This window comes from Tasmannia lanceolata, unplaced genomic scaffold (assembly GCF_043159265.1).
Source record: "Tasmannia lanceolata isolate RefF3 unplaced genomic scaffold, GAP_Taslan_0.1 ptg000015l, whole genome shotgun sequence".
Classification (NCBI taxonomy): domain Eukaryota; kingdom Viridiplantae; phylum Streptophyta; class Magnoliopsida; order Canellales; family Winteraceae; genus Tasmannia; species Tasmannia lanceolata.
In genome coordinates, this window is record NW_027518692.1 from 16,300,501 (window position 1) to 16,372,589 (window position 72,089).

The following is a 72,089-nucleotide window of genomic DNA, read 5'->3' on the forward strand; positions in this document are numbered from 1 at the left end:
GTCGGGTCGGGTCGGGTTTTTTCACGTTGACGCAATTTTTTAAGGAAAATTCTTATTTGGCAAGGCAACTCAACTCATAGAAGCAGAAATTACACTCACATTACACTTGAATCAAACAATGATGTAATTACACTCACATTACACTTGAATCAAACAATGTTGTAATCAAACAATGTTGTAATTACAACCAAACAGTGCTGAATCAAACACTTGAATCAACTCAACTCATAGAAGCAGAAATTACACTCACATACAATAACAGTGGGTGCGTGGGTTTTCACTTTTAACTTTTAACTAACAATAGAAAAAAATGTACATACTATAACTTATGTAACTCGGGTCGGGTCGGGCCCCTTCAAACCCGGCTCGACCCGAGATTCATGCCGGCTTTTGAATGCTCAACCCGGCTCGACCCGAAACCCATGAAATCTGAACCCAACCCAGGCTATTTTCGGGTCGGGTCGATGCGGGTCGGGTAAAACCCGGCTCGAGTTGCAGCCCTAATATATGGGACCTATAGATCTTTGATAATGCCTATGGTCTATGGCCGATATATTGGAACTTTCAAACCTCGGTGTCATCACTTTGGTTTCTAATCAACTGAGGTCCGCGAAACAAGAGGAGTCTGTAGCTAATAAACCCAATTAGTGAAGTTTAAAGTGACCCGTGGAGTTTCATTATTAAAACAAGGGGGTGCAGATATCAATTCCCTTTAATTAGGACCTGTTGTATCAGGACGGAATTTTCATGAAAAAGAAAATTCCTGAAAATGATCTCAACAAATGTTGGAAAACTCACTTTCCAAGAAATTTTTTTCAATTATTTTTCCCTCGCATTAATCCGTTGTTAAGCCTTAAAAAGGTTAATAAACAGTGACAGATAAAAACAACTCTGATAGGCGCTTTTGTTTCTTTCAATCTTTTGAAATATGATGTGAGAGGCCTTCCACTTTCCTTTAAATAGTGAAAATGACACCAAAGCCCACCAAGTAAAACAAAGTAAGAGTCTAAAGACGTTTAAAGAAGTGGAAAGACTTGTATTCAGGAAAAAAAAACTTGGAATGATGAGGGAGGTGTAGTAGGCCCACGCAATTATTGGGAGTCACTTTATTAGAATGGGTAGGTTTTCATGGCACTCATACTCATAGTATATCCATGCCTTCAAATGTAATGTAAACTTAATATTTTTTTATAGTATTGGGCCCATAATACACACCCCATATAGTATGTTTATTTGGACTTAGAATCTTGTGGGCCATCGTGAGACTATATGAAGAAGCACAATGTCGCGTTGAATTGACGATTTGAGCTTTAAGCCAATAGCCCAGATTTCAAAAATAAAAACCCCTTTTGCTACACCATTTGAGTCAAAAGCAAAATCAAAATCTCTTTGTCAAACTTAAACCAAGGGCATCTTTTATGACTTTCGTCATAAAAAATATTAGACCCGAACTACGCGAGACCTTATTCCCAATTTCTTTTGGGATACGTAGGCAGTCTGGAGGGTCCAGATGCAGTCTAGTTGCTCAAAACTAACCAAAGTTAATCCCTTTTGAACTCAAGCTTACCTGAAAAGTCCTTCTGGTGTTATTGACCCAGGTTTGTAGAAAAAAAAAAGAAAAAAAAATGAGTCTTAGACCCTCTAGATTGAAAACCCGAAAGGGCGGTCTAGGCAAAAGTCAGGGTATTACGCCTGCTGGATGGAAAACCTGCAAGGGCAGGCAGTCCAGGCAAAAATTAAGGCGTGCGGTCCGCTAAATCGAAACCTTAAAAAGGGCGATTCAGTCATGGCAGTGATTTCATAAAGGACAAAGCTTCTGGAAGCCGATTGTACTTCCGTTTTTTGCATTACTTCAGAGTCTGAGTAAGCGCCAGCATAATTTCTTTCGATACTTCTTCAAGCTAAAGTGGTTAAAACTAAGCAATCTAAAGGAGATAATAACCATGACTGAAATACCGAAAAGAGGAATGAAACATTTTTAGATACGGTATTCAAAAGATTCTAAGAGCAGTAGACTGTTACCACCTTAAACATTTATCAAATTAAGAAGCAGATTCAATCTCTTTTAGAGTCTATGTTGTGTGTTTGTCAAAGCTTTCGTTTGTCATTTGTCAAAATCGCGTTTATCGTGTGTCAAAATCTTTTCATTCTCAAGTCAAAGTCAGGTCTTTAAAGCCAAGTTGCCTTTACTCCTCTTGAAGCTGGGGTGATAAGTTTTAAAAGCGAGAAGTTGCATCTCCTGCGGACAGAGCCGAACAGAACAGAGTTAAGAAAGGACAGCTTTTCAAGTTTATTCAGAATGTTATCGCAACGTGCAGAAAGAATAATGCTTTGAGCAGAACCCGTTTTCTTGTATTTGTAAAAGCTTTGTAACCTCAAATATTTCTTTGAAATGAAAATCTTTAGTTGAACCCTTGCGTTTTGCTCTCTTATGAATCTTGTTATGGAAATAAAATCATACTAGGGGCATCTTTTATGACTTGGTTTCCTAAGTCATAAAAGATGTCGAACAAAAATTTAGGATTGAGATGGCTATTCTTATCAAATAAAGATAAGAGAAGCTTGAACACCCCCTTTCGAGCTAAGCTCCTTGACTAGTTTTTCAGAAAAATATAAATCCTCATTTGAATTTGAAATTTAGTTTTGCATTTATCAAAATATAAGCAGAGTTTTGGTTTACTTGTTTAAAGGGGCCAAAGCCCACAAGATTTCATCATATTTCGTTGAATTATACCTTTAGTAAAAGTCATGTTTTCCTAACCGCTTATAGCTATGCTATGTTTTAACTCTTCTCCTCCACTCTGACCTCTAGAAGGTTATGTTAGGGGTGACCTGGCTGTCGATTCCAGTATAAAAACTCGATATATCGCCATCCCATCCGGTATTGATAGTTTGAGTCTCCTCAAACGTTCTCTACCCGTCTTGTATTCCGGTATTGATAGTTTGAGTCTCCTCAAACGTTCTCTACCCGTCTTGTATTCCGGTATTGATAGTTTGAGTCTCCTCAAACGTTCTCTACCCGTCTCGTATTCCGGTATTGATAGTTTGAGTTTCCTTAAACATTCTCTACCCGTCTTGTATTTCGGTATTGATAGTTTGAGTCTCCTCAAACATTCTCTACCCGTCTTGTATTCTGGTATTGATAGTTTGAGTCTTCTCAAACGTTCTCTACCTGTCTTGTATTCCGGTATTGATTGTTTGAGTCTCCTCAAACGTTCTCTACCCGTCTTGTATTCCGGTATTAATAGTTTGAGTCTCCTCAAACGTTCTCTACCCGTCTTGTATTCCGGTATTGATATTGATGTCCATGTGTCGTGGATCCGACCGTCTACTGATATTGGCGACGACCAAGATTTAAAGGAACCTAAGGACTCTGGGTTCATAGAAAGATTTCAATCCAAACCAAACCCACTATGTATAGAGCCGCATTCCGTCTATTCATATTGGCGACGACCAAGATTTAAAGGAACCCAAGGACCCTAGGTTCACAGAAAGATTTCAATCCAAACCAAACCAACTATATATAGAGCCGCTAGCATTCCAAAAAAAATTTCAACACGTGTCAGGCATCCATCCGTCTCTACAGGCAAGATAGAAACGAACCCAAGGATCTCTCGGTTCGAATACACATTTAAATGAACCAAAAGAAGCCTCGTGAATCGGGCCAATTTAAGAGGCGGTAATGAAAAAGGAGGACTCTATCGATGCCAACTTAAACGAATCTCCCGATTTTGAAGTTTAGCCCTTTTTTTGTTCTTATTTTAAAGGGTGCCCGCAATCCGTATTTTCACTAAACATCCCTGCATTCCGTATCTTTCTCCTGTTGAAAAGACCTAGAACATGTCCTTGTTTTCTTTTTGTTATGTTATTTGCGATGGAAATAATGGCTACAGAGAGGGGAATAGGGATAATAGGTACGCCGGCGGAAATAATGGGTACGCCGATGGAAATAATGGTTACAGAGAAGGGAATAATGGCTACAGAGGGGTATTATTAGAAGACGCCACCGTTTTATACTGATGTACACGTGTCGTGGATCCGACCGTCTATTCATCTTGGCAACGACCAAGATTTAAAAGAACCCAAGGACTCTAGGTTCACAGAAAGATTTCAATCCAAACCAAACCCACTATGTATAGAACTGCATTCCGTCTATTCATATTGGCGACGACCAAGATTTCAATCCAAACTAAACCGACTATGTATAAAGCCCCTAGCATTCCAAAAAAAATTTCAACACGTGTCAGGCATCCATCCGTCTCTAGGTATTTCCGACGGGCAAGATAGAAGCGAACCCAAGGATCTCTCGGTTCAAATACACATTTAAATAAACCAAAAGAAGCCTCGTGAATCGGGCCAATTTAAGAGGCAGTAAGGAAAAGGTGGACTCAATCGATGCCAACTTAAACGAATCACCCGATTTTGAAGTTTAGCCCTTTTTTTGTTCTTATTTTAAAAGGTGCCCGCAATCCGTTTTTTTTTAAAAGGTGCCCGCAATCCGTTTTTTCACTAAACATCCCCGCATTCTGTAACTTTCTCCTGTTAACTTTCTCCTGTTGAAAAGACTAGGAACATGTCCTTGTTTTCTTTCTGTTATATTTACTTGCGCCACCTCCCCCACCCACCTGCCACTTTTAACGTGATTTGATCGTCAAAAAGCATTAAAGTCTGCCCACTATTCCGATACAAGTGGGGCGCATCATCCTGCAAGAGGGGTGAATAAATCATCTCCCATTTGGAAAATAATTCCTGGGATCATATAATTAAATGAGTGGACCACCAATTGGGACACGTGTACTAGAAGGCGAGAAAGAGTATGGTTTTCAACTAAATGACCAAATTATCCCTTTACATGAACTTTTGTTACTGAGTCTCCTTTGTGCTGTTTTAGCTGGCAATAGAGATTTTCAGTTCGGCACAGGTCGCATATAGTCGCCCGTGACAGCTCTAGTGTCCATGACGGTTGTTTGAAATTTCAACCCTTAATTAAGGGCATTTTTGTTATTTTAGCCATCATATTTGTAACCAAGATGGAGTTCTGTTTTCAAAGTGTTTTCCTGATTTAATTTTTCTACCTCGGTGAGATAGAGTAATAATGATCAAATAAAAATGGTTCATATCTGGGCCCAAAAAGTTATCTTTAAGAAAGAATCTAAGGGGCCGTTTGGATACGCGGATTTTAGAATCCGGAATTTCTTCAAAGCTGAAGCTAAGAGACAAGAGAAGAAGAGGATCAGCCGTCGATTTTGACTTGTTTTTGACTTCTCGCCCTTCTTTCCCTCAGCAAGAGAGTAGAAGATCCTCACATATTTTCAGGCTTTTGAAATCTCAGGATGCGGAGGAGATTTTTAAAACTTGAATTTCTTACTTAAAACCCAAGAAACGCTGTCAGAACAGCATACATCAGCTTGATTCTAAAATCGTCTTTTACACTGTTTTCAAATTTAAAACTTGGATTCTAAAATCCGCGTATACAAACGGCCTCTAATTAATTAAAAATAATCATTGTTCTGCATTTTTAAGGAAATACTTTCAAAACGGGATTTCGTTTGGAAAATTCCTTATCTTTCTGCGTATGTGTCACAACATAGGATTTCGTCTGGTCTTTTTGAATATGTGTCACAACATAGGATTTTGTCTTTATGTTTTAAACGAGTTCCATTTTGCTTGCAGCCCTCAGCATGTGAAGAGCACTTAAGGGATAGACAACGAACGAAATTAGATAAGATTTAGGGAGATAATATACTGTATAAACTGCCTAAACTAAACAAGTACCTAATTTATCATGCAAAGAATCCAACGGTGAGAACTCAACCCAATCCAACGATGACATCACACATATTCTAACAAGGCCACATACAATGACCGGAGTTGCATTTTTAGTCAGATCAACAAAATGTATCACATCGACATGTTACACATGGGGCACAAAACGTGATAGTTATGGCATTTTTTAAAACTAAACGTATGATAAGATCATGTACAAAAATAAAAACCCGTCTTTCCTATCAGATAAGGAGGTCAAGATAGGCATTCAAAAAAAACCGGGGGGGGGGGGGGGGGGGGGGGGGGGGGTGTAATATTTTCTAAAAGTAGGACTGCTCGGATAATATGCTTTTCTTAGAGATTACTTGGGCCTGTTTATTTTTATCATTTCTCTCGGCTCCCACGTGATCTAATAATGTATTAGAATTTCGAACACAGCACTCACACCGATAATATGTCCTTTAAATTAGTATAATTTTTGTAGTGGAGATTATGGGGCCCCTTTTAACGTGAAATGTGGGCAGACTTTAACACTTGCATATAGGGGTGTAAAAGGATATTCGGAAATTCGATTACCGTCCGCATCCGAATCCGTTTAAAGTGAATATTTTTCGAATCCGTTTCAAGCGGATATTACCCAAATCCGTTTATGAGATATCCGGCTCTTAGCGGATGCGAATCTGGTAAATGATATATCCGATCCGTTTAACATCCTAATCCGAGAAGTAAATCCTTTTTATTTATTATTAATAATATCACTAATATTTATTTTTAGTAATGACACACTATATTTTGTTTATAAAAGAAAAGTGAATTTTCTTTTTACGAAAAAAAAAAACAAAAATAGCCCAAACCCATTTCATCATATACAAAAAAAGGAAAAACCCAAAGACCACTAACAACACTATCATCCATCCCCACCGCCTCCCTCTCTCTCTGCCTTTGTTTTAAAAAGAAGAAGAGGATCTCATATATTTTAGGGTTTGAGAGTTAATTTTGTGAAGAGAATGTAGAGGTCTAGTTTTAGGGTTTGGAAACTTTATTCGAGTAAGAAGAAGAAAAAATATAAAGTGCTGCAATAAAATATTCGAATTTACCGGATAAACGGATACGGATAATATCCGAATTCGAACAATATCCGGCGGATATGAAATCGGTAATAAATATTAAATATCCGTCGAATCCGAATCCGAATTCGGATAGTGTATATTGTAATCGAATTCGGATATAGCCATATCCGCTCCGAATTCGATCCGTTTACACCCCTACTTGCATATCACATTAAAAGGAGGCGCATAATCGTACAGGGAGGGCAAAAAAAATCATCGCCTTTTTTAGGTCTTCTCCTCACCTTTGATGTGTCCCTTAACCCCTTAAGCATGGTAAGAGGACCACGATGGGTAACCTCATGTCGGGCCCCACAAACTGTCTTTGTTACAAAAAAGTCCTGCTGTGGACCCATGTGGATTTGTGTAATTGATACTGAGTTTGAACTGCCCCCAAACTAGGACTACAATTATATATTCAGTGTCAGTCAAGAAAAGAATTTGTTTTGGTCCGGACTCTTTTCCCTCATACCTTGACTAAACTAATTAACAAAGAAAGGGAGATGACTTTTTTGCCCCACTGTAGGATAATACACGCCGCATTCATGTTAAAAGTGGGGTGTATTATCCTACAGGGGGCAAATAAATCATCGCCTAAAAATAATTGCCTTCCCTTTAATTTCCACTCGGCTGAAGAAAAAAAAATTCAGGGTCCCCAAACGTGCCCTTAACGGTCATCATTTTCTTTGTTTTTTTTTTCCCGATAGCTTTGCTTTGACCCATCTTTCTTTACAATAAGATGGGAACCGGAGGTGGCTATTCAAGTCTAGCCCTTCCTTTTAGGACTGTACACTTAGTCCCTTAGACTTATGCCAATAGTGTTGGGACCCGGGTAGAACACACCCTCAAAAGCTAGCATTTTGTTGGGGGGGGGGGAGACCCCATTCCCTTATAAGCCCATCCACACTGTTACACTTTTCCGATGTGGGACAATTTTGCTTTCACGTGGAACCCCCCAACAATCTCCTCCTCCACGTGGAAGCACCGTTGACAATCTCGCCCCTCCACAAGGCAGGAATGTGGGAACTACGAGATCTTCCCCGAGGAATTTTTCCGTCCTCAGAGGCATACCAGGGTTACCTAGACCTTTCATCCTCGGAGGGTAAACCGGGGTTACAACGTGTCCGGCTCTGATACCACTTGTTTGGAATATAACCAGGTAGAACTCACCCCTAAAAGCTAGCTGTTAGAGGGAGGGTGCCCATTCCCTTATAACCCATCCACATCCATTTCACATGTCCGATGTGGGACTATTGCTTTTGCGTGGAACCCCAACAAATAGAAGGGGTGACCTCCTTAATCTTGTGCAGGATAATTCCTTTTCGGTGATTCTTCTTCTAGGGAAGTGATATATTCATGCCCTTTCCATTCCCTGGCCCCCCCTTTCTAGTGTATTTATGACTACATTATTTACACAAAAAGGGGTTGACCTTGGGAAGAAAAGTGGGTGATATATCATTTCCCATTTTCATATTGATTTTTGAATTAATTTCAGAATATACTTTATTTTCATAATAATAGTAAATTTAAAATAATTTATTCGGCCCTTAGACGAAGTCACAGCCCTATGATTCAAAGAGATCAGTCACAAAAAATGGATGTGGAATTTATTAACAACATAATATAAAACTGATTTTGTTTTTCTTTGAAATGGTGACATTTTATTAGAATGTGCGGCACATAATATCAAATTGATTTTGTTGGAGTGGGGGGGTCTCATTAGAGACGTTAGAGGGGTGGCCTCCCCAACCTTCTCTGGCCCCATAGGTGAACTCAAATAAGGCAGAGATCAGCGCGGTCATGGTTGAGGATTATTGACAATAGTTCTTTAGATTACCAGAATGTTGAAGGTGATTCTCTCAATGCTATCAGGTGGCTGAAAGGAAGTATCTCTCCTCCTTGGAGATTTGCGCACTGGATTGATGAGATCCAAGATCGGATAACCGGAGGGCCCATCTGTTATCAGCATCTTAAAAAGATATGCAAATTCTGAGGAAGATAGGCGAGCCGGGGTATGCAGACTCCAGAGAAAGACTTGAGATTTTTTATTTTCTTCTTCCTTCAGGGCTCTCATTTTGTTCATTCTTACTTCTTTTTTCTTGTTACTTCTTGTATCGACCTCCTTGGTCGTTGGGGTACTGCCCTCTTATTCATTAATTAATACATCCTTCACCCTTTAAAAAAAAAGATTTTGTGGACTACACCCATTGTATACTCATAAACTGAATTTTTAGGCTATATATTAGTAATATAGTTTGTTCTTTTTTTTCTTGGTATGGTAAGCTGGGATTGAACCTCTGACCTCTAGGTTGAAGAACAAAGTCTTAAACCATTGAGCTAGAGGCTCAATCCCACTTTTATTAGTAGTTGATAGGTAACTAATTTAATAAATGTATATAATATAACATAACAATATTTTCAAATAATAAAAGGGAAATGATATCAGCACAACCATGTTTTAATAATTGCACAAACCCACCTCATCTTTTATTTTTGAATTGGCTTTGTGAGAGCTTTTTGAGAACTGTAATAACTTTTGACAGCTCTTTAAATAGTAAAAGACAAGATGAGCTAGTGAAAATATCAAACCATGGTTCTGCTGATATCATTTCCCATAATAAAAATATCAATGGAAGAAAAATTCACTTGAAATGATTTGGAGTCATAAATTCAATTCTAGCATGTAAAACGTGACTTCAGTCCATTTAGACGGCTTAGTTGCCCCATAAAACACTGCATTACAAACACCCTATAAATAGATAGGAGGGGAGGAAACCATCCATCGAACAAAAGAGAATAATCTCTCATCCCATAAAAAAAAAATTTCCAAAGTCCTCCAACAAGAAGCAAGCAATGGGTGTAGACGCAAGAGAAAAGCTGAATGCCCTCGCTCTTGTTTGGAACCCCACTGTATCATTCGTAGACTCATTTGTTCTCAAATGGGCACTCGATCTTCACATTATAGACATTATCCACATCATTTTTGGCAATTTCCATATCATTATTTGACATTTTCCACCTAGGCTTGTTACTTTCTCAGGAAAGCAAGTGAACACCAAAATTCTATCTGGTCAAGGAAAAAAGAGGTTGTTTTCCAGGGATTTGATTTCCCGGGAACGCAAGTGAACAAAGCCTTAGGAAAGCACTTCAAATGGGCCATGTTCTGAATAAAAGACAATAGTAAATTACCAAAATACCCTTATGTAAGGGGTGAATTTTCAAATGAGCATCACATAAGCTAAGCCTGTCACATGTCACCTGTCGCCCCACACGACAAAAGCCTCTCTTCATCTGGCCAATACCCCATCGGTGGAAAATTCGTGCCAATCGGAAAAACAAATAGCGTTGGTTGCTTTTCCTAGGCTTTGAAAATTGGTCGCTAAAATAGGGGTATTTTGGTCATCATAGATGTTTGCAAGTCTTAGACATTTTGGTACACCTTCAAAAGGTTATTGATTTGATAATGTTATCTATCAATTATTGATTGCAGCAAATATTACATGATTGGGATGATGAGGATTGTGTGAAGATTCTGAAGAAATGCAAGGAAGCAATGCCAGAAGAGGGAGGGAAGGTGATTATAGTTGACATTGTGATTGACATTGATGAAGGTCACGAAATCACCCGTACCCGATTTGCCTTCGATGTGTTAATGATGTTATTGACAGGGAGACAGGAGAGAACTGAGGAGGAATGGAGAAGGCTTGTGTTCAATGCTGGATTCAGTCGCTGTGAGATAACACCCGTCGATGCTTTGCAGTCTCTGATTGTCGTATTTCCTTAGTCTGTTAAGATCGATATTCATCATCTAGCATATGTTCACCTATTATGGGTCATTTATTTTCCAAGCCTATTTGTTCTTTGTTTATGCTTAGTTTGAAGAAATAAGAATGCTATTGGTGTACTTGAGGTTCTTGTTTAAATCAAGATCTATTAATTTAACCATGCATTTAACTGGACTGCAAAGAATCGTTAGGAACTTATCTTGATCGGTCATGGTCGAGATTGATCTGTGGTGGATTTTCTACTGCTAGTCTAGTCGACTTGATCGGTCAACGGTAAGGTTGCTCCATTGTGGCCTAGTGATCACAGGTTCGATTCGAGGAAACAGCCTCTCTGCAAAGCAGGGGTAAGGTTGCGTACATCTAGCCCTCCTCAGACCCCGCAATGGCTGGAGCCTCGTGCACTGGGTCGCCCTTTTTATAGATATATTTAAGGTGTTTTGAGGAGATTGGCCAAATTTAAGGTAGTCTATAGATTTTTTAAGGCTTAATGGCAGTGGGATAGTAAAAAATAAGTAGGCTTCCTTTCTTTTGACTTAAAATGGGGGTAAAATAAAAAATTTACTCCTAGTTTTGCACTAAAAAAGGAGCATAAAATTTGTTTTACGCCCAGGAATTAGGGGTGCAAACTCGGATCGGGTTGGGACGGATTGAGGCCAACCCGACCCGAGGAACCCATTTTTCCAACCTGAACCCAACCCGACCAGATTTCCAACCCGACGAGGTTCAACCTGACCCAACCCGAGTTTTGAAGCTTAAAAAAATAAAAAAAAATCATAAGAATGTCAGGTTTCACTCGGGTCAGGTTGCCAAATCCTCAACCTGAACCTGACCCGAACTCAACCCGGTTGGAAAAGTGAACTCAACCCCAACCCAAACTCGACCTGAACTCAACCCGACCCGAACTTGTTTCGGGTTCAACCCATCAGGTTCGAGTTGAGCCCGACCTGAGTTGTTCCCCTACCACGAAAGATAAGGAACCATAACGCCTCATTATTAGGCCCAAAATTAAACGTGTTTTCCTAAGAAGTCTGTTTCTGTTGAAAGAGAAAAGTACATAATGCGGGCCGATGTTTAGTGAAAATATGGATTGCGGGCACCTTTTAAAACAAGAACAAAAAAAGGGCTAAACTTCAAAACCGGGTGGTCAAAAGACCCTGATACCCTTCTGACATCGACAGAGTCCTCCTTTTTCATTCTGCCTCTAAATTGGCCTGATTCACGGGGCTTCTTTTGGTTCATTTAAACGTGTATTTGAACCGAGAGAACCTTGGGTTCGTTTCTATCTTGGTCGTCGGAAATAACTAGAGACAGATGGATCTTGAGACGTGTCGGAAAACTTTTTGGAACCCCGACGTTATTGTACTTTTTGGAACACTGACGTTATCTTTTCTCGCTTATCTTTTGGCTTAGAACGGTAGACATTATCTTTTCTCACTTTTCTTTTCAACACGTGTCAAGCATCCATCCGACTCTAGGTATTTCCGACGGCCAAGATAGAAATAATGGGTACGCCGGCAGAAAATAATTGGTACGCCGATGGAAATAATGGTTACAGAGAGGGAAATAATTGGTACGCCGAAGGAAATAATGGGTACGACGATGGAAAAAATGGTTACAGAGAGGGAAATAATGGGTACGCCGGCGGAAATAATGGGTACACCGATGGAAATAATGGTCATAGAGAGGGCAATAATGGGTATGCCGGCGGAAATAATGGTTACAGAGAGGGGAATAATGGGTATGCCCGCAGAAATAAAGGGTACGCCGATCGAAATAATGGTTACAGAGAGGGGAATAGGAATAGTACGCCGATGAAAATAATGGTTACAGAGAGGGGACTAATGGGTACGCCGGCGGAAATATTGGGTACACCGATAGAAATAATAGTTACAGAGAGGGGAATAATTGGTATGTCGGCAGAAATAATAGGTACGCCGACGGAAATAATGGTTACAGACAGGGGAATAGGAATAATGGGTACGCCGGCGGGTATGCCGGCGGAAATAATGGGTACGCCGATGGAAATAATGGTTACAGAGAAGAGAATAATGGCTACAGAGAGGGGTATTATTAGAAGACGCCACCGTTTCATATTGATGTCCACGTGTCGTGGATCCGACCGTCTATTCATATTAGCGACGACCAAGATTTAAAGGAACCCACGGACTCTGGGTTCATAGAAAGATTTCAATCCAAACAAAACTTACTATATATAGAGCCGCATTCCGTCTATTCATATTGGCGACGACCGAGATTTAAAGCAACCCAAGGACCCTGGGTTCACAGAAAGATTTCAATCCAAACCAAACCGACTATGTATAGAGCCGCTAGCATTCCCAAAAAAATTTCAACACTTGTCAGGCATTCAAGAAACCTGAATTTCTAACTTAAAATCCAAGAAACGCTGTCAGAACAGCGTACATGAACTTGATCATATACCGTCTTTTACACTGTTTTCAAACTTAAAACCTGGATTCTAAAATCCTCGTATCCAAACGGCCCCTAATTAATTAACAATAATCATTGTTTTGCATTTTTAAGGAAATACTTTCAAAACGGGATTTCGTTTGGAAAATTCCTTATCTTTCTGCGTATGTGTCACAACATAGGATTTCATCTTGTCTTTTTGAATATGTGTCACAACATAGGATTTTGTCTTTATGTTTAAACGAGTTCCATTTTGCTAGCAGCCCTCAGCATGTGAAGAGCACTTAAGGGATAGACAACGAACAAAATTAGGTAAGATTTAGGGAGATAATACTAATCAAACTATATAAACTGCCTAAACTAAACAAGTACCTAATTTATCATGCAAAGAATCCAACAAGGCCACATACAATGACCGGAGTTTCATTTTTAGTCAGATCAACAAAATGAATCACATCCACATGTTACACATGGGGCACAAAACGTGATAGGTACGGCACTTTTTAAAACAAAACGTATGATGAGATCATGTACAAAAATAAAAACACGTCTTTCCCATCAGATAAGGAGGTCAAGATAGGCATTCAAAAAACAAAGGAATTAGTTTTTTATGTTTGCTAGAAAGGAATTCAATTTTCCCACCTGTTCTCTTTGACGAAGCCAAAAAACCATTGTCATTTTTAGATTCAACAATCTTTATCAATAAGATGGGAACCAGAGGTGGCTATTCAAGTCTAGCCCTTCCTTTTAGGACTGTACACTTAGTCCCTTAGACTTATGCCAATAGTGTTGGGTCCCGGGTAGAACACGCCCTCAAAAGCTAGCTTTTTGGGGGCGGGCCCATTCCCTTATAAGCCCATCCACATCGTTATACTTTTCCGATGTGGGACTATTTTGCTTTCATGTGGAACCCCCCAACAATCTCCCCCTCCACGTGGAAGCACTGTGGACAATCTCGCCCCTCCACAAGGCAGGAATGTGGGAACTACGAGATCTTCCTCGAGGGATTTTTCCCTCCTCGGAGGCATACCAGGGTTATTGAGATCTTTCGTCCTCGGAGGCTAAACCAGGGTTACCACGTGTTCGGCTCTGATACCACTTGTTTGGAATATAACCAGGTAGAACTCAACCCTAAAAGCTAGCTGTTAGAGGGAGGGTACCCATTCCCTTATAACCCATCAACATCCATTTCACATGTCCGATGTAGGACTATTGCTTTTGCGTGGAACCCCAACAAATAGAAGGGGTGACCTCCTTAATTCTTGGGTTGACATGATCATTCCTTTTCGGTGATTCTTCTTCTAGGGAAGTGATATATTGGTGCCCTTTCCATTCCCTGGCCCCCCTTTCTAGTGTATTTATGACTACATTATTTACACACAAGGAGTTGGCCTTGGGAAGAGAAGTGGGTGATATATCATTTCCCATTTTCATATTGCTTTTTGAATTAATTTCAGAATATACTTTATTTTCATAATAATAGTAAATTTAAAATAATTTATTCCGCCCTTAGACGGAGTCACAGCCCTATGATTCAAAGAGATCAGTCACAAAAAATGGATGTGGAATTTATTGGCAACATAATATAAAACTGATTGTTTGTTCTTTGAAATGGTGACATTTCATTAGAATGTGCGGCACATAATATCAAATTGATTTTGTTGGAGTGAGGGGGTCTCATTAGAGACGTTAGAGGGGTGGTGTCCCCAACCTTCTCTGGCCTCATAGGTGAACTCAAATGAGGCAGAGATCAGAGTGGTCATGTTTGAGGATTATTGACAATAGTTCTTTAGATTACCAGAATGTTGAAGGTGATTCTCTCAATGCTACCAGGTGGCTGAAAGGAAGTATCTCTCCTCCTTGGAGATTTTCGCACTGGATTGATGAGATCCAAGATCGGATAACAGGAGGGTCCATCTCTTACCAGCATCTTAAAAGATATGCAAATTCTGAGGATGATAGGCTAGCCGGGGTGTCCAAACTCCAGAGAAAGACTTGAAATTTTTTATTTTCTTCCTCCTTGAGGGCTCTCATTTTGTTCATTCTTACTTCTTTTTTCTTGTTACAATTTGTATCGACCTCCTTGGTCGTTGGGGTATTGCCCTCTTATTGATTAATTAATACATCCTTCACCCATTAAAAAAAAAGATTTTGTGGACTATACCCCTTGTATAGTCATAAACTGAATTCTTAGGCTATATATTAATAAAATATGAGGAAGTCTAAAGTAAAGGAAGCCCTTGCAAAAAAGAGGTGAAATCGCTCCCCCATTGGCTGCACATCACCATCATGTTTGACTTTTCAGCCGTTATTAATGCATGATGGTGATGTGTAGCCAATAGGAGAGCCCTTTTACCTCTTTTTTGCAAGGGCTCCCTTCAGTCTAGAATTCCTCTAGTAATATTTTTTGTTTTTTTTTTTTTTTTTTTTTTTAGTCTGGTAAGCTGGGATTGAACCTCTGACCTCTAGGTTGAAGAACAAAGTCTTAAACCATTGAGCTAGAGGCTCAATCCCACTTTTATTAGTAGTTGATAGGTAACTAATTTAATAAATGCAAAAAATATAACATAACAATATTTTCAAATAATAAAAGGGAAATGATATCAGCACAACCATGTTTTAATAATTGCACAAACCCACCTCATCTTTTATTTTTGAATTGGCTCTGTGAGAGCTTTTTCAGAACTGCAAAACTTTTGACAGCACTTGAAATTGATATGGAAATGATTTGGAGTCATAAATTCAATTCTAGGCTTCTAGCATGTAAAACGTGACTTCAGTCCATTTAGACGGCTTAGTTTGCCCCATAAAACACTGCATTACAAACACCCTATAAATAGATAGGAGGGGAGGAACCCATCCATCGAACAAAGAGAATAATCTCTCATCCCATAAAAAAAAATTTCCAAAGTCCTCCAACAAGAAGCAAGCAATGGGTGTAGACGCAAGAGAAAAGCTGAATGCCCTCGCTCTTGTTTGGAACCCCACTGTATCATTCGTAGGCTCATTTGTTCTCAAATGGGCACTCGATCTTCACATTATAGACATTATCCACATCATTTTTGGCAATTTCCATAACCCTTTCCCAACTGGGTTCCTCTCTACCCGTGCCATGTGGAAACTACGAAAACCTTCGAAGGTTGCTTCGTTACTTAATCCACATGAAACTCCTCACCCTCCAAGAAGGGGATTTATATGGCCTCACCTCAGCCTCCAAATTTATTCTCGTGGGCGATCCCACCAACATAGTCCCATATGTTCGAGTTGTACAACACGGGGTCGCAGAGAAATGGCAAATACTTGGCTCTCTCTTAGACGCTAAGGAATCTACGGTGTCTTCGACCTTTGAGGCAGTGAACGGTGAGGATTTGTGGAGCTATGCCTCGAAGAATCCCGACCATAATAAATTGTTCAATGAGGCTATGGCCTCTGATGCTAGATTGGTTACCCCGGCCCTGATAGAAAGTTGTAGGGAAATTTTTGAAGGGTTAAGCTCTTTGGTGGACGTGGGAGGGGGCACGGGGACTGCGTCAAGGACCGTTGCTAAGGCATTTCCACATATAAAGTGTAGTGTCCTTGATCTTCCTCATGTTGTTGAGACCATACCGGATTACCCCAATGTGGAGCGTGTGGCTGGGGACATGTTTTCTTTCATACCTCACAACGACGCAGTTATGATGATGGTAAGCAAATATTTTCTAAATCTTTATTTTCTTTTTCTTTTTCATTTTTTTGAATGGCGAAATTTGTTTTATGCCCATTTTACGTTGAAGGGAATGGAGCCTTAGACCATGTTTGACAACAATGAAAAATTATTTCAAGGCATATTCACGGACCCAATTGTGTGAGAGAGGCAAAGGAGAAAGGAGAGGGGGAGAGAGAATTGGGTGGGTAGGGTGGGATTAGAGAGAGCTTAAAATTTTTCTAAAAACTAGTGAAAAAGAAAGACCTGTTTAAAAGTGGTTTATTAATTTGTTTTCCTGCTTTTTGGGAGCATTTTCATGCTCCCATCGCCCAACCTCTCACGACTCTTCCTATCCGACCCATCTCTAACAACCGGCCCCACAAAATATTTCATGGAATATTGTTGTTAGGTGAGGTCGGATCCAACATGTGACCTCAAGGTTGAGATGCAAAGCCTCAAATTATTGAGCTATAGGCCCAACCCCTGCGTAAAAGGCTCTTCGTAGAGATAGGAAAAAACAAATAAATCCTTGGATAAGCTATTCCTGGGATTGGGTACCTGGCTAGGATAATATTATCTAACCTTAGACATTGGTACCCCTTCAAAAGGCTACTGTTTTGTTAATGCTATCTATCAATTGTTGATTGCAGAAAATATTACATGATTGGGATGATGATGACTGTGTGAAGATCCTAAAGAAGTGCAAGGAAGCAATGCCAAAAGAGGGAGGGAAGGTGATTATAGTGGACATTGTAATGGACATTGATGAAGGTCATGAGATCACCCGTACCCGATATGCCTTCGATGTGTTAATGATGTTATCGACAGGGGGACAGGAGAGGACTGAGAAGGAATGGAGAAGGCTCGTCGTCAACGCTGGATTCAGTCGTTGTGAGATAACACCCATTAATGCTTTGCAGTCTGTGATCGTCGCATCTCCTTAGTCTGATTAGGAGATTATTCATCTTGTAGCTTCTCTTCTCCCCTCGCGCATCGTTTGTTTCTCAAGCCTGTTTGTTCTTTGTTTATGCTTAATTTAAATGAGTTTCCCAGCTATGAAAAAACAATAGAAATGATATTGTCGTCCTTGAGATGCTTGGTCTGATGAAGAGCAAGATCATTGCTCAAATATAAGCCAGCTTTTTTTGTCATGTTTTTAAAAAGGATCAATTGTATCTCGTTTATGTAGATTTAAGGTGTTTTGAAGAGATTGGTTGGTGGAATTTAAGGTTGTCTAAGGACTTCAATAGGCTTAGTGATGGTAGGATGTTAAAAAAGCAAATAGTGACATACTTTAATTTCCGATAGAAAGGGGAAACTATTGCCAGAATCTTGGCAGGATTTTCCACTGAAAACGCACTAGGATTTTATAATCCAACATTGCAAAATCCTAGATTTTACAAGCTAAAACCTGGATTTTATATGCTAAGATCTTGATTGTACATTTTCACGAGGGAAATGATACAGCACAAACATGTTTTAATAATTGCACAAACCTAGCTTGTGTTTTCTTTTTAAAGTGGCTTGTTAGAGCTTTTTGGGAACTGTAATAACCTTTGACATCTCTTAAAATTAATACCAAAAGACAGGATGAGTCAGTGAAAATATCAAAACACATGGCTGTGCTAATATCATTTCCCTTTCAAGATTGTAAATTAGCTTATTAAATCTAGGTTTTAGCTTGTAAAATCCAGGATTTTACAATCCTGGATTATAAAATCCATGTATCCAAATGGCCTCTTAGGGGCGCATGCAAGATAATGAAGATTTCTTTTAATTTCCGTCGCTAATAAAATGCGTAACCATGGAAATTGGAAACCATCACTAAAAATACCATGCTGACAGATAACTAATTCCGTCGAAAGATTATCTAATTATGTGTTTACATGTTATATACTTTCCTAATCTATTTAGGTTAACCTACTTGCCTAATCTAGCACCAAGATGATTTGACGATGAGATCTCAACCCAATCCAAAGGTGAGATCTCACATACACAATGGGCAACATGTGGTAGGATAATCAAAAAAGAAAATTGCAAATGGATAACCAATTCCGTTGCCAATTATTGATAACTAAAAGAATTATTTAATTATGTATTTACATGTACATATATGTGTGTGAATGAGAAAAGTGTTCCTACTCCCTAGAGTATCTAACTTATCTACTCCCTAGACTTAAAATACAGTGGGGACCACATTATTTAGGAGATGCAAATCATTCATTTTATGGGCCCTCACAAAGATAGGGTGTGCCCAAAAAATCAGCTCCATAGGATCATCCCAACCCTTCGGTTTGTAGAGGTAAAGATGGACAGATATAAACCTTTCAAATCTGTCCATTTTTTGCCTCCACAGTTCGAAGGGTACGTTAGGATGATCCCATGGAGCTGATTTTTTTAGCACACCCTATCTATGTGAGGGCCCATCAAATGAATGGTTTGGATCACCTAAACAATGTGCCCTCACCCCACTATATTTTAAGCCTAGGAGTAGATAAGTTATCTACTCCAGGAGTAGAGTATGATCTCTTTTCTCATGTATAGACACACATGAAAAGACCTAAGTAAAGAATTTAAAATAGGGAGGGAGGGTCTACTTGTACCCATTGCTAAAGAGTTAAAAATAGATGACTAATTGATGGGAATCATCGTTAACGTATGAAAGAGATTTTCTCAATGCAAGTTGTATCTTTCTATTAATAAATGTGTGTAGGAGAGATGCATGAGATCATGTGTGGGATGAAAACATTGCAAGGTTTTGGTGAATTCTAAGTTCTCTATGAAGTGGACCCCACAGTACATATAGAAAATGTAATGGACTTCACGCGTTCACAACATATAAAAAATCTTATTTGTAACAAAACCGACCTATCAATATCCTGAGAACTGTATGTAATAAAAACAAAGAAGCAAGGTGGAAACCTCAAAATTAAGTACAATTAATTCCATGGAGACTTTAGTTAGATCAACTGAATACAGGGAAGCTACTACATAATAGTCAATAGACTTGTAAAACATGATTGTATTTTAGTACAAAAAAGGTGACTAAAGTTTCAAAAATTACTTATTTAAGGTGCGAGCCAATACAATCTTTGAAGGAGGATCATGGCCGGCAAAAGGTAGGTCTTCGTCTAAACCTAATATGGCTTTCAGGTGGGCCAGTTAGACCACTGGACTCTCCACCATATTGACCCGCCAAGGAGACTTTGGTCAACATTGGTTGGATTGGTCCTCATTGGCTATCGTTAAAACAAAATTTTATATGGTGTAACCGTGTAAGCCCTTATAGTCCCGTATTTTTTAAAAAGTACAGTACGGACCACATCATAGGATGATCCAAACCATCCATGTGATGGAACACAACATAAATAGGTTGTGCCCCAAAAATCATTTCCATAATATGCAGTTCCTCTATAAATCAGGGGGTTGGGATGTTCCTATAGAAATGATTTTTGGGGCACAACCTATTTATGTTGTGGTTCTTCACATGGACGGTTTGGATCATCCTATAGTGTGGTCCGTACAATACTTTTTAAAAAATACGAGACTATAAGGGCTTACACCATATAAAAACTCAGTAGGTAAATTGATCCGGTTGTTCTGTTATCTAATAACCAGAGTCATTCTTGGATAAATGATCACTATGAGTCAGACTCATTGAGACAACGCTGTATTTTATTTTAAAAATTGTGAAGACAACAACCACAAGGTGGGGAAATTATATGGTGCCCGACCATGAAGTCTAGTGTGGGCAGTATCACCCTTGACGGCAGATCACTTTTTAAGAGTCACTCAGGCTCTGTTTGGTTAGATGAGATTTTAGTGGAAGTAGTAGTCAACAAGGAGGTGACAAGGGTGGGATATGTGTAGACTTGTCTGAGAAGATTAGAGGAAATTTTGGGGAATTTTGGTAGTGTGTTTGGTTAGATGTCAAAGCATGTGGGAGAATGGAGGGGTGTCATTAACAAAATAAATAGTAAAAGAGAGAGAAAGAGAGAAAAAAGTAATGATTACACATGGCATTTCATATTCTACTCCTCCCCTCTAAAATTTACCAAAAACAAGGTTTGGCATTGGAAAAGTAGGGGAGGGGACAATCCCGCCACATAGGCGCCACCTAAGCCAAAAGCTAATAATTATGTCTCTTCCATGTCTAGAAGTCCAATGGGATTTGAGCTAAAAAATGACAACCAGACAACATTTGGTATTTCATATTCCTAGAAATGCTCAGCCGTCTTCCCTACTTTTTGCAACCAAACAGAGCCTTGGTGTTGTATCAGATATAAGGGCATTACTTTTATTGTACCGCCCATAGTTGACTTCACCACAGCCGGGCACCATATAAAATCTCCCACAAGACGTATAAATGATGTGGCATCACATAGTTTATACTTACGAGATTTTATATGGTGTCTATTGTTATGGTCCTGCATGTATTTTCAGAAAGTAACATACGATCTACTTCTTAGGATGATTCAAACCGTTCATTTGTCGGGCCACAATGTAAATAGGTTGGGCCCCAAAAAATCATTTCCAGGATGATCCTAACCCTCTGATCTATAGATGGATGATATTATTTAATCTTTTATACTTTAACACTCCCCCTCACGTGTGCTAATCTTTTTAGGTTTGGGATACACGGCACATGTAGCCCTCTCTTTCGGTTGGCCATTACATGCGGATTTTTAATATCAAGGAAGTTTGAACCCACGACCTTTCCTCTGATACCATGTAAAACGAACCAATTACTCCAAAAGCTTAACTCGTTGGAGATGGCGTTATTTAATCTTCTTTTATACTTTAACACTCCCCAGTCCCCCCTCACATCTGCCCCTCTTTTTAAGGTTGGCCTATACTTCACTACGGAAACCTGTAAGGATCGGAGGGTTAGGATCATAGTTGACTGATAAAGTAGTAAAATGAGAGGTTACACGCATGAATTTGTATTATAGCTACTGCCTCATATATGCATGAATTTGTATTATAGCTACTGCGTCATATATAAATTTGTAATTTGTATTGTGGGCAACAACCAGCTCTTATGTAAATTTGTAGTTCTTTTTCTTTTTCTTATTAGTAAAGGTATCATCATTTCTTTCAAATAAGAGGGGTAGCATCAGATTTGATGGGGATTATTACCCCATGAATGCGTATTACAGCCTTACATTCATTGTTTCAATTATATATGCATGCAGCATGCTGATGACACAGCCTTTTCTCGTGCTTTTCTTCCTTTTTTGGTAGATTTATCCGACTGTTGGGCCAGGTTTGGCAGCCATGAATTTTTTTTCCGTGGAATATTAGTTTGTAGAGAAATGTAAATTCTTTAGCCCCTGTTTGGGTTACAAGAAAAACATTTCAGATGGAAATTTTTTTTGATTTTTTTTTCTTTCTACAATTTAGAGGGAAATGATACGAGTTTGGTTAATTTAGAAGGATATCATCATAAATGGAAGGTCCCTCTAGAAAAGAATTGAATACGATCGGTCCAAGATATCTCTTTTCATGTGTAAATAAGGAAATGATATCAGCACAACCATGTTATAATAATTGCACAAATGCAGCTTGAAATTTCATTTTTAATTGGATTGTCAAAGTTTTTTTGGGAATGGTAATAACCTTTTCCAGCTCTTTAGATAATAAAAGAAAAGGAGAAAAGGTGTAGTGCAAATATCAAAACATGGTTGTGCTGATAACATTTCCCTTTTAAAAATATCGCTATATATTTATTCCCCACAACAATATTGCTATAATATCACAATATTTTTACGATTTTTCTTAATTTATATTTTTTTTGTATTTTTCCGATATACCCCAAACAATAAAAAATAAAAATTATTGTCCCAAAATTTTTCCTTGAGGAGAAATTCCCAAGAACAATATTTGCAACTAAGATCCTAGGTAGTTCAAGGGCTTGGCATAACGTGTTCCTTCAATACTGAGAGTTTTGGTGCATTGGTTAGAGGACTAACATTTAGTGTCAAGACCAACCCTGAAAGTCACAGGTTCTAAGATCGAATTAGCGTGGTGAAGTGTTGCGATCCTATGACGTCTAAGGGCCTAGCAAAAAGTGTTCCAATCAGTTGTAAGGCTTTTAGCATATTGGTTAGGTGCATAACAAGAGACTCATGAAACAACAAAAAATATAGGGAATAAATAACTATATCCAACATGTTCATGTTTTTGTATGATTTTCAAGAAAGATCACCAACCCATCCATGCATATGACACAATAAAGCTTTACACACCTGTAATTTTAGGTTGCTCTCCCAACTCCCAAGAAAGGAAACGGACGGTGTGAAAGGAACATCACAATCAGCTTAAGGCCAGAGGCCGCATGACAAATTGTATAAGCTTTCAATTGGATGAAAGACAAGAGGAACTAATGAGAAAAATCCCAGCCTCCAGAACAAGACAAAGGGAGCAAAGGTGATTCCAACTGTTCATTACATTCAGTAATTAAACCTAGAAGGTTCATTTATTAAAGAAAACGTGTGAGAGAAAAGGAAGAAAAAAAATCTTTCAAATTCACGTTAAGGTCCCGTGTGGAAAACCAAACAACCATCCGAGCCATGGAAACAGACCAAGAGAGGGCTCACCGAGAAGTTAATGCTTGGGTTCCTCATTGAATACTTCAGTGTTGCAAACTGGACATGCCTGAAAGAAAGGAGATAACATAAGGGATGGCATAAGAATTAAGAGATGTTTTATAGATTTAAGTAAATCCTTAAGCTAACCTTGTTGATGCTAAGCCATCTGCTCACACAGGTGGCATGATAGATGTGCTTACACGGGAGAGTTATTTGCCGGTCCCCTCTTTTATAGTCCATCTGGCAAATCACACACCTGTTACCAAGAACAGAGCAGAAAATTCTTATACGTGATTGTCCCAGAACCACGAAAGCATAATTTTTGCAGGATCCTGGGTTAGATTAGGCTCGTTGGTCATTTCAAAAGAAAATTAGGCATCATTGGACATGCTAAACTTTCTAAACATATAATTACTAAAGAGCAGAAGAATACTGACATTTCCAGCGAAAAGTATGAAAGAATAGAAATAGGGAAACAACAAATCAATTGCAGGAGAAAATGTGTTTACAGAGCAGATGTAATAGACATGCAATACCAAAGCTGGTTGATGGAATTTTTAAAAGAATTCCATGTGTGCTTTGTTGGGTAGCAGTTCTGTTGTTCATATACTTTTCAATGAATAAAACCTTTATTAGAAAGAAAAAAATAAGGTACAAACGACTAAAAAGTTGTCAAAAAAGAAAGAAAAGTGAAATAAGTTCAAGGCAGATTAAAGGTAGGGAAATGAAAACAAGATTCGTAAAGAATGCACCACTTTACAGAAACAAATAATCAAATAATCTGCCTCAGATCACCACCCCGGTGGAACTGCAAGATTAAAACTTCTGTGTAAGGATATTAAAATAAGTTGATGGACACACTTAACTGCCAGTGATTTATTAACCCTTCTAAATTTATAGTATGTATTTAAAAATTTTAGTCGACAGAACGATTGAAACCCATTACATATACAAACTGTTATGCATTAACTAGAAGAGTTTTCTTTCATGTGCGAAAGCACGTAGACAATGAATCCAGGACAGTTTCTTATCAATAAACAATCAATTGCCTGCTATAGCAATTTTCGTCGGAGAGGCAAGTTTTCAACACCAGCTGCCAGATTTTTCACTTTCCTTCAGATGATTTCTTGCCTAGTTTAAATTCCGCATATCAATAACAAGCAATTTTCTGCAAGCATGTAGTCCGACAGATGCAACCTATGGCAGCAACGTATGTTATGCATCAAGAATAAATACAGAAACACATTTTACCTTGTTCTTTCGGGATTTCATTTCAATTTTTTTTAAATGGATTTCGATTCATTTTTATGGTATTGAATTTTTATTGTATGATGGATGTTATTACTGAAAACAATGTCTATATGAAAATCTATCCAAAAGATGGTTTATTAGATACCCGTAAGTTAAAGTATACAATGGATAAATTTCATGGATAGAATACTGAGATAGGGATCTCAAAACATTATTATATTTTTTCAGGCGTACTTCGCAAGGTCAACTTAAATGAAGAAAGCACATGTGAAGCCCACAAGTTACCGTTCATGTCGAGTCTTTTTTCTGGAAAAGAAACTATATTTGTACTTCGAGATTGGAAGTGAAGAAATGAGTTCTGCGGAAAGACCTCGGCTGTGAGTTCCAACTGCTTCACCCAAATCCAATAATTCCTGCATATCAAAACTTGTTTTAGTTAATCGAACAAATATATGAGCTCTGAAGGACAAAAAACTTACAAGCACTGAGAATGAAAACCAGAGTTTCATCAAATAATTCACTATGAAGCTGTTGATCCTCATCAATATCTTTACATAGCTTTTATGTGTACGTTTTAGGTTACTAATCACAAGTTTGAATGAGGCCCATCATAATGAGTGATCCGGTGGTAACTATAATAATTACTTTCAAGTGTAACTAAGGGACTCCACCTTCTATAATAGTTAGAGAGAAAAGAAGTGTGCATAGTTTTATATGGCTTTTAAGTGTATGTTTTAGGTTACTGGTGACAAGTTAGGATTAGACCCATCATCATAATAAGTGCTCTGGTGGCAACTACAAAATGTGATTTTATAATATGCAGTTCATTATATGTTATAATAAACATGATATTTTTTTTTTCTATTTCTGCTGTTCATTATTCAATTTTCTAATCAAAACATCCAATTTCTCAGCCAAAAAATTCGCAATCATCCAATATTCATTTGACATGGAAATGTGTCATCTTATTTTTTTAATATAGAAATGTGTCATCCTTGATCAAAGAGTGGGAAATTCCATAAACAACATGCTTCCCCTATAACAGTGCCACACACCACTGCCCTTACCAATTGTTAACCGATCAAATGCATTTATATATTCAACAATGGGAATGATATAGCATGAGATGCGCCCTAAATGAGAAATCACGGGACATAAGGGTCCAAGGGCTCTGTTGTGAAGATGTCGCCTAAAAATAGTATAACTAAGTTGGTAGAAATGGAAGGTCAGAAAAGCAATGCTCCATGTTAGACGAGTTATCGGGCCGGGGGTATACTAGTGATTTCATTAGGGAACTTTACACTTATATATAAATCATAAGAGGGCCCAATTAACTCTCTCAATTTTCTCCATCTCTCTTTCTCATCTATCTCGCTCAAGATTTCTCCTTCTCCATCATCAACATGGTATCAGAGCCCTAGGATTCTTACGCTCCCTCAACTTTTCTCCTTCTCCATCATCAACATGGTATTAGAGCCCTAGGGTTCTTATGTTCTCATCCACTTTTTCTTTTCTCCCACTTTCTCATTCTTCTCTTCGAAACTTCAAAAATAAATTAAAAAAGCTACTGTTCACGTACTGCTACAACACCGCGCGAATAGTGCCACTATAGTATGCATGAACAGTATCGTTGCACAGTTCACGGAAACAGTAACCCTAGTTTTCTAGGGTTGTCTGATGGCACTAAATAGTACATCTGGTGAACGTCGTCTTGATGTCGTAAGCCTCCACCGCCTCCATTTTGATCCCATAAGTCTTCGATTTGTCTGTACGTTCTTCATTTGGCCCTAAAAGTCTGGATATAGGGCTGGTTTGGTGCGTTGATCAGTTTTGAATGGTGTTTTGTTGGAGTCTATATTATTTGGAGGCTAGACATCCCCTATCATCATCTCTTTTTCTTTGGATGAGTCATATGAAGTGACTAGTGATTCTTTTCTTGAGTTGGTTGCCCGTGGTTGTGATTGGTAACTTGTGTTTATTTGAGGACAATGATTTTTATGGCTGCTCAGTTGGTTCGAATGATTCAGAGGCCTATCAGAGTTGAGGGTTAAAGTGAGCCTTCTGTTGAGTGCTTGGCCCAAGCTAATTAGTTGGGTAGTGGTACATGGTGGTCGATCTGCCTGTGGTAATGGTAGTCGTGGAACCCGCTTTTGCGCTCACTATTGTATGGGGGGCCACTCAATTAATTATTGCTATGATATGCATCCAAAGTTACAGCCTCCTACATATGTTAGTCATGCTTCAGTTGTTGAGTCTGAGAGCTTCGTACCTCCATCATCTGGTCCGATTGAGAGCGGCATGATTCTATGATGGTATCTCATGTTGAATATGATGAATTCTTGCGATTGAAGGACAATGGCAAGCAAACAACTGCCACTTTGGCCCAACAAGGTAGCACTTCATCTTGCTTTCTTACTATTACTGCTTCTGGGTCTTGGCTAATTGATTCAGGAGCTTTCAATCATATGACTAGTAAATCTGACATTCTTTCTTCCTTTCAGTCATATTCTTCTCCGGGCCATAGTGTCAATTTGGCTGAAGGGACTGCCTCTCCTATTTTAGGTGTTGGTGTAGCCTTCCTTCACTCAAACTTTTCTTTATCATTAGTTTTTGTGTACCAAAGTTTCCTTTTAATTTGCTATAAGTTAGTCAATTAACCAAAAATCTAAACTGTTTTGTCTCCTTTTTCCCTTCTAATTGTGTTTTTCAAGATCTCAAGACTGGGAAGAAGATTGGTTTGGGTCGTGAGGTAGATAGTCTTTATTACCTCAATCTTGGCAACGACGGTGCAGCATTACGGAGCTTTGTTGACTCCTGTCAATGGCATTGCCATTTGAGCCATCGCCCCAGTTGAGAAGCTTCGGAAGTCTGTTTTGGTTTCCACTCCAGTCCATTCGGTTCAGTGTGAGACCTAAGTTGGGAAAATACCATCACGTGTCTTTTCCCTCTAGAGTCATTAATCGTGTTTCTAATCCAGTCCATTCGTTTCAGTATGAGTCCTGTGAGTTGGGAAAACATCATCACATGTCTTTTCCCTCTAGAGTCGTTAATCGTGTTTCTCATCCATTTCAGTTAGTCCATTCTAATGAATGGTTTGGGGTCCTTGTTGAACTCCGTCTTTATTTGATTTTAAATATTTCCTTATCTTTGGTGATGCTTATTCCAAAATGACATGGTTAATTTTCATAAAAATTGGTCAGACCAGAAGTTTTCTCTGCCTTTCGTTCATTTTATTCGGAAATTTATAATCAATTTAGGTGCTCTAATGAATGATTGCATACCGATAATGCCAGGGAGTATTTATATATGTGTAATGGATTTCATCACTTCTTGGAGTCTCATAGCATCGTTCATCAGTCCTATTGTGCCTAGAACTCCTAACAAAATGATGTGGCAGAGAAAAAAATTCGATATCTTCTTGATATGGCTCGCACTCTTATGTTACAGATGAAGGAGCACAAACCTTATTAGGGTGATGCTGACCTCACAGGTTGCTTCCTTGGGAATCGTCTTCCCTCGTCAGTCTTATTTGATTAGACTCCGTTCTCTTGGTTGTACGCTTCGGGTAATCCCTTTCTCTTGCTCCTACGTGTCTTTGATTTTAAATGTTTTGTTCACAAATTAGCCTCTGACCTTGACAAGTTGGATCCTCGTGCGGAAAAACACATCTTCCATAGTTATTCCCGTACACAGAAGGGCTATAAGTGCTACAGCCCTACCTTAAGGAAGACATTCATTTTGGCAAATGTTACCTTCTTTGAGCCTACTTCATACTTTTCTTACTCTACAACTGACTTTATTCGTGACTCTGGACTCCCTCTTCCTCTTCATTTGGTTCCTTTAAATGCTCCAGCTTCTCAATTGCAGGTTTACACTCGTAGACCCCGTCAGGATTTGCAGCATACCCATGAGGCATCTCCTCCACCCGACCAACCAACTTTCCAGTTCGACGGGTCTTCATCAAGTAACCAGCCCACTGATCCTCCTAGTTTTGTGCTTCCTACTTCTCCTACTGCTTCACGTATCACAACACATCCCATTTCCCATTTCATTTCTTATAATCATATCTCACCCTTATATCATACATTTGCTTTTGCTTTGTCTTTTATTGTTGTGCCTAAGTATGTTGTAGATGCTTTAGTTTATCCAGGTTGGCATGCTGCCATGGAAGCTGAGATGGACGCTCTTTGCTCAAATGGCATTTGGCAGTTCATCTCTTCGTCTCTCTTCCCTCTAGTGCTTAACGTGTTCTGATCCCTTTAGCGATCAACAGAGGCTGGCCCTTGTATCAATTGGATGTCAAGAATGCCTTTCTGCATGGTGACCCTACTGAGGAGGTATATATGGAGCAACCTCTTGGATATGTTGCTCAGAGGGAGATGCGATCGTCAGTGTGTCGTCTTCATAAAGCTATACGTGGGCTGAAACAATCTCCTCGAGGTAGTTATGTGCTTTGGCATGGAGCAATGTACAGTGGATCACTCTGTGTTTAGTTCCCAGTCTGATGCCGGGTACGTCTTCGATAATGTAAGTGAATGATATTGTCACTACGAGAAATGATAGCACAAGCATACAGAAGCTGAAGACCATCCTTCAGAAAGAGTTTTGCACCAAAGACTTAGGTCATCTTAGGTACTTTCTTGGGATTGAAGTGGCTTATTCTCGTAGTAGATTTTCCTTATCCTAGAGAAAAAATGTGATATGTGCTAGATATATGAGAAAAAACAGGTTCCTTGGGGATGAACATGCCCATGCACCCTGATGTAAAGCTATATCCAGATCAGGGAGACTTATTAGAAAACCCTGGCAACTATAGGAGGCTAGTTGGTAGATTAACCTACTTGAAGGTCATACGTCCTCATATTTCCTAATATTTCCTTTGCAGTATAAGTGGTCAATCAGTTCATGAGCTCACCACGCACTTCTCACTAGGCTGCAGTTATTCACATAATTATGTACTTGAAGAATACTCCTGGGAAAGGCTTGCTTTTTTAGGAAACATGGCCATATGAAGCTAAAGGGGTTCACTGATGCAGATTGGGCCGAATCTCCAGCAGATAAGACTTCAACTAGGGATATTGCACCTTTGTTGGGGAGAATTTAGTGTCATGGCGAAGTAAGAAGCAAGACATGGTAGCTAGATCAAGTGTAGAAGCGTAGTATCGAGCCATGATGTGGGGAGCTGAAATGACTACGGTCCCTCTTATCTGAGATGGGTATTTTCTCCTCATCTCCAACGTCGTTATATTGTGATAATAAAGCAGCGGTTCATATGTGTTGTTTTAGGCAACGACCCTACGAGCCGAGAATTGGATTTTTGTGTGCCTCAAATCAAGTATTGCATTAGAGGACTAAGTACAATGAAGTGGATTACGACTTCATTCGCGAGAAGATTCAGAAGGGTGAAATATGCATTGTATTTACTAGTTTAGGAGATCAGCTATGTTTTCCAAACCATTAGAAAGAGCAAATTTGAGTGATATTTGTAACAAGATGGGGATGTATGATATTTACACTCCAGCTTGGGGGTGTTAGATGAGTTATCGATCTGTGGGTATCCTGGTAATTTCACTAGGGAACTGTACACTTATATATAAATCGTATTGGTAAGAGGGCCTGATTAACTCTCTCTCTCTCTCTCTCTCTCTCTCTCTCTCTCTCTCTCTCTCTCTCTCTCTCTCTCTCTCTCTCTCTCTCAACTTTTCTCCATCTCCATCATCAACACTCCACATTTTAGTCATTTTCAACCAGAGCAGCTAATACTTATTGACAATGTGTCCGTAAATGTTATTAACCAGAACTGCAAAGAAAGGTAAAGATGCAGTTCTTAGTGGGTTGCTATGCCTTATTCGTTTTGTCCATGTGCCACACCGACAAAAATGTTCATGCCCAAGTTTGGATATTTTGTATATAGGTCGTCATAAGTTTATAACAAGAGAGTATAGAAGAATCCACTTCTTCTGTAGGTGTGATCAATAAAAAATGCAAAGGCGGAAGGGCTTAGCATCACTTGAAATCAAGGTTTCAAGCAATTAAATTTAAGCGGGTCCTAACCAGCTCCACAGTAAGCCCCTATAAATAGCTAGAACTTGGTTCAGTCAATAACAAGGATGTATTCAAATACTCTTTATATGCAATGTAATCAAGATAAGCTTCTCCAGCACACAAAATGCAGATTCTAGTCAAAGTCCACATCAAAGAATTTGCTTACAAACAAGACTTCCGGAGTCCTAGTAGCGAGAGGTCACAAAAAGTACTCCATTTTAGCATATTCTTTAAGTTTCTTAGCATGCAATGCAATAGCAGTGCAAAAAAATTTAAAGGAAGATACGATAAAGCCAATGTAGCAGACAGACCTCATAAGTCATATTGTCAGGGTCAATATTGTCTTGCCAAATGACCTGCATCCATCCAAAAAAATTGCTTAGTATGATGAGAATATTTAGGCATCCAACCTTCCAAATAACTGCAATTAAATGCATTTACATCACTTTGCAAATAATTTGACAGGCAAAATTTAGAATAAAAAAAAATTATGTGACAGTTATACACATTGAATAGAAGACTTTTTTTCATGGAAGACAACTGCTAACAAGTAACAACTACTTATATCCATGAGACCCAAGTCCACCTTGTTTCAACTTTCTCTTACCTCAAAACTTTAGTAAATTAGTCACAACATTAATATCCATGAGAGCCAAGTCCACTTTATGCCAAATGACTTTTTCCTTAAAAATCAGTTGGCTTGAGAAAAATCTAGTGTAGGAGTCACCAACGGACGAACCAAAATCAAATGACCAAGCGGACGAAGGCACACCCAAGAACCAAGATGCATCAAAGCATTGCTCAATATAAACATGAAGCGCAAGAGGGAATTGAAACAGACAATATCTTGTTGAATGCATCAATATCATATACGGATTCTAACAGCATGAGAAACCAGTCATGGGGTAGAGCTGTAAGGGGAGTGAGAAGACTCCTTCACAAGATGATGAGAATCATTCTTTCTGCATAAGTACAAGACAGAAATTTCCGTTAAAGAGTATCATCCATGGTTTTACATTTTCACTAAACCGACATGAAACAACCAAAATGATTTCGTTTCCATCCATACCAATACGCATATTGAAAAAATCGTAAGTATATTAGTCATATACGATATTAGTATGTGTTGGAAAGTTGCCTTATTTCCCACCCACCGTAGTTGCTTGGGTGGGAAGGCAAAACCCAAATTGGAAAAGGGTTATTTTAGGCTTTCTAAAAGCCTAAGATATAAAACGAGAGTTGGCATTCTCTCTTGAAAAGGGTCAGAACGTGCGAGAGAGAGAGAGAGAGAGAGAGAGAGAGAGAGAGAGAGAGAGAAAGAGAGAGAAGAGAGGAGAGAGAGAAAGAGAAAGAGCGACAAAGAGGGAGAGAAAGAGAAGAAGAAAGTGGGTTTTTTCTTGGATTCCTTTAGAGCTTTCTCTTGGGGTTCTTTTTCTTGGGTTTTCTCTTGTGGGTTTCTCTCAGGTTACTCTTGGGTACGGTCTTGGGTTTGAGAAGCAAGGAAAGGGTTGCGGGTTCGTGGGCTTGTGATTAATCCATTGTAATCCTTGTATTTTATTTTTCTCATAGTGGAAGATCGTGTTTCTCACCCGTGGAGTAGGCTTGGCCGAACCACGTAAAATCTTAGTGTTCATCTTGTGGCGTGGCTTGTTTTATTGCTTTTATCTTTTCCGTTAAATTTGTGCACGATCGGATCGGATTGCTCGGTTGATTTTCTCAACAAGTGGTATCAGAGCTCAGGTGGAGCGATCGTCGAGACCGGGTGGAGTGATCGTGGGTGTTGCAGTTGGATCAGGATTAGAGAGATCTTTGGGAGTAGAAAGATTGTCCAAGAAAGATTTTTGTTCGATGTGGAGCGCTACAACGAGAAGTGCGAAGTAATCTTAGATGGCGGTAAAATCAAGTTCTACTCAGTTCAACATCGACAAATTTGACGGAATGGGCAGTTTCACCCTATGGCAGATGAAGGTGAAGGACATCCTAGTTCAACAGGACTTAGCTAAGGCGTTGAAGGGAAAGGATGGGAAGACGAAGAAGATGACGGATGCCGAGTGGGAAGACATTGAGTCGAAGGCGGTCAGCACAATTCGACTATGTCTGGCAGATAGCGTTATGTTTAACGTTATGGAAGAGGAAGATGCACCTAAATTATGGGAGAAGTTGGAAAAGCTTTATATGTCAAAAAGCTTGGCCAACCGGTAGTATCTGAAGTGGCAGTTGTACGGGCTAACGATGCAGGAAGGCGGAGATCTTCAACGGGCTTGTGGATCAGCTCCACAAGGTTGATGAAAAGTTGAAGGAAGAAGACAAGGCCCTTTTGCTTCTTACTTCGCTTCCTCATTCGTATGACAACCTGGTGACGACTTTGTTGTTTGATAAGGATACAATAAAGTTAGAGGAAGTCAAGGCATCGCTCTTATCGAATGAGATGCGGAAGAAACCTGTTCTTGATGGAAGTGAAGAGCATGGGTTGCTTGTTCATGGTGTGAATCAAAGAGGAAGGTTATCCGTCAGGTGATCAGGAAAAGGCAGGTCAAGATCCAGGGTCGATGGAAAGGACGTGCAATGTTACCATTGCAAGGAATATGGCCACATCAAGCAGGATTGTCCAAAGCGAGCTAACCAGGTGGACAATGGTGCTGCGAATACTGTGGTGGCGGGAACGGATGAACAGAGTGAAGAGTTTGGAGACGTTCTCACAGTCTCCACAGGTAATCACCTTCTCCTCATGATGAGTGGGTTTTAGATTCAGGGTGCTCTGTTCATGTATGCTCAAGGAGGGAATATTTTGATACGTTTCAGGAGACAAGGGCGGGTGTAGTGTCCTTGGGTGACCAGTCTACTTGTGATGTCACGCGAGTTGGGGCAGTGAAGATCAAGATGTTTGATGGAGTTGTTCGTAATTTGGGTGGTGTGGCGTATATCCCAAAGCTACGGAAGAATCTAGTGTCTCTTGGCCGGTTGGACTCCAGGGGGTTGCAGGTTTTCAGCTGCAGGTGGAGCCATGAAAATCACACGTGGCTGTATGGTTCTGATGAAAGGAGAGAAGTGTGGCGATTATATCGTCTGGTCAGGGATACGGTGACTAGTGTTCCGAAGATCTCGATGGGTTGTTGGAAACAGGGTAATGGTGTGCGCACACGTAGGGTCTCTTTTGCAATTGGTGCAGAGACAAGTTTCCATGTTGCAGACGATGGTGAGAGGGTGACAGTACCTGCGTTGGGGACGATGGATCGAGATCCCTCTCTAAGGTTGGCTAGGTGAGTCAACGGGTTGGCAGCTACACATGTACATTGGCCATGTTGATCGAATCGGGAAGAGTCAGAACCAAGATGATTCGAGGGTGTATAGCTGGTATTTCGGAAGGCCAATGGTGGTTTGCGGTGACAGCGGACCGGTAGCGACATCAACGGAAAATCTTCAGGTAGCTCGGAAATAAGCCAAGGTGGAGATTGTTGGAAAGTTGCCTTATTTCCTACCCACCGTAGTTGCTTGGGTGAGAAGGCAAAACCCAAATTGGAAAAGGTTTATTTTAGGCTTTCTAAAAGCCTAAGATATAAAAAGAGAGTTGGCATTCTCTCTTGAAAAGGGTGAGAACATGCAAGAGAGAGAGAGAAAAGAGAGGAGAGGAGAGAGAGAGAGAGAGAAAGAGGGAGAGAAGGAGAAGAAGAAAGTGGGTTTTTTCTTGGATTCCTTTGGAACTTTCTCTTGGGGTTCTTTTTCTTGGGTTTTCTCTTGTGGGTTTCTCTCGGGTTACTCTTGGGTACGGTCTTGGGTTTGAGAAGCAAGGAAAGGGTTGTGGGTTTGTGGGTTTGTGATTAATCCATTGTAATCCTTGTATTTTGTTTTTCTCATAGTGGAAGATTGTGTTTGTCGCCCGTGGAGTAGGCTTGGCCGAACCACGTAAAATCTTGGTGTTCATCTTGTGGCTTGGCTTGTTTTATTGCTTTTATCTTTTCCGTTAAATTTGTGCACGATCGGATCGGATTGCCCGGCGGATTTTCTCAATAGTATGTGTTAACTAATTATATTTATATGAATTGCATGTGAAATGTGGTGTATGTAGTATGTACAAATATTTATAAATAACATCTGAAATATGGTATGTATTGAAGTATCAGACATGTCCGGTCGCACATGTCACAAGGTGTTCGATGTTGCTAAACCATTATGGAAGGTTGATGTTGCTTAATCATTCAAAAAAAAAGTTGTTGCTTAATCATTCAAAAAAAAAGTTGTTGCTTATCTAACAGTTTCTAAGTGAGTATTAATGCTTATTCTAGCATTTATTGAAGTTTCATCATAAAATTATATAATTTGCATCTCTCCATACATTTTCATGATTTTACAGGATTTCTACAAAAAATTGGCAATCGAAAATGAAAAGTTTCTGTTTATGTGGAGAGCGATACCAAAACTTAAAAACCTTGGTATCACCTAGTCACCTTGATCCAGAGGAGGGAAGGATGAAAAACTATGAGAAGGCACTAACAAACAAAAAAGCCTAAGCATGGTAGCAGAATGAATAAGGGCTTTATTTCACTAAGGAAAGTAGTTAAGCCGCAGAACTTGCAGTCCAATATTCAGCACAAACTCTCTATCAGAAATGACATCTAGATTCTAGAAATCCCAATTACAAAGTCTAGGGATAGATACGATTGCCTCAAAGAAGACAACTTCATTTAGAGAGTACCCATGATGTGTATACAGTTCTTTTACCCAGCACAGAGAACACCATGCAGAAAAGTTACTTAAGGGCTCTAGGCCTTCCATGTAAAAGTGGATTTTTAGTAACAGAGAGAGATTCTTGCTGGAGATGCATATTTCTTTTTTTTCAACAAACCAATCAGCACTTTCAGTGCTTGATATGCATGCAGAGGCCCAGTTACCAACATGTTTCTTAGTCTATAAGCTTGATACATCATTTTGTCACATCAATGCAACTGACTTTTCACATGGGAATTAAGTAATACAGCCAGACAAGAATGATTTATCAATCCCAAAAAAGAATAGTAGCACTAAATTTGGCAACCAACTAAAAGAACATTTTCGGTGCTTGATATGCAGGCAGAGGCCCAGTTACCAACATGTTTCTTAGTCTATAAGCACATCATTTTGCACATCAATGCAACTGACTTTTCACATGAGAATTAAGTACTACAGCCAGACAAGAATGATTTATCAATCCCAAAAAAGAAGAGTAGCACTCAATTTGGCAACCAACTAAAAGAACCCTACACGATATAATGACAAAGAATTTCTTATCTTACAGCGTAAAATGTGAAAATCATCTTACAATTAACAATGCACGCATGATTTTCATGAATAGTTGTACATCTAGATTAAATCAGATGCAAGTTTCAAGAAATGAGAGTCGAGCTCTGATGTTTCTTCTAAGGCTACAAGTAGATGCCTATTTCGAATTCATATTAAAGAATTACAGCATTTATGAGCTTCGTAGAAGTGGAATAAAATTTGGGTATTGAGATATGCATATTTCAAGCCATCTAACTACAATTCAGTAGCGACAGAGAGAAGCAAAGTTTGCACCTGAGACCCACTTGCATTATGGCGATTCTGAATGCCTGCAAAAAGCAAGGTGACAAGCAACAAAAGTTCAAATTCTCTGTAAAAACAAAAAAAATTGGATGAAAATAGCATATTCACAAAGAACACACATTAATGAAAGAAAACCAACTCATTAAGAATAGTAAACTAAAGGAAAGTTGGGTGTTCAATTGTTCACATTACCAGAATGTCTACACAAGATGGAATCTTATGGCCAAAACCGAGCCGACACTCACGAGTCAATGACTCCAGAATATTTTAAATAATGATTAAAGTAACTTCAACTATTAACACAACCTCCACTTGCAAATAAAATAAAATGTTTAAAAAATCATCAGAGAACTGAAATTTAACTTTGCCAACTTTTTCTTAGACTTGTCTGATTTCATAAAATTGGAATGTGAGGATTGACAACTTATTTCTTCAAAAACTTGGTTCTCAAATGCCAGCCTAACTTATTATAGTGACTCAGCCAGGTTCTAAGTCCAAGATCTAAATGTTTTTTATCTTGCAACAAAAGTAATAAATAGATTCACCTAGAACAATCAGGCATGACCATCACATCCCAAACAACCCAAAGGCAAACAGGTGACGTCTGTATAACTACAACATATTATGAAGCTATGGAAGTAAGACTAGTTACCACAAACTGATCCATATTTAACTTTGTGGTTCAAGCCTGAATCGATGCAATCCATGCATGCTGCTTGAAAAAGATTGATTTTCAATTGAATAAATTGAGATTTAATTCCCAACAAAAGTCATGAAATTGCTAAGCAACTATAGAAAACAAGGAACCAACCAATCTATCTGAATATATTATTACCCTGAAGTCTGATTTACAAAGCCCTAAATCAGGCATATCTTGTACAAAAACATGCCTTGCATGACTAAATGAAATAGCATAGCAACAAACATGACATAAACGTAAGGAATGCATATCTTGTACAAAAGTGGGCCCATTTCAGAACGATGCAGTGATTAATCATTTAAGGCATCAATGCCTGACCCATAATGTTATGCTGAGGTGGACACTATCCAAATGTGAAGTTTCTACTTTATGAAGATCTATAGGATCTTGATTGCTACTAGAGGTCGCATTGTTGCATTAGAGCAATTGAGATGGATGATACAAATTTCAAAACTCTTTCAACAGAATATCAATTAGTCCTTAACCAATTTGTAAAGAGTCATATCTGTGTCACCTTTCAGTGAAAACATCATTATATTAATGTAACAAAGTTAAACTTACACTCCTCAGGGCTAGTGTGTATAGGTGTGTCGCTGTATCCACCCCCATGCAGAACGGCGGGCGGCAGCTCTTCATTGCTGATAATTGAAGGGCTGTCCCAGGCCCTCCTGCCTTCATCCATTCTCAGTACATGATCGTTTACTTCATACACATGACTGTGGCCATAATATGAAGTAGTGCTTGAACCAGATAGTTCATGCTTGTATGAATTTGTATGTGCTGACCAATATGAACTTTCCTACAAAGAGACCAAGAAACTTTAACAATACACAAATGTATATAAGAAAAACTTTTAAAAAAATGCATTCAATATCCAACTTTAAAAATGCACTCAATATTCACAAATGTACCATATCCATAATGATTCTAAGCCAATATTTGGAACTCAACAGCTTAACCTCAGAAGTACACAGTGCTGATAGACCCATTTAATGAGTATATTTCCCATTGCTACGTAACCTAACAGAATGCATCAAAACTATGGAATTTCCCAACCATTTTCCAGTTTCCACCATATTGACAAATCAAATGCAAGTTCCCAAGGTGTTAAGGGTAAAATCCGTCCCTTCAATAAGCGCATGACACATGGCCTTCACGCCAAACTTAAGGGGATCGAACTTGCCTATTATGAAGCAAGGTTAAAAAGGTCCCTTTATCTCCAAAGTTAGCAACTCCGAGTAAGGAAGGGAAAGGAAAGGGCCCTAGAAGGGAGTTTGAATCCCAAGAGGCAACCTTCCTATAAACTTAGTTACGTACTTCATTAATAGAAACCGGGTCCCATAAGGGAACTCGAGGATCTCCAAGAAAAACAAGGAAACCGACCTTAGGAAAGTCGACCAATAAGGAAAGACACCAACATAGGCAAGTATTCTACGCTGCCTAGGACTGTAACTCTATAAAAGGACCCCCACACTCAAAGGTACACATAAGGCATCTAACCCTTAAGAAATTGTTACTCTGCTCATTTGCCGTTTGGATTTCTCCTGTTGTGCCGACTTCTGACTTGAGCGTCAGAGGGTCTTCTCGGAGTCCAAACTCTGGGACCTCTAACGTGTGTTCTTTGAGCATAGGACGTACGTGGGATAAAGTTCAATCAAAGCTCATCCGACCGAAGTGTATTTTGGCACCAACACCAGGTTCATCTAAAATTTGCCAGAATAACCTCAGATTTCATCACTAATAAATGCATAGCGAATATCTTTGAGGTTATTTTGTGAAGAAAAAAAAGGATGCTTCCACATGTTCAATACTAATGCAGAGCAAAGAATCTAAAACGAACCTGATCTTGAAGAGCTTCTGCGAAAGCAAAATCTGCCTGAGCGTATGTAAGACCTTCAAACAAATCCATAAAACTTTCAGTAATTGTGTAGGGAAATCCAGTATTTATGTAATGCACCTCCATCGGCCGGTTGCTGCCGTTCATTCTAAACTATTCTGTTCGGTCACAAAATCTGCACACATGTAAAAATACGTAAACACTATGACGGAAGATATTGAAAGGCTTGAGTTTATGAAAAAAAATGGATGAAAGCGAAGCTTAAACTTGTAAATAACACGATCGACATGGAAAAAAATCTAGACCAGAAAGCTACTGGAAATCACCCCTTCTAGAAACTCAAATTTCCACCATGGTTTTAAATTTCGGCCAAAACCGAAATATTTCAGCCGAAATTTCAGATTTCCACCAAGACTCACATGGAATCATTTTTTTACAGGATTTCGCTGAAATTCCACTGAAAGAGTGAAATTTCGCTGAAATTCCGGAATTTCCTTTTCAAAAGATTTCCCCTAAAATTTCCAAAATTTCCGAAATTTTCACCGAGATTTTAGAGAAAACTAAATTTTTCCACGAAATTTACAAGATTTCAGCTGAAATTGCCACCGAAACCGAAATATTTTGATTTCCATTGTGGCCGAAACCAAAACCGAAATTTAAAACCTTGCTACAGGTTCAGTCAAAGGAAACTAAACAGCATCCCTTTATAATAGCTTAAAGAGTAATATTCTAGAGTAGGAGCCTGAGAAATCGCCATTACTTACCTCAATTAACAGCAGCCACCAACATTTCTGCCAACCTATCTTTCTATTTTTACAATTCCTGCAATAAAAACCAAAATGTAGACGATTTCATCAACAACATCAAAAGCAAGGGATTACAAGCATTTCAATCGATCTGATAAGGAACCAGAATTCTAACCTCATTCAAACAAATTTCTAAACATTTTACAGTATCCACTCCTGATTTACATGCTAAAGCTCTGATTCTAGGGCACCGTACACTAAACTCTTGAAGATTTTACCTGCATTGATCGTTTTCCCTCAGTTTCCTTCACTTATCCAACAGAAAAACGCTAAATCTTCGAATTCTAAAACAAAGTATCCTTTAAAACTGCATCAAACGTCATCTTCCCGTGATAAAAGGCAACGGAATCCGATTTTAGGGCAAAAAAGTCGTAAATATACCTTGCTTAAAGATATCTCTTCATATTACCGTCAAACTCCTCACTGATTCTAAAATTAAAAAAACAAATAGATCAAAATCTAGCTAAATAATCATGAAAAACTCATCGAACAAGATCTCTGAATATTTTCAACATTCTCCTGATTTCTACTTTCTCTACCGTGCAAAAAACAGCTGAAACTTAGAATTTTACGTGAAAAAAAAAAAAAAAAAAAAAAAAAACAGCTTAAAGATACCTCATTTAACACGATCTTCGAAAATTTGAGTCAATATTGTCCAGATTTCAGCGATTTGACGATAAAGAAAACTGCTTGAGGTGATCGATCGATAGATCGAGAGATAAGAAGAGGAAAAAGAAGAAAATGATGAAAAAAAAAAAAGATTGAAATTCAAAGCTCTTGAGAGTGAGATTTCAGAGCTTTAACAGACAAAGATCGTTGCGTTTTCAGGAGCTTTAACAGACAAAGATCGTCCGTTTTAGAAAACGGACGCATAAAGACTCTCAGCAGAAGAACAGAGCATGAAAATCAAGAACAAGGATTTTGAGTCTCGTTTTGTCCTCTTTCTATCTCCCGTATGGGCTTTTATACCCTCACACAAAACCACAGGCACGAGAAATCGGATCCCGGTTTTTCACGAACTGAGAATTATTACGAGATGAATGATCGGAAGAATGTGATACATTGAGGGACATGATTTTTTCGCTCCCTATGTAGGATAGTACACCCCACTCTTTACGTGAATTGAGGGCAGACTTACGCTTTTTGACGTCAAATCACGTTAAGAGAGGGGTGTATTATCATACGGGGGAGAAAAAATTCATGCCCCGACAATAATCTTACAGATATTGGCGCTACCATGTTTTAATAAGTGCACACGACTCAGCTTGTCTTTAATTTTTATTGACTTTTGAGAGCTTTTTGGAACTTTAATAATAACCCTTTATAGCTTTTAAGAAAAGACAAGTTAATTTTGTGAAATTATTAAAACTTGGTAGTGCTGCCAACAACAGTAACCTAACTTAATTGTTTTGAGGGTTTCACTGTCGAACGTTTTCACTTTTCCGAAGTCAACTTTCCCATTTTAAGGGATGGGGAATAGCATTTTTCTAAACATAATTTGGGAAAGAGGAATGATATCAGCACATCCATATTTTAATAATTGCAAAAAACTCAGCTTGTCTTTTCTTCTCCACTTGGCTTGTGAGAGCTTTTTGGAACCGTAATAATCATTGACAGCTCGTTAAACACTTAAACAATGAAAGACGATGGGTTAGCAATTATTATTAAAACAGCGTGGTGCTGAAATCATTTCCCTCTCGCCACTTTTTCTTCCCCGGGTCAACCCCTTGTAGTGTAAAAAGTGGGGTCATAACTAGGGCCGCAACTTGGGTCGGGTAAAACCCGACCCGCATCGACCCAACCCGAAAATAGCTTGAGTTGGGTTTATGTTTCTCGGGTTTCGAGTCGAGCCGGATCTACGTTCCAAAAGCCCGCATGAATCTCGGGTCGAGGCGGGTTTGAAGGGCCCGACCCGAGTTACTTAAATTATAGTATGTATTTTTTTTTCTAAAACTGTGTTACTTTAAAAGTGAAAACTTAAAAGTAAAACTCACACACGCACGCAATCACAGGGACTCTTTCCATCTTCTGTTCGGTTCTCCCTTTTAGCTCTAGGATTTCAAGTTTCAACTAAATAGTTAGTTGTTTATCTCATATGAGTATAATCATTTTCATTTGGTAATGCATCAATTTATTCTCTTTATTCTCTTTGAACTAGTTATTAGTTTATGCACTAAAGAGTTTGCCATGCTTGAGTTTTTCTACTTCTATCAGTTGAGTTGCCTTGCCAAACAAGAGTTTTCCTTAAAAAAATTGCATCAACGTAAAAAAACCTGACCCGACCCGAGATTTATCATGGGTAGGGCCGGGTTTGGGAATCGTGGGTTTTCCGGAAAAAAACCCGACCCGACCCGACCCTAGATATTTCTCGGGTAGGGTTGGGTTCTTCAAAACCCGACCTGCCCGACCCGAGTTGCAGCCCCTAGTCATAACCATGGTTTTAAATTTCGGACCGAAATTTCAGATTTCGGTGGGGACCGAAACTAAAATTTTTCGAAATTTCATTTTTCGCCATTTACCAAATTTTGGATTTCGGTCTGAAATTTCAATTAAATGACATTATTTATTAAAAAAAAAGTGTTACAAAATTTCGGAAATTTGGTCCGGAATTTCAAACCAAATTTAGGACCGAAATTTCTGATTTCGCCGAAATTCAGGTTTTCGGTGGGGTCCAAAACGGTTACCGAAACCAAAATTTTAAACCATGGTCATAACTCATAAATACAATAGAGCGGGTGGCCCGCGGAAGAAAAGGGGGTGAATACATCACTGCCCCATAATTTTAGTGAATTCCACCCCATGTCAGGATTTTGTTCCATGATCACTATAGAGGTGCAAAATTTTAGAGTGTGCAGTACAAGTCCAACTTCGGTTAAAGAACCTGTGTACATAGTACATATACCAAAACTAGATGTATAACATGTCCATTAATGGGGAACATCCAATCAACGATTTGGGTGGCGTGGCTTAAAAGACACACTAGTATGATGCGTCTAACAGTAGGATGACAATTATCCACAACTTTTGCTTGTAGGGGACTTCTAGTAGGACTTTAGGAGAGACGGTTGGTTTCATGGATCTTCTAGATCCGATCCGACAGTAATTTTAATCTGATCCGTCTGTTATGGATTTATTTCAGGGTCTGATTAGGTTCTGAAAAATTTACCGATCGTAGATATTATAAAAGTTGAGGAGTGATAGACTGAAGGGCATCCTTGCAAAAAACAGTTACAAGGGCGCCCCCACTGGCCCATAGCAAGAAAGTGCATTTATGATTAGCATGATGATAAATTCGCACCCCTATAAAAAGGAGGGTGTGTATGGCAGATTTCAACGCTTTTAACGTCAATTCACATTAAAGGGGTGAAAATATCCTTAGTGAGTGTGAATTTATCATTGCCTATAGTTGTTAATTTCATTTCCATATTGTTCTTTTGTAACCTTGTAAATGCACTTTCTTGCTATGGACCAACGAGGGTGCCCTGGTAACTGGTTTTTGCAGGGGCACCCTTCAATCTATCATTCCTCAAGCAAGTGATATGATAAACTGAAGGATGCTCATCAAGGTGGCAAAGGGACCGCGCCAGCACAGCCCAAAATGCTACAGTGAAATGGGCCGTGCCGGGCTTGGTTGGGCAGCCCGGCACGGCCCGCTAGCCCGGTTCCCCCTTTTAGAAAATGTAATTTTTTTAAAAAAAACCCGAAAAATATCCCCCAAAAGTTGTTTCAAACGGCTAGTTTGGGGGTATTTTCATTCAAAACATATATTTTTCATAAAATCCCGAAAATACTCCCCAAAAGTTGTTTCAAACAGCTAGTTTGGGGGTATTTTCGTCCAAAACATATATTTTTCATAAAATCCCGAAAATACCCCACCAACAACTCTTTTTTGGATATTTAAGTCATTTCGATTCTTTTACCAAATTACCCCCCAACAACTAGTTTTGGGAGGTAGTTTTGGATTTTCATTGTTTAAATCTTTTACCTTCCTTAAATACCCTCCTCAACAACTCTTTTTTTTTTATATATTTAAGTCATTTATATCTTTTACCAAATTACCCTCCCCAATAATTAGTTTTGGGGGGTATTTTGGATTTTCATTGTTTACATCTTTTACCTTCCCTAAATACCCTCCCCAACAACTTATTTTTGGATATTTAAGTTATTTCATGTCTTTTACCAAATTACCCCCCCAACAACTAGTTTTGGGGGGTATTTTGGAAAGTCAAAACATAACCTACCAAATCCTATAAATACAACTTTCCTCCTCTTTCATTTCTCACCAAAACTCATTCTCTCTCTCTCTCTCTCTCTCTCTCTCTCTCTCTCTCTCTCTCTATTCTCTAAACTCTTCAATCAACTTCGCTCTCTCCTTAATCAACTCTCCCTCTCTCTCCCAATCAACTTCTCCCTCCCTCTCCAATCAACTTCTCTCTCTAGTTAGTAGCACTAACTACTCATCAAGAGGGTGGCGATTGGTGATCAACAAGAGGGTGACATTTTGCTCAAATAGGTTGAGGTTGGTACCCATTTAAATATTTAATTCTAATTCTCCTTTCACTAATTTTTTTAAAACCTCTCTTAATAGCCGATTCGGAAAAAAGTTTTCTACTCCAACATTGGCCATGACAACAACCAAGTCATGGGCAATGATAAGTTAATGGAAGCTTGTTTTGGAGGTCAGTGGGTGAAGATGAGGTAGAATTGGAAGTCCAAAATGAACCCAACCTTAGTGCTAGTGGGAGTCAAGCTCCTTCTGGCTCTAAAACTAAAAGAGGTAGAACTTCACTAGTTTGGTCTACATTTAATCGTGAAGAGATAAAACGTCCCGATCGTAAACATTGTAAAAGGAATCTTAGTTGTAGTGTTTCCGGTGGAACGGGCCACTTAAGAAGGCATGTCGAATCTTGTGGTAAAAAGCATGGATCATTAGACCTTAGACAAACCCAACTAAGTTGCACGTCTAGTACATTAGGAGCATTTTCCTACTCTCATGATAATAATAGAAGAGAACTAGCCGCATATGTTATACACTCAGAACAACGATTTATTTTTCGAGAAGATAAATAAACATGCTTTAAATCAGACATGCTTCCGCAGTAGAGTTACTTTAAATCCTGCTTTTAAAAGGGTACATAGAAACACTATAAAATCAGACAGTTGTAAACTTTTTAATGAACATAAGCAACAGCTAATTTTATATTTTTAAAAATTTAATGGGAAAATTGCATTTACTTCCGATATTTGGAGTACAAAAAAGGGTTTATCATATATTTGTATAACCGCACACTATATCAACTGTAATTGGCTTTTAGAAAAAAAGAATTATTAGCTTTAATCTTATTGAATTCTCACATACTGGAAATGCTATATCGACACATATTTTAAATACTGCTCGTGAATATAATATTACAAAAAAATTTCTACAACTCTAGATAATGCTAGTAATCATACTTCCGCAGTAGAGTTATTAAAAACTGCTCGTGAACCGGCACGGCCCGCAGCATGGCACGACACGGCCCACTAGAAATTTTGCCTTTGTTTTTTTTGAAATTTTTTGTGTTTTCTCAAAAATACCCCTTAAAGTTAGAAAAAACGACTAATGAGGGGGTAATTTCATAAATTACATTGTGTAATTTCTTGTGTTCCAAAAATACCCTTCCCAACAACTATATTTGGGGGGTACTTTAGGGATTACACATGTTTTTACTAAAATAACCCCCCAACAACTATATTTGGGGGTACTTTAGGGATTACACATGTTTTTACCAAAATAACCCCCTCCAACAACTATATTTGGGGGGTACATTAGTGATTTTACTTGTTTTTACCCAAATAACCCCCCCCCAACAACTATATTTGGAGGTACTTTAGGGCTTACACATGTTTTTACCAAAATAACCCCCCAACAACTATATTTTGGGGGTATTTTGGTAACTCATTATATTGCAAGTCTTATAAATATCCCTCCCCCTCCTTTCATTTATCACCCTCAATTACTCTCTTATTACTCTCACTCTTATTGCTCGCTCTTTCATATTGTTGTGGGGTCTAGCCCCATGATGTGGGCCCCACATCCCACATATATTAGAAACCTATTAATATAGGTAAGAAGAGACCTTTTCTGATTGAAAAAGGGAAAGTGCCGTATGTGGGTGTGTTGCCGATTGGGGGAAAATACAAAATAGTGGGTTAGTGTGTGACGTTTTGTAGAAATGTGCAATAAAAAAGGAAAAAGAAGGAAAGAAGGAAAGAAGAAAAGAAGAGAGAAAGGGAGAGGGAAGAGAAGAAGAAGAAAACTAGGGTTTTTCTTGGTGGCTCTTTTAGAGGGTTTTGTGTGGGAAGAAAACCAAGGCTTGGGAGCGTTCTTCTTGGAGATATTCACCGTGCCGTTGGATCCTCTCGTTGCACGGAGACTTCGCGAGGATTTGGATTTATTCGACTTGAAGATCAAAGTGGGTAATTTTTGGTGAGAAAGTGGGTTTTACTGTTCGCAACTAGGTAACCCTTTATCTCTCTTGTTTCTTGTATTAGTCTCAAGTTTTGGGTGGAAAACTTGAGAGAAAGGCGTTGTATTTCTTATTTGATTAGTGGATATTTCGTCGGTTTCACCCTGTGGTTTTTCCCTCTTCTTTGGAGGGTTTTCCACGTAAATATGTGTATTCTTTTGTGTGATTGCTCTCTTGTTGGTTTGGTTTCTTTAATCCACATATTTATTTGCTTCGTAATTAAAGTGGGTTTTCTTCGGCGAAAAACCCCAACAAGTGGTATCAAAGCTGAGGGTGTTTGGAAGCATAGTTGTTTGTGTGGATTGAGATGGAGAGTTCTACGAGAACCATAATTAAATTGACTGGATCAAATTGGATGATTTGGAAACCAAAGATGGAGGATATTCTTTATTGTAAGGATTTGTATGAACCCATTGAAGGTGATAAGGCCAAGCCGACTGGCATGTTCGATAAAGATTGGCAAAAAATGAATAGAAAGGCTATTGGACATATTAGGCAGTGGTTGGATGACAGTGTGTTCCATCATGTGTCTAATGAAACATCTGCACATTCTCTTTGGATAAAGTTAGAGGGTCTTTATGAGAGAAAGACTGCTGGAAACAAAGCTTTCATGATTAGAAAGCTTGTGAACCTGAAGTTCAAAGAAGGTGGTTCGATTGCAGAGCATCTGAATGAAGTTCAGAGCATAGTGAACCAGTTGTCTTTAATGAAGATGGTGCTAGATGATGAGTTGCAGGCATTGTTACTTTTGAGCTCGTTACCTAACAGTTGGGAAACTTTAGTGGTTTCACTTAGTAACTCTGCTCGAGATGGTGTGCTTTCCATGAGCCAAGTAACTAGTAGCTTGCTCAATGAAGAGACTAGAAGGAAATCAATGGGTACAGACCATGCACAGGCTCTTGTCACAGAGAACAGGGATAGAAGTAAAAGCAGAGGGTCACAAAATCATGACAAATCCAGAGAAATGTCGAATTCAAGAGAGAAGAAAAAATGCTTCCACTGTGGCAAAGAGGGCCATATAAGGAAGAATTGTTGGGTTTACAAAAGAGAACAAAAAGAAGGTAAAAATCAGAAAATTAATGATGATAAAGACACTACGGCTACCGTGTCTAATGAAGATGTGATAACACTCTCTTTCGGAGAAGAAGAGTGTTTACATGTTGCAGATCAGGGTATAGAGTGAGTTGTTGATACAGGTTCTTCTTATCACGCTACTCCCAATATGAAGTTCTTCACTTCATATAAAGCTGGAGACTTTGGTACGGTGAAGATGAGCAACACTAGTCTCTTAAAGATTATTGGAATTGGTGATGTGTGCATAGAAACCAATGTTGGGTGCACCTTGACTTTGAAAGATGTGTGACATATTCTTGATTTGAGCCTTAATCTGATTTCTGAGATAGCCATGGATATGCAAGGTGATGAAAGCTACTTTGGTAAGGGAACATGGAAGCTTACCAAAGGTTCACTCATTGTTGCAAAGGGGAAGGTTTGTTGCACATTATATAAGACTTATGCAAAAGTGTGCAAGGATGTGGTAAATGTTACCAAAGAGAGTTCTCCTAGCTTGTGGCATAAGAGGCTTGAAGACCCTAAAGGTAAAAGTGTGGTTGATCGTATTATTGATCTTACATCTATTTGTTCTCCATTCGAGAATGTTACACATGGGGGAGAAGTGCAAGAAGATGGTAGTGATCGTGGATCAGATGCAGGTGGTCATGATACTGTGATAGATCATGAGCAGGGGAAGCAGCCCCCACAGACAGAGATAGTGGAATCTCAGGTTAGAAGATCTACTAGAGAGCATCGACCATCAACGAGATATCCCACCTCATATTTATTGGTTGCTAGTGAGGGGAGTCAAAAAGGTTTTAGGAGATACAATCTCATAAAGGCAAAGAATATTGGGCAGTAGTGGACTTGATTTTCAGGAACCGATGGATCCGTGATGTGATCGAAGTGTGGTTGGTGCAGTTGAAAAAGATTCATTCTTCGTCTGATATGATGCCTAAGGTTGTTTCCCAAGGAAAGCTTGAGCTATGCCTAGACATAGCTCGCATGGACTCCAAGTGAGAATCAAGGATGGTATCTCCTCTTCATGGGTCTGGAAGGGGAGATTGTTGTGGGGTCCAGCCCCATGATGTAGGCCCCACATCCCACATATATTAGAAACCTATTAATATAGGTAAGAGAGACCTTTTCTGATTGAAAAAGGGAAAGTGCCGTGTGTGGGTGTGTTGCTGATTGGGGGAAAATCCAAAATAGTGGGTTAGTGTGTGACGTTTTGTAGAAATGTGCAATAAAAAGAAAAAAGAAGGAAAGAAGGAAAGAAGGAAAGAAGAAAAGAAGAGAGAAAGGGAGAGGAAAGAGAAGAAGAAGAAGAAAACTAGAGTTTTTCTTGGTGGCTCTTTTAGAGGGTTTTGTGTGGGATCAAAACTAAGGTTTTGGAGCGTTCTTCTTGGAGATTTTCACCGTGCCGTTGGATCCTCTCGTTGCAGGGAGACTTCGCGAGGATTTGGATTTATTCGACTTGAAGATCAAAGTGGGTAATTTTTTGTGAGAAAGTGGGTTTTGCTATTCGCAACTAAGTAACCCTTTATCTCTCTTGTTTCTTGTATTAGTCTCAAGTTTTGGGTGAAAAACTTGCCAAAACTTGAGAGAAAGACGTTATATTTCTTATTTGATTAGTGGATATTTCGTCGGCTTCGCCCCATGGTTTTTCCCTCTTCATTGGAGGGTTTTCCACGTAAATCTTTGTATTATTTTGTGTGATTGCTCTCTTGTTGGTTTGGTTTCTTTAATCCACATATTTATTTGCTTCGTAATTAAAGTGGATTTTCTTCGACGAAAAATCCCAGCACATATTACTCTCTCTAATCTTCTATCTAATTACATCAAATTCTCTTATTACATCCAATTCTCTAATCCTTCTCTCTTATTACTCTTTCTAATCGTTCTTTCCGTTACTCACTTCAATTAATGATTAAGAAGAAGAGATTAAGGAGGTGCTTAACAACTTGCGGTAATTAGTATTCAAGAAGGTGCTTAACAATTCCGTGGGCTATTCAAGCAAAGTTGAGGTATTTAGAATTTATTTTTTAAAATTTACTTATAGCCCATCTTTGTAATTTTTTTAAAATGGCCGGTTCAAGTGACCACTATTTTCAACCAAATGAAATTATGGGAAATGATGAATTACTGGAGGCTTGTGTAGAACCTTGGAATGATGATATATACACTCAAGAATCCGAATATCCAATTGCTTCTGAACCTACCTAAGGACCTTGTAGTACTAGTGGGAGGCAACCTCCTAGTACTAAAACGTCTAGAGGTAGGATTTCACGAGTATGGAAGTTCTTTACCATTAAAAAAAGAAGGATTCTAAGGGTCTGTTCAGTTGCGCGCAGGAAACGGAAAGGAAAAGGAAATGACGTGGCAGAAAGAAATGGAAAGGAAAAGAAACTGCTAAGAAAGCAGTAGGAGTGCGCATTCAGTTGCCAAGAAACGGAAAAGAAACAGTAAAGAAACAGCAGGAATGTGCATTCAGTTGCCAGGAAACGGAAATAAAACAGCACAGAACATGTTCTTTACCGTGCTAAAAGTCTGGATTTACAACCGACGTTTTTTTTTCGAGGAGAATGTGCATTCAGTTGTTACTTAGAAATGTGCATTCAGTTGCCATGTTCTTTTTGAGGAGAACGTGCACTGAATCGATTTATTTTACACTTCAGGCTTGGCTGTGGTGGACCCACTATTTTAACCTATGTTTTGATGAGTGAGGCCCACCATCAGACTCATGCATAAGATGGCGTAAGATGGGTATGCGTCATTGACAATCTCCACCCGAACTCATGCTTAGGTGGAGTCCACCATTTGATGTATCCCATGCCTGGACATAACTTTTACACCATATGCTTTGCTGGTAGGGCCCATTATTTTGTGTAGCAAGTTGGGGCCGACCATCATGTTTTGATGAGTGGTAGCCATTGTTTTGTAATGAGATAAGGTCCATCATTTTACCCTTTTATATATTTAACAGGTGGGGCCATCTTTTTACACATCATGATTTTGAGAGACCATAATTTATAGCCAATTTGGAGAGGAGGAACGAACCACCATCTTCCCTTCAAATTCTGATTATGTGGGGCCATCACTTCATGCGTAAGAAAGCTTTATTCAAGATAAACTCGAAGGAATAAGAGATAAAGAATGAGAGTTATGAGAACTCTCAAAATTCATTCTAATCTCTGAGTTGTGCAATACGTTTGAGAGATTTACAACCGTGGTGCAACCTTCCTAAAATAAATCGTTTCCGTCATTTTTTTAGACACGCGACTTGCACGTTCTCCTCGGAAAATAAATCGATTCCGTGCTAAAAGCTCGGATTTACAACCGCGGAAATGAGGCCAACACGTAGGATAAAAAGGATTCCACGTCAACTTCGCGCTTTCTTTGCGTTTTTCCTATCCGAGTAACAGAACGACGTTTTTAGTGCTTTTCCGCGGAAAATGTACCCATTCTCCTTTCCGTTTCCATTTTCCTAGCGCAACTGAACAGACCCTAAGGGAGTTTTAGAAGATAGGGCTATTTGTAAATTATGTAAAAAAGATTTTAGTTGTAAAAGTAAAGGTGGAACAGGGCCCTTGGCAAGGCATTCCGCTGTTTGTAGTGCAAAGCATGGGTCATTAGACCCTTAACAAACCCAATTAAGCCTCACTTCTAGTTCATTAGGAATTTTTTCTTATTCTCAAGATAGGAATATGAGAGAACTAGCATTATACATCATACAAGATGAGCAACCATTTATTATGGCCGAAACTAAAAGATTTGAAAAATATATTAAAAAAGTTCTAAATCCTGCTTTTAAAAAGTGACTAGAAATACTATAAAATCATATTCCTTTAAATTATTTATTGAAAGCAAAGAACAATTGATTTCAAGTTTTAAAAATTTTAATGAAAAAATTGCACTTACTTCTGATATTTGGACTAGTAAACAAAATGAAGGCTATATTTGTGTAACAGGACATTATATTAATTCGAACTAGCTATTAGAAAAAAGAATACTTAGTTTTACTTAATTAGAATTCCATCATAATGGTCATTCTATATCAAAATCTATATTATCTACTGTTCACGATTTTAAAATTCAAAATAAAAGGTTTTCTATTAGCTTCGATAATGCTAGTAATAATACTGCATCAATAGGGTTATTAAAATCTCAATTGGAACCTATTTTAGATGGACAACTATTTCATATTAGATGTGCAAGCCATATTTTAAATTTAACTGTACAAGATGGTTTATCGGAAATTGCACAACAGATAGAGATTATTAAGAATTGTCTTCAATTTATTCAGTCTTCAGGGCATAGAAGACGAGAATTTAAAGCTTTATGTAAAAATTTAAAAAAAAACTATAAAAAAATTCCCTTAGATATTAAAACTAGGTGGAATTCAACTTATAAAATGTTAAAAGCATAATTTGAGTTCAAAACTATAATTACAACATTTTGCCAAGAACATATGAATCCACCTTGCAATCATACTATATTTCTAGAATATTGGAACAATTGTGAAATTATTGCAGATTTATTAGAAGTATTTTTAAATGCAACTAATCTTCTTTCTGGTGTTTACTATTTAACTTCACAATTAATTTTGGGTCAAATATATAAAATTACTATTTATTTTAAAAACAATAGATTGAGATTGGTAAATGGAAGTCTACTTCATTGAATGGAGGATAAATTTAGAAAATATTTTCAAGAAATTCCTCCTTTATATTTTTTAAGTACAATAATAGACCCAATGATCAAGTTACAAGGTTTATAGGTCATTTTAGATGCATGCTATGAAAACGCAGGTATTGGATCTGGGCATAGTATAGATGAGATTACAAATTTATTACATTCTATGTATGCATTGTATGAGATAGAATATGGACATAGAAGACCGAGTTCTTTACAAAACTACCAACCTAGAAATAACCCACTCTGGTCACTAATAAATAAAAAAAGACCTAGAAATAGTGCTAGTACATCTTTTGATGAGCTATCATTATATCTGGGAAATGATTATTCAAGTTACCTTAATCCTGATGAATGGGAGAGTTTTGATGTTTTGACATGGTGGAAAGAAAATGGAAAAAGTTATCCAGTACTATCCACCATGACATGTGATCTACTAACCCCCCAGTGTCCACAGTAGCATCGGAGTCTACTTTTAGTGCAGGTAACAGGGTCTTAGATGACACACAGAGCAGAATGTCACAAAAAACAGTAGAAGTATGCGTGTGCCTCAAGGACTGGTTGGATGCAAATGATAGAGCACAAGACAGAAGAGAAGATGACTCAACCGACTCACATGAAGAAATATGAAGATTCGAATTTTTAAGTCGTTAATTTCTACTTGTACTTCACAATGTATTTGTACTTCATTTTTTTCTTTTTTTTTTGTATGTTAGTGGGTTAGAGCAATGTTCTATGTTCTCTCCTCTAATAATTTTCTATATTAATAAAATTTTAAGGTGCCGCCCGGTTCCTGGATAAATATTCCGGGCACAATCGATCTTTGTTTTTAAATTACTTGCAATTTGACTTGCAAATTTTTCATAAATGACTTGCAAAATTTTCCAATTTTTTCCAACAAGTGCATTCTTGGAATTTCGAGAAAAATTCCAGTAGAAAAAAACATATTCTCGAAATTCCGAGAAAAATTCCAGTAGAAAAAAAAAACATATTCTCGGAATTCCGAGAATACACTTGTTTGAAAAAAAATAATCGCTACGTGCCGGCATGGCACGACACACCAAGGCAGGCCACTAGTGGGCCGTGTTGTGCCTAACCCCCATCCTTTGGCATGCCGGCACAGCACGGCCCGTGACCAAATCGTGGCGTGCCGGCACGGGCCACGCTGGGTCGAGAATTTTCGTGCCGTGCACGGCACGGCCCGTTTGCCACCTTGAATTGAAACCTATTTTAAGTGAAAAACTTTTTCATATTAGATGTGCATGCCACATTTTAAATTTGGCTGTGCAAGATGGTTTAGCTCTTATTGACCTACAAATAGAAAACATTAAAAATTATCTTGCATTTATCAGTTCTTCAATGTCTAGAAGACAAAAATTTGCAAAATTATACAACACCTATGGAAATTTTTTTTATAAATTCAAATTAGATGTTAGACATAGGTGGAATTCAACTTATTTAATGTTCAAACATTGCATTCTATATAAAACTTTAATTCCATCATTTTGTAATGAAAATATACCTCAACCTCTCCGTTACACTGCATGTCTCGCAGATTGGAATGCCTTTTAGGGTTTCGTGAGTTTTCTTGAAGTTTTTTTATACTGCAACTAATGCTTTTTCTTCTGTTTACAAACCAACCTCAAACATAGTTATGAGTAACAAATATAACATTACACTTACTTTAAAAAAAAAGAATTGCACAACATGAATAAATAATTGAAGTCATGGAGGCTAAATTTAGAAAATATTTTAATGAAATTTCACTTTTATATTCCTTAAGTACAGTAACGGACCAGGCATGTTTGCCATGCTCATGTGAAAACCAAGGTACAATAGCATCCACTAGATCCAATGGTGTGCCCTTGCAGCTATATTTTGGCAAGGACACCCTTCAGTTTAGCTATCCACCTAAAAAATACAATGGAGCTTACAGGATTGGGTGATCTAAAGCTTTTAATTTTGTGGGCCCAACATAGTTAGGCTCATAGGCTGTGCCCTAAAAATCCTCTCCATAAGATGATCATAACCTTCTGATTTATGGATGTTTAAAATGGACAGCTTAGTATATAAATCTTATACAGCACAACCTTGGGGTATGTTTGCCAACCATGAAAAAACATTTCATTAAATTTTCATCAATCTACTTGTTGAGAGGGACCCAAGGGCAAGAGACATAGGGATTTGAGAGGAAGTAAAGTAGTCATAATTCATAAATACACTTGAGGGGACTGGCTCAGGGAAGAAAAGGGGGCGAATATATCACTTCATATAATTATCTAGCAATGTCTAATGTTAATTGTATGCATGGGATTAGTTGGAAGAGATAACCAAATCTTTACCTCCCTCTTAAAATGGGGGTTTTTGTTGGTTGAGATTCGTTAGAAATGGCCCCTGCTTTGTTTAAAGCTCTGCTTATCGGCTATGGAACCCCGAGGACCAGTGGGTGTAAATATCATTTCTCTAATAATAAATGCTAAAGTGGAAAAAAGGAAACTATATGAGACTTAAACGACTCACGCAAAGGGAGATGCTTTGGAGGCTTGATCTTATAAACATCCACTGTAGATGGGTCGGGGTCAAGAATTGAGGCAATAGAGCAATCTTGGCCGTCAGATTGGTGGACTTGCTACAGATGGTTAAAACAAAAATGGACAACACTGACATGAAAAAAAATGATTAAAAGAAAGAGACTTTTACGTTCCTTCCTAAAAGACACTAAATGGGCCCCACTTCTGCCTTGCTTATGTGATCGGATCAGTTGATCTGAACCGCAACCATAGGTCCGGCCAAATGCTGTTGAGAACACCTTGATCGGATGATCCTAGGCTGTTGAACCATAAAGCCTTTTTAGGGTTCCGTCGAGAAAAGTTAAAACCGTTTATTTTGTGGAGTGTCATTAATGAAACAAGGGAATGTGGTTTTATTTCCCTCCATATGTCCAATGTATATAAATATAAGTTGGGGCAATACTATGACAAATTAAGTTTATTGATTAGTTCATGAGAGGAAAAAATATAGCAATCAAGTAGCAAATTGAGGATAGAAAGGGCTTGAATCTAGGGCTGCAACTCGAGCCGGGTAAAACCCTACCCGCATCGACCCGACCCGAAAATAGCCTGGGTCGGGTTCAGGTTTCATGGGTTTCGGGTCGAGCCGGGTTCATTTGTTGACAAATTAAGTTTATTGATTAGTTCATGAGAGGAAAAAATATAGCAATCAAGTAGCAAATTGAGGATAGAAAGGGGTTGAATCCCTTGAAATTACAAATGAGCTTTGAATAGAGGTCATAGATGCATTTCTCTGTCAAGAAGCAACCTTTTATGATATTTTTACAGTGAAATAAGATAAAGATTTGTACTTCACGTGAACAGGGGTCCTACTATAGCTGTCAAAAGATTTCTATGTTCACAAGGTTACCCTAATGGAGGGAAAAGGAAAAAAAAAAGTGTACCGTAGCTGTCAAACGTGACATGTGAATGATCGCCGTTGGATTTAATTTTTTTCAATTTTTTATAGCCAATGCCCGTGAATTTAGAAAGTCTATGTTTGATTCATTCGCTCGTTTAGGGGTGTAAAGGAGCCGAGCCGAGCTGAGCTGAGCTCGGCCCAGCTCGTTAAGGTCAAAAGCTCTGCTCGGGCTCGGCTCGGCCACGCGAGCTTGGCTTATATTAAGGGCAATGATATATTCACACCCCTCATCTTCCATGGACAGCCCTATCTAGTTTAATTTGACTACTTTTTTACACCACCGGGGGTGGTCCAAGTAACAAATGTGGTTCCATAAAAGAAATGACATATTTTGCCGCCTCCTTTCACTCCATAGACAACCCTTTTAGTGTATATATTAATATATAATATATCGGAAAAGTGACTGTACTCGGTCGAGTAGATAAGCTTATCTACTCGGTTGAGCTAAAAACAGTGGGGGCCAAAATTGTTTGGGTGATCCAAGCCATTCATTTGAAAGGCCCTTACCTACATAGGGTGTCCACAAAAAATCAGATCCATAGGATCATCCTAACCCATCCAAATGCGGAGGGAAAATGGGAAAAAATGGACAGATACAGTTTGTCTACAAATCTGCTAATTTTCCCTCCACTATTGGATGGGTTAGGATGATCCTATGGGGCTGATTTCTTGTGGACACCCTATCTAGGTAAGGACCTTTCAAATGAATGGTTTGGATCACCCAAAAAATATGAGCCCCACTGTTTTTAGCCGACCGAGTAGATAAGCTTATCTACTCGACCGAGTACGCTCACTTTTCCCATAATATATATATTTAAATATATTAAATCCTTAATGAGTCGAGCCGAGCCGAGCCGAGCCTAGCTCAGGCTCGGGCTCAGCTCGTTAAGCTTAACGAGCCTGGCAAGCTGGCTCAGCTCAGCTCGTTAAGGATTCGAGCCGAGCTTTTACTGAGCCGAGCTTTTACTGAGCCGAGCTCGAGTGAGCTTCCGGGTGCGAGCCAAAACTGACTCTCTTATTCAACATGCAGTTTACATTAGATTCGAGTATTTTTTTTTTAGGGATTTGCTAGGGACTATGACAAAAAGCATTTCACACTTGGGCAGTAGCATGTGAGAGCAGCCACACAGGCTCAGATTTTGTCCTATTCATTTAGTCATCTGAGGTGGCTGCTCTCACATGCAGCAGCCCAGGCGTGAAATGCCTTCTGCGATGGTGCCTAGCAAATCCCTTTTTTCGATAGGTAAGCTGGAGTTAGGCAGGACCCTACAGTGTATTAATATAAAACAAAAGAAAGATATTACAGTCGAGAGCAGAAAGTACCATCTCTATCCCTGTATCATAAAAAAAGAAAAGGGGAATACAAAATTTTCAAACTAATCCGGGGAAACCGGGAAAACAACGGGATTCCAATGATCTAATATATGCTGTGGATGTAGCTCAGTACTCAAATATCACTATCCTGCGCTATATAATGAAAACAAATTGAGTTGGGAAGTTTTTTTATCTTATTTTTTTTCAGTTTATTCTTAGGGCGATGATATTTTCACTACTACAAGGCAACAATGGGGAATTCCCCGAAAAGGGTGGAAGCTTGACGAAACAATACCGCAAGGATGTAGCCCTTGGGTCTTGAACTGAACATTTTACAGAAGAAACAATGCCGGTATCTAGAGAATAAACATCAGCTAAACAAAGCAAGATCTACCAGATGTATGGTTGAGAACAATCAACGGCAGGCACCACTATGTCTTAGTGCGTAGAATGTAGTTCAATGAGGTAACGCCCAATGAAGCATTCCTCTAATTTAGATAAGGCAGCTAAGGCCATGTGCATTCACCCAGCTTTTGGTCGATCCATACCCTCACATCTAGGACCCATGTTAGATCTCTTAGAAAACTCAAAAGCCAAGCTGATCAAATGATCTTAGCAATCACGAGAGTATGAAAGACTCAAAAACTACATGGAAGCAACAGAGCCCAATTGGCATGACTTTAGGCCATAAGAGATCCCAAATGCCTACACCAAAAGGATCACATGTAAAGAATCATATTCAACTTCAAAACCAATTGCATCCATACTTCTCCATACGCGTCTAACCTTTTATAGGAAGCGAAAAGCACTGTACACAATGAAAAATGATTGCTCATCTAATATCAAATCATAAAATGGAAAAATTCATGATGAAAAAGAGTCAGAATAGCATAACAATTCACTACTCTACACATAATTCCTTCATGGAAGACTCGATGTGGAGCGCCCAATTTAGACTGCTCCGATAATAAATTTTAAAAGTAAAAATTTTAACAAAAAACTTACGGGTTCAGCTCCCGCTAAAGCTAATTTATTCGATACCAATCACCAAAAAGAGGTAGTTTTTCATCAACATCAGCTAAGAGATAAAGAGAGACGAATACCAATTAGCCACCTCCGGATCCATACTTCTTCCCGAGCACAATCATCTGTAACTTGTCATAACCGGCTAGCACACCAGCACCGGCAATAGCACGGAGAATATTTGCACCTGCACCTTTGAACAGAGATTTAGCCCCTTCTTTTTGAAGGATCTGAGAGAATGCATCCATGGAGCTCTTGTACTTCACCGCTTCACCAGAGGTCATCATCATTCTTCTACGCACGGTGTCAATAGGGTAGGATACAAGACCAGCACCGTTTGTGATCACCCAACCAAGGGCGAAACTCGCGAAAAAGCTATCCTGAAATCACCGAACAAATAGTCCATACAATGAAATGAAGGGTAACCCCAACATGCAATTTGAAAGAGTATTTAAAATGTAGCAAATAATCTTTAGAGGTATCTAAAAAGGCCCTTTTCTTGGAAATCCATGATGGAGAGATTGCATGATTCCAAGACAGCTCTAGTTGCTATCATACAAATCTAAAATTTTGACTAACCTGCATCTTTCCCGTCAGAAGAACGGGCTTCAGAGAATCATACATTCCAAAATACAGACCACGATAAACTATAATTCCGACACATGAAATGTTGAATCCACGATAGAGCCCAGCAATGCCATCTGACTTTAGAGTTTTCCTGTAGACATCAACCAAACCATTGAATTGCCTTTCACCGCCCCCCTTTGCAGCCTTTGCATCATTCGCCAAACGGGTTCGGGCATAGTCCAGGGAGTAGACAAAGGAGAGGGAGGACGCACCGGCAGCACCCCCTGAAGCCAAATTCCCCGCAAACCATTTCCAGTACCCATCTCTATCTTTCTTGAAGTTAAACAACCGCTTGAAATAATCCTTGAATGCAAAGTTCAAGGCCTGGTGCAGATTTCAGTTTGTAGTAATCAGCATATATGGAAGGAAAGAGGCAATTATGAGTATTTTTTAAGAAGATTGGTTAAATTAAACAAGCAGAAATTACAACGGGGGAAGAGATTGCACCACATACAAGTTCTCACCAAGCACCCCCTTTTTGGCTTAGAAAAGGCACTTATAAGTTTTTTTTTTTTTTTTTTTTTTTTCTGAAATGGATAAAAATAACTTATTTGTCTTGCATAATTGTGATACTAAGGCCCTGTTCTTTTTAGATTATGACAACCGATTGTGAGTCCAGAACCAATTATTGGACTCAAAATTAAGGCCATGTTCGTTTCAGATCGTGACAACCGATTGTGAGGCCCCAAACCGATTATTGGACCAAAATTACATTTGATTTTGGTCCAATAATTGCAGACGACTTAAATTTTGGTACAATAATCGGTTTGGAGCCTCACCATCGGTTGTCACAATCTGAAACGAACATGGCCTAAACATAACGTTGAGTCAAATAATAGGTTTGGACTTACCAGAAGGTTTTAACCATTTCAAATTTAATTTTGAGTCCAATAATAGGTTTTGGACTTGCCAGAAGGTTTTAACCATTTAAAAAAAAAAGGTTTTGGACTCACAATCGGTTGTCATAATCTAAAACAAACAAGGCCTAAGGGAAATTGGATTATAAGTTGTAATAATCTATCTATATGTGTGATACTAATGTTACATATACCGTAACCTTTTGCAATTGTTGACTGTATGACAGTCAGTACGAATCAAATGTTCCAAGTGATTATACATTCACATGATCTTATCCTAGCACTATTTCTGACCAATAAAAAATATCATTAAGGTGAGGAATAAAACCAACACATCCAATTTATATTAGCATGAGGTAATTACATAGAGCAAGATAAAGGATCACGACAAGGGGGACACAGTTTCTATATCAGTTTATGCCAATATAACATTGTAGTAATTGAAAATAAGATCAGAATTAAGAATGATTGACAAAAAAAGGATGAGAGAACCAACCTGAGTGGGGAAGTAACGAATCACATTAGCAGTGTTCCCTCTCCACAACGATGCAACACCTTCATCCTTGATAGTTCTACTGAAACAGTCTCCAATTCCCTTGTAGGGTTCAGAAAGCCGACCAGCCTTGATCATCTCATCCTGGTTCTGGATCAAGAGCTTCACACGCTCTATAGGAGCGGCAGCTGTTTTAGATACAGCTGCCGAGACTCCCCCCATTAGAAAATCAGTGAGAAATCCAGCTAAGCCTTTCTCTGAAGGTGCTTGGACAAAGATAGGAGACACAGAGTTAACCACAGACACATTGTGGCTACCTCCCCATGCCTTAATCTCCAGTCCCCCGTTGCTATATTTCCCATTTGTAAAACGCCTGTTGTAGATAGTAGGAAGCTTATAGTAGCTACAGTTCCTAGACTGTAAATCTTGAGAGGAGCGGGAAATGAGATGGAATTGGCCAGCTTCCTTCTGAATAACTGTTGGGTCGTGAGGCCGATCAGCCATACCTGACAAACTGAAGATACAACTTTTAAAAATCTGATCAGAAAAGAAAAGAAAGAGAGACATTTATGCAAGCTTGAAACAGTTTATTGACAGGTCTGATCATATTTAGACAAGAAAAAACAGAAATTTATATAATGATTTTGATCAGAACTGAATGAGAATAAAATCCATAATTCTAAAAAATCAAATAACTTAGTACAGTTTTCGGGTGAATATCAGATTGAAATTCCATTCACACCACATACACGCCCACACAGATGCACATCCACACACAAACGTGTACACACACAGTTAATTTAACATGCACACAATGATGCAGATAGTAGGCCAATAAGTTGCATCTTTGCCCATTAGGACTTTTAGATATTTATTTCCATGTTATTTTAGTTTATAGGATTTTTATTTCCATGTTTTCGTTTTTAGGGTTTTTATTTTCGATGGAATTTTATTTCAAATTTGATGTAGGATCAGGAAGAGAAATAGAAGGGGAGAAAAATAGAAGAAGAGAAGAGAGAGAAGAATAGAAGAAGAACAGGGAAGACGAGGAGAGAAAGAATAGGCGAGAAAGAGGGGAAGGAAGAAGAAGAAGAAATCTGGGGGAGAATAGGAGAAAAAGAAGAAAAGAGAGAAAATAATAGAAGAAGAATAGGGGAAGAAGAGAAAAGGAAGACTTAGAGGAGAAAGAGGAGAAGAAGAGAGGAAATTAGAGGGGAGAATCTCAATCAACATTCAATTCATCCAAAACTTAAAATAACATGGAAATGTGATTTTTAAGTGGCATGTATTCTACCAACATGCTCAGGTCACTAGTGGAATCACAAGTTGCAATTCAATGAAAATGAATTATCCCTATATTTATTGGAGTAGCTTCAGTGGTTAGTCTATCATTGACTTCTGCACTCTATCATTGATTTAGCTGACACCAACTAGTTTGGGACAAAGGGTTTGTTGAGTTGAGTTGAGTTCAGTGGTTAGTCTAGTTGTCCGATGTTAATAGTTACTTGATCCCTATACAAAGAAAGCATGCTTGATATATTACTTTTTACTGTGAAAATATCACAAAAATATCGTGATAAAATCATGATATTATTTGTTCTCCTAATTTGCTCTTGAATCTTACACATTTATATATATTTTTTATTTTCTAGTTTATTCCAATATAAATTAAAAAAAAAAAATGCAAAAAAAATAAATCCCGAGATAAACTCTTCCTGCAACATTCCCGAGACAAATATTTGGGACTGCTTCGGAAACAATTCACCGATGCATATATTTTGCCAGAGACTATGTAGCCAAGAGTGCGCCAATCAAAATTACATATAAAAATAAACAAGGATGACCATCAAAAGTGAACAACTGCATTGCTAATTGTCGAACAGACCACGTAGTCATTTGATTCTGAAAAATATGTTGGAAACCATACGTTTTGTTAAAAGTAAAGAACAATGAAATACTATTACAATACATAACTTATGTACGAGTGTGCACATGATAAGCATTGTTGAAGGTTTGCAGTTGACAACCATATTAAAGGGAAAAAGCAACATGAACAGAAAATCTTGAACTACTCTAAAATTTCGATAGTGACAACATTTTTTTCTGAATCATATGTAACCTAAGGGTGAAAGAAGCCCTAACTCAGAAGCAGGCTAGTTCCATGGATGCATGGATGCATCAAGCTACCAAAGGTTTTTAAATAATTTTTCTTTTCAGAATTTATGTGCTATAAGTTGCAAGAACCCCTACTTGAATCGAATGTGATGAGTGTGTCAGGCCATATTGGTGCTCACCGGTGGTTGATTTTGATGTCAACTCCTAACCTCCAAGGAGTTGTGATTATTGCTTGTCATAAGAACCATATATACATGAATTAGTGCTTTATGAAGAAAACAGGAATAATGGATTCTCAGGCTACACAAGCTTTCTAACCAGTAGGACCTGGTCTACCTCACTGCAGCAGTTTTTTTTTTAAAATGAACATTCAAATTGAAGGTGGTGCTAGAAAAAACTTGAGGATACTTTTCCTTTCTGATAATTAACAAAACTTATTGAAGAAAGTGAGAAAGAATATAAAATGCAATGACAAGAAACCAACAGAAACAGGGGGTGAATGATTGAAACCCATACCAAAGAGGGATGGTCCTTTATATAGTGTATACACCGTAACACCAATTAATCGACTTTGAAGCTATGACTGCCAGATAAAGTGTGGTGGACCCAGTCTTGCAGGTCTCTAGTTCAAGAGCAGCACTAAATCCATTGATTTTGAGAATAGACAGAGATGATAGCATATACAGACCAATTATTCGGTGTATACTACGAGTCCTTTATAGATTATAAATTAATAATTTTTCACCTAAAAAATCGTTGCTTAGGTCATCACAAACCAATACTTTTCTTTTCAGTTATTCTGTTTTCCTTTCTGTTGCACATGTGCTATAGTGGGCCGTGCCGGGCTGAAGGTTTAGGCACGCGGCACGAAACAGCACGACAAAAAACAGTGTAAAAAAGGCTTTATGTGGCTGTTTTCTCATGCCGGCACCGCACGGCACGACATGGGCCACGGCCGCTGGCTGTGCCGTGCCTAACCTCCGGCACATTCGTGCTTGCCGTGCCTAGCCCGAGGGCCGTGTGGGCTGCAAAATTTCGTGCCGGACAAGTTGCAAAATTTCCTAAAGTCTAAAAAAAAAATACAAGACAACAATTAAATACCCTATAAATTGAGAGAATTAAAAGTAAATTACAAAAGGTTCACATGATCCACTGTATAAGGTAAATACAGAAACCATTTCTAAGAATCAATCAAAGTGCGTTTCATCGATCTGGACCGTCCAATCAATATGGCCAGATCTAGGATGCACCAAAGGCCAAAAATTGCAAGGATCAGGCGAGATCTGGACTGGTCAGTTGATTAGGATCACAAGATCTAATCGATTTTCAGGTTCTAAGATCCAATCAGAGCGTGTTTAGTCGATCTGGACCGTCCCATCAATATGGCCAGTTCTAGGATGCACCAAAGGCCAAAAATTGCAAGGATCAGGCGAGATCTGGACTGATCAGTTGATTAGGATCACAAGATCTAATCGATTTTCAGGTTCTAAGATCCAATCAGAACGTGTTTGGTCGATCTGGACCGTCCAATCAATATTATCAGTTCTAGGATGCACCAAAGGCAAAAAATTGCAAGGATCAGACGAGATCTGGACCGATCAGTCGGTTAGTACCACCAGATCTGATCCATTTTGAGGCTATAGCACATCATTTTATCGATTAAGATCCATGAACATGTATATGGATTGGAAAATAGACCTAATTCAAGAAATGCAAAGAAAACAGACCTGATTGGGTAATGATCCGATCAGACTATTTGTTTTTGCGCTAAAAAAAAAGATAAAAAGTAACTGAGTATAAAGAGAGAGATTTAAAAAGAGAGTTGAAGAATGGGAGGAATAAATAGAGAAAATGCAAGAACAGTTCACATGGCATGAAAAACGGCCGATATTTCGGGGGAGAGAAAAAGGCCAATCCACACATTGGTCTCGAGTTCGAATACACCAAAGGCTTCAGACACGTAGGAATTGGATAAAAATTCGAAGAAAAATAAACAGAGAATCGTATATACCTTCTGTGCGTGTATAAGCGGAATGTGATGTCTCTGAAACGCTCTGAGGAAGTGTATGTGACCGAGGGACGAATCAAACAATCTCAGTAGTGGCATTGTCAGTTTAGTTTTTATATGGTGTAAGCACGAATAGTCCAGTATTTTTCTAAAGTACTTACACTGAAGGATGATCCAAACCGTCCATTTGTTGGGCCACAATGTAAATAGGTGGTTCCCCTAAAATCATTTGCATAGGATGATCCTGACCCTCCGATCTATAGAGGGACTGTACAGTATGGAAACTTCTGTAGATCGGAGGGTCAGGATCACTGTATGGAAATAATTTTTGGGCCGCAACCTATTTACATTGTGGCTCAACAAATGGACGGTTAAGATCATCCTATGGTGTAGGCCATACTACTGCCACACATCGAGATTTCATACCGTGTAAGCCCATAATATCGTCTAGTGTTTTTTAAAAAGTACTATGTGGCTCACTTTATGGGAGGATCCAAACCGTTCATTTATTTGGCTAGAACATAAATAGGCTGTGCCCCAAAAATCATCTTAATAGTCCTCTTTCTCCACGCCAACTACTCATGAAACTAAGGGTGCAACTTGTGCGGGCTCAACCCGAACCTGACGGGCTCAACCCGGAAAAAAGTCAGGTTGGGTCGAGTTGGGCTGAGGGCTTGGGCAACCTGACCCGAATGAACCTGGCATTTTTAATAATTTTTTTATTTTTTAAGCTTAAAATCTCAAGTTCGGGTTGGCAAAAAGGGTTCCTTATGTCGGGTTGGGTTCGCGGTTGCTTGAGTTGGGTTCGGGTTGGCCTCAACCGACCCGACCCGAGTTGTACCCCTACATGACTAGCACCTTTATCCCTTAAAAGAAGAATGGGAAGGAACTTTTGAGTGGCTCGAAAGTCATCCATCCTCTATAGGGATTATTATCCCAGAAAAATATTTGATTTAAGTCCTAACCCTATGATCACCATTTCAATCTCAGACCATTATAAGAAAACGATCAAAAGTTTATGAACAAACTGATTTACAATAGACCTTAGTTAATTAGTAACAAATAATGGTTAGTTAAATGTATTTTGCATGAAATTTGTGGGTATACTGAAATCTAATTGCATTGAATATCCAAGTGGGGCAAAAGGAGGATGAGAGAGAGAGGGAAGAGGGTGACAAGAGAAAAAATCTACTCAAAATAGAGTTTTATTTTTTTTCCTATTTTTCAGCCACTTACCACTATCTCCTCACTAAGGCCCTCTCAATTTTCTCTCTCTATCTCTCTCTCTCTCTAAGCACTACCTTGTAGGTCGATTTATCACCCCTAATATTATTTATTTTCTTTTTTGGGAACATTTCGAAGGCTTCTTTTGCACATGAACCCGTTTTCTAAAACTGAACATCCAAGGTAATTGGCAGTCAAGTAGGGAGAGTTAATGACTGATGCAGCCAGTTTTTCATTAACTTGGATGAGTCAAAGGAGTTTTGATTGGCATGGTAAGACTAAACAGACTCGGATGAGAACCCAGCCAAGGCCAAAACTGGTTGACAAGAGAGACCAAAAGGAGTTTTGATTGGTATGGTAGGACAAAACAGACTCAGACTCAGATGAGAACATAACCAATGTTAAACCTAGTTAACTAGCGTGAGTCATCGACTCGGGGAGTTTAAACTTTAAACAGTACATAATAGAACCAAGGTTTGAAATTTCGGTTTCGGCGTCAGAATAAAATCATTTTCCGGTGGCAATTTCAGTTTCGGTGGAAATTTCAGTGTATGTCTTATAATTCCAGCCTAAATTTTTAAATTTCAGTTTCGGTTTTAAATTTCGGTCCTGCTCGAAATCCGAAGTTTCGGTCGCAGAAAGGTAGGTGGGAGAACCCAGTAGGTGGAAAAACGAAATACTGTCTTTAGATACACGGGGAGCACTTTATCAGATATCTAAAATTTCCCATTGGGTATCACTTCCAATTTATTCAAAAATTTCTTCTTTGTTGTACATGATCAGAACTCTCCCTCTTTAATCTGTAAACATACAGAAGATTCATTTCAAGTACTCTTACATATGTTGCTTGTTAGCTCTTCTACTAGAGGTTTGTCCTTCAATTCAGCAGCCTTTTTGCTTAAAACAAAAGAACTAGTAAGTGTCCAAATCCAACACATGAACAACAGGGTACTCTGTCCATGCAGACTTTAGTAAAGTACAACAAACATTTCTTACAACCTCTGCAAAAGTGAAAACAATTACATTGGTAAGAAGTTGAGAAATTTCAAACCATGTATTGGTTTTCAAACGTTAAAAAAATAATATTTCAAATCAGGTCTTCACTTTAGTAATAACTAATAACCCGTCTACATTTAGGACGTCCTCTTTATCTAACCTACTAATACTTAAAGAGGCTTTATTGTAGACTACAAGATTTTCTTAAATGAACATTTTTGCTTAAATTAAGAGGAAACTGTAGAGTAGAAGATTTTCTAGAATGAGCATGTTTGTTTCAATTGTGAGGAAACAGATTGCCGATGATGACTTCCCTCAATGTACTTGCATGGATGAGGTCAAAGGAAGAGTATTCATGGAAGCTGCAGTGTAAACAGAGCTGGTCTACATAGTGGCAGTTCCTCGATTAATGACGCAAACCTATAATTGCTACTTTGTTTTGTTCATGTTTTCCCAACGTTGTGACCAGCTTGAGTATCTTCATTATCTTCATATAGTTTCCTTTATAATAAATCATTGCTTTAACTATTAAAAAACAAACAAATGAATAAATCCATACTTTACAAATGAACAGATTTCCAAATAAGCTGTGCAAATAAGAAATTGGAAATCCACACCTTCACCCTCTTTGCTCCTCAACCTCCCCCGTTAAGTAGGAAGTACCCCCTTCCCTCTCTCTCCCTCAACATGAGCTGCCGGATCTATTCATTTTGTATTAAAAACTCAATTCCAAATCCAAATGCAATATATGAGGTATCCAAATGGGCCCTAAAAGTTTTTCACATGTGAAGCAATGCTTTAGCAAATCTGATGCAGATAGTAGGCCAAATAAGTGGCATATTTGCCCATTAGTATTTATTTACATGTTTTTAGTTTTCCATGTTATTTACATCGTGTTCGGCAGCCATGTAGATAATGGCTTCCACCTTTTTTAGGGATAGAGAGTGAAAAAAATCGGAATCCCTCACAAGTCCGTTTCTAAATTTCCTCACTTCTGTGCTTATTTCACTCTCAAAAGATGGGATTTTATTTCCATGTTTTTAGTTTTGGGGCTTTTATTTTCCATGAAATTTTATTTTCATCCCATTGCCTATAGGCCTAAAACTAAAATTAAAAACATGAAAATAAAATTCTAAAAAATAAATAACATGGAAAACTAAAAACATGTAAATAAATACTAGTATGCAAATAGGCCACTTATTTAACATATTTGCATGCTCAACTCAACTCAACTAAGCCTTTGTCCCAAACTAGTTGGAGTCGGCTGCTTTAGCAAATCATAGCAGTAGTAAAACCATTTTTTTGGGCATTCATGCAATTGCAAGTCAATATCTACCATTACAACCCACCACAAGAAGTCGGTACACAAACATAAAAGAAAACTATTCGTCTCAGTTAACATACCGAAAGTTACATCAAAAGGCTATGCTCGAGGCAATGCAAAATCTTTCAGCCCAGATGCTTTAGTCATAACTCCCATTCGAATAATATACAAAACCTTTCAGCCCATCGGAAATATTTTAGCCATGGACCTCTTTTGAACTGCAGAGTCGAAAAAAATAAGGACATACAAAGACTATGTTGGAGTGTCTGCAAAATCGCTTGCCTCGACTGCAATGTCAAACATATAGTTCTGTTGTTAATCACACGTGAAAAGTAGCAACTCTACAGCCTTCACTCAAATGATTGAAAATACATTTTCCTTTTGGTTCAATGTTGTTGAGAAAATCCGTCAGGCAAATCAATCCGATCGTCCACAGATTATACAGAAAAGAAAATTAAAACAAACAAGCAACAAGATGAACACCGAGATTTTACGTGGTTCGGCCAAGCCTACTCCACAGCAAGAAACACGATCTGCCACTATGAGAAAAACAATATACAAGGATTACAATGGATTAAACCCAAACCCAAAACCCCATTTCCTTGCTTCTCAACCCAAGACCGTAGAAGAGAGTAATCCAAGAGAAACCCACAAGAGAAACCCCAAGAAAAAACCCAAAAGAGGAGCCCAAGAAAAAACCCATTTTCTCCTTCCATCATTCTCTCCCTCTTGCTCTTTCTTTCTCTCTCTTCTCTTCTCTCTCTTTCCTCCTCTTGGCAGCCGACACACCAAGGAGAAGCCCAAACTTGCCACACCTCTCTTCACGCATGAGAAAGGAGATTTACACTTCCCTTCTTTGGTTGTTTCCAAAAAGCCAAAGAAAGATTTTCTATCTTTGTGCCTTTGCCTTCCCACCCAAGTAACACTAGGTGGGTGGGAAATAAGGCAACTTTGCCAACAATCTCCACCCTGGCTTATTTTCCAGTCACCTGAAGATTTTATGTTGGTGTCTCCATCGGTCTGCAATTGCCGCAAACCACCATTGGCCTTTTGAAGTACCAGCTACATACCCTCAAATCACCCTAGTTCTGACTCCTTCAGATTAGATCAACACGGCCAATGCATATGTGTAGCTGCCAATCCGTTGACTCACCTAGTTAACCTTGGAGAGGGATCTCGATCCATCCTCCCCAACGCAGGAATTGTCATCCTCTCACCATTGTTTGCAACCCCGAAACCTATCTCAAAACCAACTGCGAAAGAGACCCTACGCCTGCACGTGCTTCTACTCCGTTTTCAACTAGCCATCGACATCTTGGGAATACTAGTCACCGTCTCCCCAACCAGAAGATATAATCCGCTACACTTTTCTCCTTTAATTAGAACCATACAGCCGCATGTGATTTTCATGGCTCAACCTGCAGCTGAAATCCTACAACCAATTGAGTCCAACCGCCCAAGAGATACTAGATTCCTTCCCATCTTTGGGACATATGCCACACCACCCAAAGTACGAACCACTCCATCAAACATCTTAATCTTTACCATCTCAACTCTTGTGACGTCACAAGTAGACCTGTCACCCAAGGATACAACACCCACCCTTGTCTCATGGAACGTATCAAAATATTTCCTCCTGAAGCATACATGAACAGAGCACCCTGAATCTAAAATCCATTCATCATGAGGAGAAGTGTGATTACCTTTGGAGACTGTGAGAACGTCTTCAAACTCTTCGCTCTGTCATCCGTTACTGCCACCACAACATTCGTAGCATCATTGTCCGCTTGGTCAGCTCGCTTCGGACAATCCCGTTTGATGTGGCCATACTCCTTGTAATGGTTACACTGCACGCCCTTTCTGCCGACCCTGGATCTTAACATGCATTTTCCAGATCCCCTGTCTGACGACCTTCCTCTTTGATTTCCACCATGAACAACCAACCCATGCTCTTCATTTCCACCAAGAATAGGTTTCTTTCGCATCTCATTCGATAAGAGTAACGCTGTGACTTCCTTCAACTTTATCGTATCCTTGCCATACAATAAAGTCGTCACCAAGTTGTCATATGAATCAGAAAGTAAAGTAAGAAGTAATAAGGCCTTGTTTTCTTCCTTCAAATTTTCATCAACCTTGTGGAGCTGATCCACAAGTCCGTTGAACACCGTAATGTGTTCCAAAAGATCCCCGCCTTCTTGCATCTTCTGCCCATACAATTGCCGCTTCAGATACAACCGATTGGCGAAGCTTTTTGATATATAAAGCTTTTCGAATTTCTCCCATAATTTAGGCGCATTCCTCTTCCATAACTTTAAATATAACGCTATCTACCAGACATAGTCGAATCATGCTGACCACCTTCGACTTAATGTCTTCCCACTCAGCATCCGTCATCTTCTCCGGCTTTCCATCATTTCCCTTCAACGCCTTAGCCAAGCCCTGTTGAACTAGGATGTCCTTCACCCTCATCTGCCATAGGGTGAAACTGCCATTTCCGTCAAATCTGTCGATGTTGAACTGAGAAAAACTTGATTTTACCACCATCTCAAATTACTCCGCACTTCACGGTGTAGTGCTCCACCTCGAACGAGAATCTTTCTTGGACAATCTTTTTACTCCCAAAGATCGCTCTAACCGCGATCCAACCACAACACCCACGATCACTGCACTCGGCCTCGACGATAGCTCCAACCACAGCTTTGATACCACTTGTTGAGAAAATCCGTCGGGCAAATCAATCCGATCGTGCACAGATTAAACGGAGAAGAAAATTAAAACAAACACGCCACAGGATGAACACCGAGATTTTACGTGGTTCGGCCACGGGCAAGAAACACGATCTTCCACTATGAGAAAAACAGTATACAAGGATTACAATGGATTAAACCCAAACCCGCAACCCTTTCCTTGCTTCTCAACCCAAGACCGTAGAAGTAATCCAAGAGAAACCCACAAGAGAAACCCCAAGAAGAAACCCAAAAGAGGAGCCCAAGAAAAACCCACTTTCTCCTTCCCTCTTTCTCTCTCTCTTGCTCTTTCTTTCTCTCTCTTCTCTCTCTTTCCTCCTCTTGGCAGCCGACACACAAAGGAGAAACCCAAACTTGCCACACCTCTCTTCACGCACGAGAAAGGAGATTTACACTTCCCTTCTTTGGTTGTTTCCAAAAAACCAAAGAGAGAGTTTCTATCTCTGTACCTTTGCCTTCGCACCCAAGTAACACTCGGTGGGTGGGAAATAAGGCAACTTTGCCAACAGAAGTGAAACCATTTCAGCAATAAGTTTCACAAAACAACAAGCATGCAATTACAAGAGCTGCGCCACCTTCATATCGACAACAAAAAAGAAAGATGTTATAAAAAGAGCTACCACCTCAAATGTACAACAGAAAGCTCAGAAACAAAAGAAGGCAAGGAACTTTGTGTCCACAGAAACATAGAAGCACCAAAGTCCCTTAAGGTTAGCGCATTTGAAGACTCTTAAGTTTGAAGGGTTAGACAAACACCATGTATCCTCCTAGCAGTGAGACCATCCACATCCCTGTGTAATGGAGCAACTAAAACCGGCCCAAATCAATTTGATCTCTTCCTTGCAGTCTATCCATTCCAACAACAACAGGACTCATCGATGCTTCAGGCCTCTTGAAATCAATCTCCAGTTCCTTCATTTTCACTTGCAATGCCAACCGCTCATTCTCTAACATTAACCTTTCCTTCTCCAGTCTCAACCTCTCCAATTCCCAATCTTTCTTGCTGCAGAATCTCTGCCACTTAAACCGGCGCTTTTCAAGCTCAAAAGCTTGAGCTTGAATGCTAACTCTCTGCTCTTGGAGTTGCAATGCCCGGTTCCTAATCCATTCCGGCTGCTCCAAAGGAGATTTAATAGTATCTTGAAGCATCCCATTCATTTCATCTCTATAATTATTATGAACACCAGATTGTGACCAGAAACTACTATCTTCTTCATTCATCTTTTTCCTTTTCCCCAAATCAATGACCCTCTCATCATCTTCATTGTCCAAATCATCGTTACAATCATCATTCCCCTCATCACCATCCTCAAATGCATTGCCAACTTTTGAGTACCCTTGTAACTCAAGCTCTTGAACATTGGGTATCCTTTGCCCATTGTGGTAAGCACACATCTCCTTGTAAAACAAATGTTTCGAGCTCAAAATCTTCCTCACATCATCCTTGAGCTTCGGCGCAAGATGAGACATGGAATCTAAAAGAAGAGGGTTCTCAACAACTCTGCACGTTGTCCCCCTTCCAAGAATCTCGTTCAGCCGCTTGTACCTCTTGTTCAAATCATTGAACTTATCCTCACACTGCTGGGGCGAAACATAGCAACCCTGCTCCATCATGATTTTCGAGACGGTTTTCCACTTCCCCTTCTTGTGTAGGACCCCAGACTTTCTCTTCGGCCCATCAACACTTTCAAGCGCACCATCATCCCCTACGCACGAAACTACTGTTATCAGAAGCCTAACAATGTTACTTGTCCACTTCATCCGTTGCCACGGAGAACTCTTTTTTCCCTTCGCCCCATTAAAATGCACATCTTTACCATCTTCGACGAAACTCGGCTCATCTTCATCACTAGTGTTGCTATTAGAAGTAAAACCATTCCCTTTAATGCAGGTCATGGGAATATTCTTCTGGGCACTGCCCTTTGGTTCAGACAAACACATGGACTGCTCATTCTCTAGAGCGGTCATCACGCCCATTGCTTGAATGTGATGGTGATGTGAAAGTGGCATTTGTGCTATATGGTACTGTTGGTGTCTATGAATCGGGGGTTCGTGCTCTAACATCCCACCCATCCG

At 38.9% G+C, this 72,089-nt stretch overlaps 3 protein-coding genes and 1 pseudogene across 6 annotated transcripts in view; 1 reads left to right on the plus strand and 3 right to left on the minus strand.

Moving 5' to 3' along the window:
• The first annotated feature begins 9,725 nt into the window (after positions 1-9,725).
• On the plus strand, positions 9,726-10,656 carry LOC143891795 (putative scoulerine-9-O-methyltransferase OMT3B pseudogene; annotated as a pseudogene).
• Positions 10,657-23,220: 12,564 nt separating this feature from the next.
• On the minus strand, positions 23,221-40,482 carry LOC143846610 (E3 ubiquitin-protein ligase BIG BROTHER-like). 4 transcript variants are annotated; one of them, XM_077355089.1, is made up of 11 exons: positions 40,173-40,482; positions 39,939-39,986; positions 39,673-39,775; positions 39,516-39,573; positions 38,755-38,926; positions 37,476-37,713; positions 36,206-36,240; positions 30,967-31,011; positions 24,896-25,023; positions 23,507-23,615; positions 23,221-23,426 (listed from the first exon to the last, which is right to left on the minus strand). In XM_077355089.1, the coding sequence occupies exons 5-11, from the start codon at positions 38,896-38,898 to the stop codon at positions 23,376-23,378; spliced, it is 750 nt and encodes a 249-aa protein (XP_077211204.1). In that variant the 5' UTR covers positions 38,899-38,926; positions 39,516-39,573; positions 39,673-39,775; positions 39,939-39,986; positions 40,173-40,482; the 3' UTR covers positions 23,221-23,375. The 4 variants fall into 4 exon arrangements, with proteins under 4 accessions (XP_077211204.1, XP_077211205.1, XP_077211206.1 ...); XM_077355090.1 differs by lacking the exon at positions 39,939-39,986; XM_077355091.1 differs by lacking the exons at positions 39,673-39,775; positions 39,939-39,986.
• A 16,931-nt stretch (positions 40,483-57,413) lies between these two features.
• On the minus strand, positions 57,414-60,135 carry LOC143845595 (ADP,ATP carrier protein 1, mitochondrial-like). Its single transcript, XM_077353975.1, has 3 exons — positions 59,603-60,135; positions 58,202-58,573; positions 57,414-58,002 (listed from the first exon to the last, which is right to left on the minus strand). The coding sequence occupies exons 1-3, from the start codon at positions 60,101-60,103 to the stop codon at positions 57,706-57,708; spliced, it is 1,170 nt and encodes a 389-aa protein (XP_077210090.1). The 5' UTR covers positions 60,104-60,135; the 3' UTR covers positions 57,414-57,705.
• Positions 60,136-70,595: 10,460 nt separating this feature from the next.
• LOC143845612 (uncharacterized) overlaps positions 70,596-72,089 on the minus strand; it is a 1,876-nt gene continuing 382 nt past the window's right edge. Inside the window, exon 1 of the mRNA XM_077353994.1 lies at positions 70,596-72,089. This exon is cut by the window's right edge and continues 382 nt beyond it. Within this exon, the coding sequence (XP_077210109.1) occupies positions 70,821-72,089 (1,269 nt within the window). The 3' untranslated portion in view covers positions 70,596-70,820.

What these genes read in the sequence shown, in the direction of transcription:
- LOC143845595 (XM_077353975.1), bottom strand. Translation starts at nt 60,103, where the DNA reads ATGGCTGATCGGCCTCACGACCCAACAGTTATTCAGAAGGAAGCTGGC. An exon ending in TTCGTTACTTCCCCACTCAG is followed by an intron (nt 58,574 to 59,602) that starts GTTGGTTCTCTC and finishes AATCTGCACCAG; the next exon opens with GCCTTGAACTTTGCATTCAA. An exon ending in TTCTGACGGGAAAGATGCAG is followed by an intron (nt 58,003 to 58,201) that starts GTTAGTCAAAAT and finishes CGGTGATTTCAG; the next exon opens with GATAGCTTTTTCGCGAGTTT.
- LOC143846610 (XM_077355091.1), bottom strand. Translation starts at nt 38,898, where the DNA reads ATGAACGGCAGCAACCGGCCGATGGAGGTGCATTACATAAATACTGGA. An exon ending in ATAATGCAAGTGGGTCTCAG is followed by an intron (nt 31,012 to 36,205) that starts GTGCAAACTTTG and finishes GGATGGATGCAG; the next exon opens with GTCATTTGGCAAGACAATAT. An exon ending in CTGACAATATGACTTATGAG is followed by an intron (nt 25,024 to 30,966) that starts GTCTGTCTGCTA and finishes TTTGATATGCAG; the next exon opens with GAATTATTGGATTTGGGTGA.